We start from the raw sequence: 72089 nt of genomic DNA on the forward strand, positions 1-72089 counted from the left end.
TTTCCTCCAGAAACTTGTCCAATCCCCTTTTAAAGGCATCCGGGCCAGATGCCATCACCACATCCTGTGGCAAGGAGTTCCACAGACTAACCACATGCTGAGTAAAGAAATATTTTCTTTTGTCTGTTCTAACTCTCCCAACACTCAATTTTAGTTGATATCCCCTGGTTCTGGTGTTATGTGAGAGTGTAAAGAGCATCTCTCTATCCACTCTGTCCATCCCCTGCATAATTTTGTATGTCTCAATCATGTCCCCCCTCAGGCGTCTCTTTTCTAGGCTGAAGAGGCCCAAACTGTGTAGCCTTTCCTCATAAGGAAGGTGCCCCAGCCTAGTAATCATCTTAGTTGCCCTCTTTTGCACCTTTTCCATTTCCACTATGTCTTTTTTGAGATGCGGTGACCAGAACTGGACACAATACTCCAGATACACAAATACATTTGCGCACCAGCGATCTGTGGCGCCTGGCAGAGGCCGGAACACTAGAGAGGAGCAAGCAAATTGAATTGGGGCAGAAATAGCTCTGCCTGGGTCCGAGCCAACCTGACATCAGCCTCTCTAATCACCAGCACTGCGTCGAGTCCAACAAGGAGTTTTTTAAAGTCTGCAGCCTCCAAAACAGCTGACTGGGGCCAACCAACAACCATGGCTAAAGACCCCTGAAATAAGAAGCCTGAGTGGGGGGTCACTGCTTGGCCCCATGTGTCATGATGGATGTACTGGAAGAGAAGAGGCAACAACAGAGCTACTCCCTGGCTCAGAGAGGTCCTCCATCATCACTGTCAGGGCTAAGACCCTCAGCCATTGCACAAGGATGCCAAACCCTGACACCAGCCCAGCTCAGATGATAATGTGAACATGGCACCAGTGGGGTCACTAGGGTTGGTGTCAGCCAGTGCAGTAACTCATGGTGTCACCCCCATACAGGGTGACCAGACGTCATAACCACAAAAGAGGACAAGGCACCACAAAATGTAGGACAGCCAAGAAAAATGTAGGACACGACAAAATAAAAGCTAAAAACATTTATATATTGATTCCATGTGGTTAATTTAAACACTGTTATTATTAAAATTAAAACTATATTACATATAATTAATTACAGATACCATTAATTGCAAGAAGGCTAAGTGCTGCCTGCTTACATGGAAAAGGAGGACATTTAAGTTCTTTTCCAGGACATGGAGCTAAAAAAAGAGGACATGCCCTGGGAAAAGGGGGTGTCTGGTCACCTGGCCCCCATAGAGCTCCTCCTGTACCATCTGCAGCCAGAAAAGTCTCCAGAGCGCAGGTCTATTGGGCATCCTGAGACAGAGCCCAGGTCTACTCACCTGGTAACTCTGGCTTCCTGGAGACTCAGAGGCCAAGCCAACTGAGAGACCAGGTCTGATAGACCAGGACTCCACCTTGGGAAGCCTAACAGACCTGGGATCTCGAGATTTTTCCAGCAGCAGCCAGGTCTACCTGGGTTTGGGTAGACCTGGGCTCCAGAGCCAAGCTTTTGGCGTCACCCCCAATTTTGTCACCCGGTGCATTCTGCACCCCTCTCATGACGCCACTGCACGGCATTTGTGCTTGACCTCAGTGGGCATGGACAACAGAGAAAGAGCTGACATTCAAAGTGCATCAGGCTCAGTTCAGTTCACACCCTACAGGTCAATTCTACTCCAGTCTCAAATTCAAGTCACGTCACCGCCAACGTCAAATCAAGGGCAATCAGCTTCACGCAACTGAGAATCTAACAGCTGATGAATGAGATGCAAATGCCTTTTTACAGTGCGCAGGAACAGGCCAATTATTTCAGAGCACTTCCATTTTGTGTGTGTGTGTTTTTTAAAGCTGAATTGCTTCCCCCCCCCCCCCATTTTTTTTTAAGAGAAGATTCTGGGAGTTTCACAGGATAAAGAAGAAGAAAAAAGAAATCAAAGCACACGCCTGACAAGCAGCAGGCAAGTCACAAGACTATCCTCGGCAAAAGAAAGAGAAACCCTGAAAGAGGAATCCAGTTGGCTGCACACAAATATAGCAGGAGTCGTGACAAAATGTTGCAGTTGCCCCCATCAATTACCTGCACTAGGAGGCCTGCCCTATGCTGGAGCTGCTGGGGCTGTCATTATCTGCCACCGTGGCATTTGAAACCTCTGCATTCAGGCTAATTCATCACAAGTTTCTTCATAGGAACAGAGGCACGGCTCTGTGAAAACATCGATTCATCATGCGGCCCCCTTTTCTAGCTACGGGGCCTTGCGGTGCGGCACTAATCTGGCCTGCTCTTGCTCACAAATCCAGCGAGACCACATTTGTATTCCAAAGGCTGGACCGCATCGGCCTGCGTGGGAAAAACACCCCACGTCACCCCTTTATTTTTTATTATTCTTTTGGATTGTCGGTATGCAAAAAGATTCCAAAAAAGACCATCTCATAAAAACATAAGAACAGCCCCACTGGATCAGGCCATAGGCCCATCTAGTCCAGCTTCCTGTATCTCACAGCGGCCCACCAAATGCCCCAGGGAGCACACCTGATAACAAGAGACCTGCAAGGCTTCCTGGGAATTGTAGTTAAGAACATAAGAACAGCCCCACTGGATCAGCCCATAGGCCCATCTAGTCCTGCTTCCTGTATCTCACAGCGGCCCACCAAATGCCCCAGGGAGCACACCAGATAGCAAGAGACCTGCAAGGCTTTCTGGGAATTGTAGTTAAGAACATAAGAACAGCCCCACTGGATCAGCCCATAGGCCCATCTAGTCCAGCTTCCTGTATCTCACAGCGGCCCACCAAATGCCCCAGGGAGCACACCAGATAACAAGAGATCTCATCCTGGTGCCCTCCCTTGCATCTGGCATTCTAATCTCATAATAACGAGAACAAAATTGCACATGGCACTAATTGAGCTTAGGGCACTGATACGAACATACAAAGAGCCCTGCTGGATCAGGCCAAAGGCCCATCTAGTCCTGCTTCCTGTCTCCCTCAGCGGCCCACCAGATGCCCCAGGGAGCACACAAGAAAACAAGAGACCAGCATCCTGGTACTACTTTCTGGCATTCTGAGGTAGCCCACTTCTAAAACCAGAACGTTGCACATAACCATCACCTGTGATGGACCTTTCCTCCATGAATCTGTCCAGTCTTTTCAAGGCATCTAGGTCATGAAGCCATCACCATGTCCTGTGGCCAGGAGTTCCGCAGATTAATTGCACACTGGGCAAATCAATATTTTCTTCGGTCTGTCCTAAGTCTCCGCACCCTCTTTCCCAGTCATTCAAAGCGGCCGACGAGATCACGTCCTCACTTTCTCAATTCCTCTCTTCCTTTGTTGTAGACTTGTTTTGCCAAGGGAAATGGCAACCTTTGTCGGGGGGGGGGGGAATCCTTGCTTCGTAACCTATTTGTTTGAACTCTCGGTTTTAAATTCTATTCTATCGCCTCACAGAAAAGAGATAAAGGCTCCCCTCCCAGAGAGACAAAAGAGCAGCTCCTTAATTTAATGTAAATTATGTGAACATGTACAGCATGGGTTTTTAATAACCAATGAAAGGGAAACAACCGATAATTACTCTTTGATTGCAAAAGGTACTTTTGGAAACCGACGCGGAAAATCTATTTGGAATATTTTAAACACTTTGAAATGAATATGTATGGAGGCGCTACAGATGGAGGTTAAGGAGTGTCTCTTACTGCCTTCCAAAATGCCTCAGATCCTGGGTGTGTTGGCAACCTTCAGTCTCAAAAGACTCTGGTATCGAGCTCTGAATGGTGGTTCTGGAACAGCATCTAGTGTGGCTGAAAAGGCCTATTCGGGAATGACAATCCCTTCCACACCTGGAGCAAGTGCAGTCTGTCCCTGGTCTGTCTCCCTGGCTATGGAACTTCCTTCTCTGCCTCTTTGCCTCAGCCTGTTGGCCAAGTGTCTCTTCAAACTGGGAAAGGCCATGCTGCACAGCCTGCCTCCAAGCGGGCCGCTCAGAGGCCAGGGTTTCCCACCTGTTGAGGCCCACTCTTAAGGCCTTCAGATCCCTCTTGCAGATGTCCTTGTATCGCAGCTGTGGTCTACCTGTAGGGCGCTTTCCTTGCACGAGTTCTCCATAGAGGAGATCCTTTGGGATCTGGCCATCATCCATTCTCACGACATGACCGAGCCAATGCAGGTGTCTCTGTTTCAGCAGTGCCTACATGCTAGGGATTCCAGCACGTTCCAGGACTGTGTTGTTTGGAACTTTGTCCTGCCAGGTGATGCCGAGAGTGCGTCGGAGGCAGCGCATGTAGAAAGCGTTCAGTTTCTTCTCCTGTTGTGAGCAAAGAGTCCATGACTCGCTGCAGTACAGAAGTGTACTCAGGACGCAAGCTCTGTAGACCTGGATCTTGGTACGTTCCGTCAGCTTCTTGTTGGACCAGACTCTCTTTGTGAGTCTGGAAAACGTGGTAGCTGCTTTACCGATGCGCTTGTTTAGCTCGGTATCGAGAGAAAGAGTGTCGGAGATCGTTGAGCCAAGGTACACAAAGTCATGGACAACCTCCAGTTCATGCGCAGAGACTGTAATGCAGGGAGGTGAGTCCACATCCTGAACCATGACCTGTGTTTTCTTCAGGCTGATCGTCAGTCCAAAATCTTGGCAGGCCTTGCTAAAACGATCCATGAGCTGCTGGAGATCTTTGGCAGAGTGGGTAGTGACAGCTGCATCCTGGGTATACCTCTGAGAAGACTGATGGGGGACACGAACGATAACGCACTGTAAATACCTCAAGACCCAGCACAAAGACTTTTTTCTCAACTGTCCCAGCAGGCAGGACCACCTTGCTCTGGAACAGGTTCCTTGCTGAGGAACGGGTAGGCCACCTCAGCCCCAATGAGTTTCCTTGGACCTGCGTCACCTCAGGAGGTGGCACAAGTCCGAGGAGAATGGAGTAGCTTTGAGCTGCTCAGGGAACGGGGTTGGGATCCGGCATAACTGCTGGGTCCCAGCCCCGCCTCCCGCTCCCCGCCTGCCCACCCCCTGGAATGCCCACTGCCCGCCCTCCCCCCGCCCCGTAATGCCTCCTTCCCACCTCCCACACACCTCCTTCCCGCCCTCCCCAGACATTTGCATTGTCCGAGCTCGGCTGACACAACCTTCCCTTCCAGGTCGGCACGGAGGCTGGATGCGGCCTCTGTGGGCCAGCGCACGTCCCTGTGCCGGCCCAGCCGACTCCCGAGGAGATGCCCTCCTGGGATGGCGCAAGGGAGGGTTGGGTCAGGATTGCGTCCTTAATGGGCTTATGTTACAGGAAGGTAGATTTGGGTTGAGTACCAGCAGAAACTTCTGAATGGTAAGAACAGTTTGACAAGGGAGACAGTTCCCTGGGGGAAGGGGGAAATCTGGAGACTTCAAGCAGAAGCTGGATGGTCATATCTTAGAGATGGTCTAGCTTGGATTTCTGACTTCACATGGGGGGGGCAAGATGACTTACAAGTCCCCCTCCGGCTCTGTGATTCCATGACGTCTCGCCAGGTTCTCTCGCTTGGCCTTTAAGGGATGCAGCGAGATGCTTTACACGATCGTCTCGGAGTGTGATTTTGCACGGTGAGCTTCTACAAGCTGGCTGTTCCCACCTGGGGTCATGACTTGCCATTTATGCCTGAGCTCCTGTTTTCCAAATGCGAGGCGGCAGGAACTTGCAGCTCCAGCTTCGCTTGCAGCCCCAGCTTCGCTTGCAGCCCCAGCTTCGCTCTCTCAGAGGCTCCAGGAAAGGACACTAAAAATATCCAAGCATCAGAAACTGGGAGAAGTTCTTTGCAGAGTAGTCGCATGCTTAGAGACCATGTGGTCAATTAAGTGTATATTTTAACTGATTGATCGATGGTCCAATCCTACCTAACTGCCCATGTGGCAATGTTGCAGTAATGGGGCAGCCTCTGCCATCTCCCATGGGGGAGTTTTAGCTGCTGGGGATCTCCTCAGGGTTAAGGCACATTTGCACCCTCACCCCTGGGCAAACAGCAGCCGCGATGGGTAATCTTGGATCTGTGCCAGCCCTGATCCATGCAGGTAGAAACCAGCAAGAAACACGAAGTTGGCCAGAGCGGGTCAAAGATTGCCAAATCGAAGCAGTCCAGAGGTGGGCATTTCACATTTAAAGCAATGTGATGGCATCACTACATCACCCTTGAACTCCTGGAATGCTGGGCTTTGCCAGGTAAGCGCTGTACTGGGTTTCACTACCCAGAGACACCTCCGAACCCCCTCCCCCCAATTTCTTGCATCATGTGCAGTCATAGAGCGGACACTCAACTATGAAAGTGCTGTCTTTCATAGTTTGCACATTTCAAGTGGAACAGGATTGTGGTTGTTCCAAACAGAACCAGGGTGTCTTTTTAGAGGTGTGCGTTGCTTCAGGGACTCCAGTCGAAAAGCTGGAGGCGGATCTAATGAAGACATAAAATGGTCTGACAATGCGCTACCGCCCTTCAAAATATACCTCGGCGTTCAACGTGCGTGAAACGACAACATTGGGCACCACAGAGCACCCCAGCATTGAATATATAAGGACGGAGGTACACTGTTGACCTCTTCTGAAAACTATTTATTACTGACAACTTACTGGGAAAACCAACTATTTAAAAATCTTAAAAGGGTGCAGAAAAGACAAGCCTTGTTTGTTTGTTTGTTTGTTTGTTTGTTTGTTTGTTTGTTTGTTTGTTTGTTTGTTTGTTTGTTTGAAAAATTTATATCCCACCTTTCTCCCACATTCAAGGGCACTCAAGGCAGCCCACGGAATAAACACCACTGCTAATTAAATTAAATTAAATTAAAACAATACTAAAAATGGTAAACATAAAAATAATAAAAACAAAACACTATCACACCAAACTATTGCAATTACGTCTCATTAAAAATGCCAGCCCATAATGTCAGTCAAATGCCTTCCTAAATCAAAAGGTCTTGAGGCGTTGCAAAGGGAGCCATTCTTAACTCCAAGGGGAGGGAATTCCACAAATGAGGAGCCACCACCAAGAAGGCCCTATTTCTAGTCGTTACCACCTCTGCTGTTGGCGACACAGTCAGAAGTGCCCCCCTCTGATGACCTGAGAGGACAGGTAGGGTTATATGGAGGGAGGTTGGTCCTCAAATCTCTAATCTGTGGACTGTCTCTGGTTTCTAGTGCCGCTGGGTCTAGGTGGCCCCTGAGGAAATCCAACAGGCCCAATCACTCACATAGACTTCTCTGCAAATCTGAAACTGTTTCTCCAATTCTCACATGGCCTTTCTCATCCTGAGGCCGTCTGGGCTTACGTCTGAAACAGGCAGCACACAATACGTGAGTATGCATGTCCACTAAAGATTTAACATCAAGAGATTCTATGGGGATAGAACTGAACCCTGACCAAGCTCACAACTTAAACACCAGGAGCTTTGCCACTGCTCAGATGGATCGGGGGGGGGGGGGAGGCTGAATGGAAAATGGGAGAGAGGCAAACTCCAAATAGTACAAGTTGTGGAAAATTTATGGTAAAAGAAACATACGCATGCATGAGCTGAATGAATTTTGAGATAGAAACCCTTCTGAAGGGATACGGTACAATGTACGCAAATTAATTCAAAGGCCATGTGTTGCTTGTTCAATGATGGTGGGAAGCCTCACATGGTTAACATGTGAGGGCTACAACAGCCAGAGAAAGTGCATTTCTTTTTGTAGAAATGTAGAAAAGTATCCATTCCAAAATGTCCAAAAGGTGGAGAGCATCAAACCGTGCGCTTGGGGACATGGCGAGAGCTGCACAAGTTTGCTCGCTCAGTGAAAATGAGTCCCCAAAATGAGCTGCCTCTCTTCTTGCAACAAACACGGGTGTCACCACCGCCCACCAGCCCCCATGGCAGACCCAGGTCCTGGAAATAGAGATACTCGCTGTGATTAATGCGCCCATCAATATTAGCCACACACAGAATGTGCATAGGAAATAATTAGCCCTGCACACCTAGATCTTATTTGTACCTAATTGTCTCACAGCTCATTTCCCTGACAGCGACGGAACACTGAGTCAATAGCGGTGAATTATGGAGAAAATGGAAGCTTATTATCACCTCTCCGCCGGGCCTGTGCAGGAATGTCTATCTCCTCTGGTGCAAAACCACAAGGAGAGACGGAAGCTATTTTTGTCCCTGAATAAATCTACGGCAGAAAGATTGTGTTTATTACGATGTCTGGATGTGCCTTTTTAAGGGTGCAATCCTAACATGATGTGAGGCCAGCGCAACCTGCCCAGGAGTATTGTGAAAGTGCTGTAAAGCACTTTTGCACCACTCCGGAGACAGTTAGGCCGGTGCAAGTCCCTGGGAAAGGTGAGTTTGCACTGGCCAAGCTCGGCTGGCCAGGAGTCTGGGGTGAGTGGGGAGGAGGCAGGAGGGAGGCATTCTGGGTGAGGGGTGGGCAGCAGGAGTTCCCAGGCGTGGGACGGTGAGGAGCGGGAGGTGGGGCCAGGATCCAGCGGTTGTGCCGGATTCTAACCCCGTTCCCAGGCAGCTTGAGCCAACCCCAGGCTCTTGGATTTGTGCTACCTCTGGAGGTGTCGCAGATCCAAGTAGCCCCATTGGGGCTGCAGTGGCTCTCTCCAGGGTAAGAGGAAGCGACTCTTCTTGCCCCGGGCTGAGCCACTGACCTGCCTGTTCCAGTGCAAGTTAGGATTGCACTGTAAGGAGATTGGTTTCCTAAATAGGTGGTATGGATCTTCTCCTGTGTCATATCATCCAAACAGCTCACTTGGAGTTGGTTACACAAACGGACCATGGTTTTCCAAGGGGACTGAATGCCCCATGCTCCTTTATTTTCCCCCATTCGGTTCCAACAAATGCAGTCCCAGTGACAGAGCAACAAAGATGTCTCTCACACGCTTGTAATATGTAAAGAAAATATTTCTTTACTCAGCGTGTGATTAAACTGCGGAACTCCTTGCCACAGGATGTTGTCATGGCACATGGCCTTGATGCCTTTAAGAGGGGATAGGAGAGATTTCTGTAGGAAAAGTCCATCACAGGTTACAAGTCACGATGAGTATGCACCACCTCCTGGTTTTAGAATTAGGCTGCCTGGAAATGCCAGGTGCGAGAGGATTCAGGTCTCTTGTTGTCGTGTGTCATGTCCTCGAAGCACCTGGTGGACCACTTTGAGATACAGGAAGCGGCAATCTGATCGTGGAATAGCTTCAGGGCTTGAGGCAATTAGTTATCTGATCTTTCCATCACCCGTTTTCATCGGCGGCTCTGCGGGACCCACTAGTAATTGGGTCCCGACCCACAGTTTGAGAAACACTGCTACAGTTTGACCCTTTACAAAACAAAAGAGAAATGTCTGGGCGGAAATGGTCCTGTTGACAAGACCCAGAAATGAACATGAACATCTGTCCCATTTTTTGAACATTTTTTTGAACACCTGAACATTTTTTGACATGAACATCTGTCAGATATGTGGCTGTTCAATGAACACAATGATCATCGTTCTCAGTTCTTTTCCTCAGCAAAGTCAGGCTGCGAAGTTTCAAATACACCCACACTGCCTGCCATCCAAGTGGTGCAACACCACCCCCGTGTGCAGTAAACTTGTCTAGCAGGGACAGCAGAAACAAAAGGCCTTTTCCCTTCCACGGGCAGCTGCTGCTGAATTGGCTGTTCCAATATTCGGGGTAGCAGAACACAAGAATTCCCTGGATGAGTTAGACAAAGACCATGCCTATCACAGAGCTGGGGATGCCACTGTAATTTCATGGGCAGAGCATGTAGAGAGGGATGTAGGTTTGAGTTTAAGAGGTAGCAGCAAAACAACAAACAGTTTTGTAGGTCCTTGAAAACCTCCAGTTGGCTACCTTCAGTCTGGAAAGACTCTGGTATCGTGCTCTGAAAGGTGGTTCTGGAACAGCGTCTAGTGTGGCTGAAAAGGCCGATTCGGGAGTGACAATCCCTTCCACACTGGGAACAAGTGCAGTCTGTCCCTGGTCTGTCTCCCTGGCTGTGGGCCTTCCTTCTTTGCCTCTTTGCCTCAGCCTGTTGGCCAAGTGTCTCTTCAAACTGGGAAAGGCCATGCTGCACAGCCTGCCTCCAAGCGGGCCGCTCAGAGGCCAGGGTTTCCCACCTGTTGAGGTCCACTCCTAAGGCCTTCAGATCCCTCTTGCAGATGTCCTTGTATCGTAGCTGTGGTCTACCTGTAGGGCGCTTTCCTTGCACGAGTTCTCCATAGAGGAGATCCTTTGGGATCTGGCCATCATCCATTCTCACAACATGACCGAGCCAACATAGGCATCTGATTCAGCAGTGCATACATGCTAGGGATTCCAGCACATTCCAGGACTGTGTTGTTTGGAACTTTGTCCTGCCAGGTGATGCCAAGGATGCGTCGGAGGCAGCGCATGTGGAAAGCATTCAGTTTCCTCTCCTGTTGTGAACGAAGAGTCCATGACTCGCTGCAGTACAGAAGTGTACTCAGGACGCAAGCTCTGTAGACCTGGATCTTGGTATGTTCCGTCAGCTTCTTGTTGGACCAGACTCTCTTTGTGAGTCTGGAAAACGTGGTAGCTACCAAACCTGTTTATTCAATATAAGCTTTCATGCGCTAGATTCACTCCATTCGATGCATGGAGTGAGTAGGGCATTAGGGGCCTGGTGATTAGGGCTGGCATTTCATATTGCCCATGCCAGATCCTGTGGGTCCTCTCCTAAGTTTGGTAGTGGCCTAGCTAAGGGGGCAAGGGGGTACACTGGCCCGGGTACCACACCTTGAGGGAGTGGCAACCTGCACCACCCACAGTGGATCCCATGGCGGAGTTGGCCCTCATGCCATGTCTCCTTGCCCATAGCTCAGGGGCAGTGCAGTGGAGAAGGTACGGTGGCAGCAAGGACGCCTCTTTGCCACCGCAGTGCCTTCTCCTGCACCCCCTCCTTGTTGGCACTCAGAGTGATTGCAATCTGCTTTTTCCACGAAAATGACTTGCAACCATAACCCGTCAAAACCTGGAAATGATTAGCAGTGATATCAATTACTTCCAGGTCAAGCACTTCCGGGGGGGGAGTGATATGGAGAGTCATGGCCCCAGGTGGGTTAGCTATGCCACTAACTGGCATGGGCAATATCTGATGCCAGCCCTGATCACCAGGTGCCTACTGAAGATTTCACTCCATACCTCTGACAAATGCAAGGGTCCTTCTGGCCATGCTACCCCTGGATTCTCCATACAGGGAGCAGCAGTGGCGCCCAGCACACCACCAGGGGGCAGGAGGGGGGAACCAGAGAAGGCACTGCAGGAGCCAAGCCCAGTTTGATGAGCAAAATGAAAATGGCTTTCCCCTGTTGTCCACAGCATCTGCGGTGAGTCAAATCTGTGGATGCCAGACCTGGAGATACTGGGCATATACTGTACAGCTGAGTTACTTAGCCATAGAATGAAACCATTTCTGGAGGACAAGTCCATCACAGGTCACAAGCCATGATGGGTATGTGCAACCTCCTGGTAGGCTACGTCAGAATGCCAGATGCAAGGGAGGGCACCAGGATGCAGGTCTCTTGTTGTCTTGCGTACTCCCTGAGGCATCTGGTGGGCCACTGGGAGATGCAGGAAGCTGGACTAGATGCGCCTTTGGCCTGATCTAGCAGGGTTCTTCTTATGATTATGTTCAGACACCTTCATCTTTGTTTAGGCCCAGTGGAATCAAATTGAAGGCTGCAATCCTATCAACACTTACCTAGGAGTAAGCCCCATTGACTATAATGGGACTTCTAAGCAGACATGCATAGGATTGGGCTCTAATTTCCTGATCAATTCTATGAAAGCAGTGAGTCTCCCTTTGTCATTCTGTGGTTGTAAAATGGTGACTTCCAAAGCCTCCTGGGAAACAGAATTTTTGTTTTTCTGCTGCTTCCTGAATGTCACATTTTATGACATACTATGTCATGATAGGTGCAAAAGAGAGCGACTAAGATGATTACTGGGCTGGGGCACCTTCCTTATGAGGAAAGGCTACGGCGTTTGGGCCTCTTCAGCCTAGAAAAGAGACGCCTGAGGGGGGACATGATTGAGACATGCAAAATTATGCAGGGGATGGACAGAGTGGATAGAGAGATGCTCTTTATACTCTCACATAACACCAGAACCAGGGGACATCCACTCAAATTGAGTGTTGGGCGGGTTAGGACAGACAAAAGAAAATATTTCTTTACTCAGCATGTGGTCGGTCTGTGGAACTCCTTGCCGCAGGATGTGGTCCTGGCGTCTAGCCTGGACGCCTTTAAAAGGGGATTGGACAAGTTTCTGGGGGGAAAATCCATTACAGGGTACAAGCCATGATGTGTATGCGCAACCTCCTGATTTTAGAAATGGGCTATGTCAGAATGCCAGATGCAAGGGAGGGCACCAGCATGAGGTCTCTTGTTATCTGGTGTGCTCCCTGGGGCATTTGGTGGGCCGTGGTGAGATACTGGAAGCTGGACTAGATGGGCCTATGGCCTGATCCAGTGGGGCTGTTCTTATGTTCTTATGTTCTTATGATGACCGTCATGTTTCCCCAGCAGTGGGGACCAGAAAACAGGGACTGTTGGAGTGTCTGCTATCCTGGAATGTCAGAAGCCCACCAAAAATCTTCTCCTGCACCAAACTGCAGACAAGCACAAAAAAAAAAAATCAAAGCTCTGCCGTTTGCCAGGTTTCCGGCGCCATCTGCTCTCAGAACCTACCTTCCTTCTTGTTTACCACAGGCTGTCTATCTGTTTTAACAACCTCCAGAGGGATTTTGCACACCTCATTATGCAAAGTTCGCTATTTATGCATTCACTCCGGCGCTTGTCTAAGTAATCTGCACACACAACACCTTCCGCCGAAGATGCAACATCTCTCTTCAGAGGCTGCCGATCAAAAACAATCATCGGCTGTGTCATAGCAAGACAAAACACAGCCTCCTGTGTATTATTGATGTGATACAGGGCTGATCTGAGCCTCTGCTTAGAGCTCGCTTTCAAAAAAAGGAAAGAGAGATGCCTTGCCTCTCTCTGGCGCGCTCACAGATGGGCCACAGAATTATTTCTTCTTTTGCAGCAGGCCAGGGACCTCCCTCCAAACTCCAGAAACAAATTCTGCTGGTGTTTTAAGTAGAGTCCTGATGGTTCAGGCAAAAGGTCAGCTGCCCCAGTGGTTAAGGCTTCTGGCCCCTAGGGTCACAAAAATTTTAACACTCCCCGTACTCCACATCCCCCATAACACCCCCCCAAATAATACCACCAGACAACATCTTAGAGGCCTCCAAAAGGCACTTTCCCCATCATCCCCCCCCAAAATAACACCACCATGCATTTTAGAAACCTCCAAAAGGCACTTCCCCATCACCCCCCCAAAATAACACCACCATACAACGTCTTAGAGGCCTCCAAAAGGCACTTTCCCCATAACACCCCCCCAAAATAACGCCACCATACAACGTCTTAGAGACCTCCAAAAGGCAGTTTCCCCATAACACCACCCCAAAATAACGCCACCATACAACGTCTTAGAGGCCTCCAAAAGCCACTTTCCCCATAACACCCCCCCAAAATAACGCCACCATACAACGTCTTAGAGGCCTCCAAAAGCCACTTTCCCCATAACACCCCCCCCCCAAAATAACGCCACCATACAACGTCTTAGAGGCCTCCAAAAGCCACTTTCCCCATAACACCCCCCCAAAATAACGCCACCATACAACATCTTAGAGGCCTCCAAAAGCCACTTTCCCCATAACACCCCCCAAATAACGCCACCATACAACGTCTTAGAGGCCTCCAAAAGCCACTTTCCCCATAACACCCCCCCAAAATAACGCCACCATACAACATCTTAGAGACCTCCAGAAGGCACGTCCTTCCATAACACCCCCCTCCAAATAACACTGCCATACAATCAGAAGTGCCTTTCAAAGGCTAATAAGTCTCCCCTTCAAGGTGAGGTACCCAGAGCAATGTATCCCCATGCTCCCCTTAGCTACACCTCCCTTCCCAACACCCTGCCCACCGCCGACTCCCCAATCACCTCCCATACTACCCTTCTCTTTTTTTCCCTCTGTTTGCCCACTCCATAGCCACCTCCTCTGGCATCCCTGGCTGCAGAAACTCTTCCATCAAGAGATAAGGCGGAGAACTTCAAGGGGGTATAGACTGAGGGAGGGGATTTCCTCAGGACAAAGCCCTATTACACCTGAACAACCCATATACAGGGTACCTCACAAAACAGACTCAGTACCCCTTCTCTGGCTAGAAAACATGGCCTGCCCTAGTGCCATAGCAAGGGTAGGGCAGGGGTCGTACACCACAGTTGTCAAGTACATTGTGCCACTGAGCAGCTAGTAGACCTGTTCAAAGCAAAGGGTAGACCTGGCCTCCTAGCTGGAGATTCTCCGGAGGAGGCCAAGTCTCCCAGCCACTCAAAGCGAAGGATAGACCTGGCCTTCACTGGGAGATCTTGAGGTGGAGGCCAGGTCTGTCCTTTGCTTCTAGAGGCTGGTAGACATGCCTTCTCCCCTTCAAGCAGCTCCCCACCCCCGAGTGACCAATAACCTAGTTATGCCACTAATCTGCCCTTTCTTCCAATTCAAAGGGCTAATGGGGATCATGCAATGAAGTCCACCCTCTGCCCTCCAGAGCCAACTCCTGGAAAATTGCCTCATCTGTCTCAGCGACAGTCCATGAAAAGCCACTTTCTCCTCCCCACAAGTGGCCTCCACTTGAGAAGGAACTGAAGATGGAGCGTAGAGCGCGGCAGGGGAGTGGACCCAAGTGGCCCACCAGATGTCACCAGGAACATCAGAAACCAGAGGTGAAGGCTCACCCATCTCCTGCCCTTGCTCCTCTACAACTGGTATTCAAAATTAGACTGCCTCTGAATCTGGAGGTTCCACTTAGCGGTCACATCTAGCAGCCACTGATAAATGTGTACAAATCTGTCACATCTCCTTAAAAAGTCATCTAACTTGCAATCGGTAGTACTTGCCTTCTGGACTATTACGTCCTGGTCAAATGTGTCTTGGTCATTTGCGATCCTGGACAACATTCGTGTCTAGGTTTTGTGGGGGGGGGGGGGTTTGTCCTAGTTATTTGCATTCCACTATAACTGCCCTGTCCAACTGGTTCAGTAATGTCTAGCAACAGATTCTGGCACACAAGCCCTTGACCGAAAGGCCTAATTTCACACCAGCTTTCCCAAGGAGACAGCACTGTCACGCAAACTTGTTTTATGGGATTCATTGCTGGGATGGTCACTGACTTTAGTGGCTTTTAAAAGGAATTCAGCAAACTCAGAGTGGAGGAGTGAGGTCTATCATTAGCTGTTAACCATAAAGCCTAATGGATCCTGGGCATTCCCTGCTAAGTAGGCAAAGAGGCACCTTTTAAAGTGGCAATTCCCTTACATTTAGCTGTGGGATGGACAACTGCCCCTATTCATCCCAGCATAGGTTCCCCCCTTGGGGCTGTTTGGTGGCGCCTCTTTGTGGTTTTTTCTTGATTGTGTGCCCCCTTGGGACAGAGAAGCATCTCTCAGTGGCAGTGGTATCACTAGGACTATGGGGTGTGGGACACACTATGTGATGTGCACAGGGGTGTGAAACCACTACTAGCCAAAATTTTTAATATCTTGGTGTTTTTGAATAAGAACATAAGAACATAAGAAGCCCTGCTGGATCAGGCCAAAGGTCCATCTAGTCCAGCTTCCTGTATCTCACAGTGGCCCACCAAATGCTTCAGGGAACAAACTAGACAACAGACACAACCTGCGTCCCGGTGCCCTCCCCTGCATCTGGCAATCAGAGGCAGCCTGCCTCTAAAACCACATTGAAATATCTCCATTGTATCAAAAGTTATATCCAAAAAACCAGCAGTGGTGTGACCACTGCCCAGAGCGTTGCCCCACCCACTGGGTGGAGGTCTATCATTGGGTATGCACTGGCCTCCCGCACCAGGTGATGCAAACCCTAGTGACACCACTGCCCAATGGTACCTCCCAGTGGTCCTTCCTAATGGTTGGAAACAGCAGAAGTCAGTTTTATATAGAGCACTTGCTTTATGTGCAGAAATTCTCAGTTTCAATCCCTGGCAACACCTCCGGTAGGGATGGGAAAGACTCCATCTGAAGCCCTGCAGAGCTAAGAACATAAGAACGTGAGAAGAGCCCCACTGGATCAGGCAATAGGCCCATCTAGTCCAGCCTCCTGTATCTCACAGCGGCCCACCAAATGCCCCAGGGAGCACACCAGATAACAAGAGATCTCATCCTGGTGCCCTCCCTTGCATCTGACACATCTAATAGCTGTGGCCTATCAGAGTGGATCACCTAGATGGACCAAGTGTCTGTTACCCTGCACATTCCTGATCTTGTCTGATCTTGGAAGCTAAGCAGGGTCAGGCCTGGTTAGTACTTGGATGGGAGACCGCTTGGGAATACCGGGTGCTGTAGGCTTATACCATAGTCTTTCGAGACTGAAGGTTGCCAACCATCTGGCTCAAGGAAGGAAGCAGCTCCATCTATTTATATGGTCTGTCCCTGTCCAAGGGCAGCCGGGACCTCACCTTCTGCTGCAATGGACACTTCCAGGCTTCTTGGCACTTGGGGAAAACAGGCTGCTCACAGCCGGCACATGTAGATAAGATTATGAATGGAGAGCATGATTATAGCTTTCTCCTACCGGTTTGATATCTGAATGCAACCAGTAATTAACTGAGAGTAACCAAATAGCTGGTTTGGTTCCGGCGATCTGATTACCTTGTCCTCCAGCTGATAAACAAGCTATATTTTTAAAAATTAAGAAGCTATTAAGCGAGGGAGATAATCCATTCCCGACAACGATCCCTCGTCGAGTTATTTTGATTTGTTTTCAGCGAAACAGAGAACGAGTCAGCCACCTGGTATGAAGGGTAATAGAATCTGTCTGAAAATCCAGTAACAGGAGATGAGAGCCTCCTTCTTTTCCTTTTTAAGCATCACTCCTCCCCTTAGAGAACCCGACTGGAGTCGAAATCCACTTAGCTAATGAGCCTCCGATTGTGGCCATGACAAAAAAATAAAAGAAATGAAGGGCTTTGACGTTTCATTTGCTGTCCAATGGACTGCAGGGTTGATACATACAAGCATATATATGCAGTGGTGTAGCTAGAGGGGGTGCAAAGCACTAAGTTCTGCGGGGAGCCGCACCGTGGAGTGCAAGCAGCTGTGTAAATGCTATATGTATATACAGTAAATGCCACATAGATATTAAAGGCTCAGGCCTCAGTCCTATCCAACTTTCCAGTGCTGACGCAGCAGTGACAACAGGGCATGTGCAGCACCAGTGGGGGGGGGCAGTCACAGAAGCCTCCTCAAAGTAAGGGAATGTCTATTCCCAATGGGGCTGCATCGTGGCTACTTCAGCACTGGAAAGTTGAATAGGATCGGGCCCTCAGGCACTTATTTCAGCAGACTTTTTTGTAGACCAGATGCATCAAGTGAAATCCTCAATGAGCAAGAGTGTATAATATATACCAGGGGTGCCCAAATCGCGGCCCTGGGGCCACTTGTGGCCCTCTAGGCCTCTCAATGCGGCCCTCAGGGAGCCCCCAGTCTCCAATGAGCCTCTGGCCCTCTGGATATTTGTTGGAGCCCACACTGGCCCGATGCAACTGCTCTCAGCGTGAGTGTGACTGTTTGACCTCTCGCATGAGCTGTGGGATGAGGGCTCCCTCCACTGCTTGCTGTTTCATGTCTGTGATGCAGTAGCAGCAGCAAAGGAAAGGCCGGCCTTGCTTTGTGCCAGGCCTTTTATAGGCCTTGAGCTATTGCAAGACCTTCATTCATTCATATAAGTTCAATTTCCAATATATTCATTTACGTAAACGTATTCAAATTTTAAATGTAAATTAATTCTTTTTTCCCCCGGCCCCCAACTCAGTGTCAGAGAGATGATGTGGCCCTCCTGCCAAAAACTTTGGACACCCCTGATATATACTATCCAGCAGTGGTTCCGAAACTTATCGCGGTCACAGAGCCCTTCTTTCATGGTGCCCTGTCACGGCAACACCCCAGGAAGCTGAGGCAGCTGCCAGCACTCCACCCCCTCCCCCAAGATCTCACTAGATATCCTGAGAATAGTGAAATTTCGGTCCAGTCAAGAGGGTAGTGCCTGGGGAGAGCCAGGAGGAAGAGACTACTGGGAACTGTGAGTCTGCTGCAGCACCCTAGGGTGCCATGGCCCACAGCTTGGGAACCACTGGTATACAGAAAAGAAGAGTGGGGGGAAGCTCTGGGGGACCATTATCAGATCATCTGTAGTAACAATAACACTAGATGAAGCAGCTTCTCCTGCTACATTGAGTTAATTCTGACATACAGAGGCCAGAACTATGGTTTCCTATTAAACTACTCATGGGTAAGTCCAGACTGTCAAGGAAGGCACCAAATGGCTACATATTGCCAGTCTGCTACCCCTCCACTGAGATCCAGGTGCCAGGAGCTTCCTATATGCCACCCTACCCCCGGGGAGGCTTAGCACCTAATTGGGTGCCTGTGTCCGGTGGGGTAGCACTTGGCCAGCTGCACTGCCAGGAGCCTTGTCCCCAGCCTTCTGAGTCCCAGAGAGCTCCTGACCCCATCCCATACATGCCTACACCCATGAGATAAGCTTGTTTGCACAGCGCATTCAGGTGCCTGCAAAACTTAGTACTTTGCACCCCCTCTACCTATGCCACTGGTCTCAGGTGGTGTGGGGGGGGGAGTTAATGAGGCAAATGAGGTCTGATTCAGCATAAGGTAACTTCATATAATACAATTCTGCTTTCTTGTGCTTTTTCTCCCCCATTACGTCTCTGAAGCGCATCAGGGTCTTGTGCTACTTTAGCCCTCCATTCTTGTGTACTTTCGAAAATTCGGCTTTGCTATTGGCAGGGGACTTGCCACCTCTGATCCCACAGTGTTCTTCCTCATTCATTAAAGGAGGCCAGGTGTGACCTCTTCAGCCTAGAAAAGAGGCGCCTGAGGGGGGACATGATTGAGACATACAAAATTATGCAGGGGATGGACAGAGTGGATAGAGAGATGCTCTTTACACTCTCACATAACACCAGAACTAGGGGACATCCACTAAAGTTGAGTGTTGGGAGGGTTAGGACAGACAAAAGAAAATATTTCTTTACTCAGCATGTGGTTGGTCTGTGGAACTCCTTGCCACAGGATGTGGTGATGGCGTCTGGCCTGGATGCCTTTAAAAGGGGATTGGACAAGTTTCTGGAGGAAAAATCCATTATGGGTTACAAGCCATGATGTGTATGTGCAGCCTCCTGATTTTAGAAATGGGCTATGCCAGATGCAAGGGAAGGCACCAGGATGCAGGTCTCTTGTTATCTGGTGTGCTCCCTGGGGCATTTGGTGGGCCGCTGTGAGATACAGGAAGCTGGACTAGATGGGCTTATGGCCTGATCCAGTGGGGCTCTTTTTATGTTCTTATGTTCTTATGACCTGAGACCTCCAAATTAGGTTCTTTTCCATTCTCTGGCTTGGCCTATGTAGTAATCCTAGGTGAACAACCCCAATACCTTCGTCCAGAGAGCACTTGCATCGCTCCCGGCATCCAAGTGGCTTCGTCTTGCCAGGGAGGAATGTGTGTAATCTCTCTATTATGTCTGGCACAGCTCAGCAGGCATATGGATATTCCTGGCTGGGTTTTGCGACAATGAAGTCGATAATTGGATCCAAGCGCGCCACACAATCAGTGTTTTGTCTTTCCTGCCATCGTTTCCGTCAGCAGGAAGACATAAATGATGTTCTTAACTTGTTCTTGGCTCAAGTTGTCAACGCAGCGTTGATGGACAGGCTTAATGAGATCAAAGGCAGAGCTCATCAGACATCATTTGCTCCAGTGGCAGGGAGACAATGGCGAGGACTGATCCATTTCCTGCTTCTTGTACCTTTTCAGGATTCTGCTTTATTACCTGCAATTTTCCTTGTGACATCCCGACTGTGGGGGAGGGTCTGCATGAAATGCAAATGCAAATCGGCGCTCATTTCCCCTTTAAAGCGTACAGCCTCTCTCCCCCACCCCTGGGTGGGTTCTCTCTCAAAAAAAAAAAAAAAAAAAATATTCAACTTGCTGTAATTTGATTTTGCTGAATTTTCCACCGTAATTGGAAGAGCGACGCCAGAACAAAGCAAATATTTGCGCTGTGCAAATATGCCACTTGATGCGATTAGTTAAGAGAGTTCTGTTTAAATTTTAATGTGGGCATTAAATGGCCGTGTGGCACATACATGCACGCGCACACACACACACGCACATATATATATATATATATTTTCCATGGGTCCACCGAAAGAATATTGAATGTTGATTAGAAGAGATGCCTCCCAAGTCGTGCTTATGAAGCTCTTGGCTTCATCAATCACTGTTTGGGGGGGAGTGCTTTTAAGCATGATGCTTTCTCCCAGCAGTTGGTTGGCCCTTTGCAGGAAATAACAGTCCTGTTACACTCTTGTTTTCCTCTCATATACCAAACATCTTTGGCGGAGTCAAGACCTTGGGTTGCACTCGCCTGGCTGGCATCCTGGTTCATCAACAAAAGCGGTCCACACATTTCACCTGGCTTCCATCACTTGAGACAGGTTGTGCACCGCTGCCAGGACTGAAGAGGTTGGCATCACTGGGCAGTTGCTGAGGACTCCGGGTCCTCAGAAGGTCTACAGAAGGCCTCAGAAGGCCTTGCAGCCAGCCCCATGGTGTCTAGCCCAGCAATTTTCAACATTTTTCTTCTCACACTGACCTCTACGGTCTTCTCGACGGTCTTCGCCTCCACTGATGTCACCTCCAGCTTCCGGGAGACTCTTCCAGGTTCTGTGGCTCTGTTTCTAGGGAAACTGCCTGTAGCAATGAAGATGCAAATGAATGGGAAGAACCGAAAGATGTGACGTGCTCCAATTTTGGGAAAAATTTGGAAATTCTCGTTAAAGTGGAATTCCTCAGGAGTAGTGGAAATTAGGGCCATATGAACCCACAAAATTACCAAGGAATGAAAGGGGAGTTCCATTCTTTCCTAATTCACAAACAAAAATTATTCTGATCCCATCTTCTTCCAGCCTGAAGACTACAAACACACACATGCATGATCTCTCTCTCTCTCTCCACATGACGTCCTTCCTGGGAGGGCATTGTCCATAGTGACACCCAGCCACCCTGCTGGAGCACACTGGTGGAGTAGCCTTCCTCCATTGCTCAGAGGTTTCCTATTTCCCCAGACTTTTGGCCTGGTGTAGCTGTATCCGGCTCACATCTGCTCTGCTGTTTTTCTGCTTTCAGGACTGATCTTCCGGGTTTGCGATCATAATTTTTAACTTTCTGCCATGTTTCTTGGTAGTTGCGAGCTGCCTTGACTCCCTCCTGGTGGATGAGAATGGCAGCATCTCAACATGTCTATAAATAAATAGAAATCGAATGGAATGAATTAAACTGAAACAGTACAATTAAAGGAAAACTGGGGTTCGCGCCCCCCCCAACGCTTTCTCCTATAGGCAGTGTGGTTTCCCTGGCTTTGACTCTCAGCTCAGAGCTGCCTGCCCTGTTCCATCTCAATTAGCAAGCGGGAAATTTATTTAGAAAACTGACAGTGATATTTGGGGAATTAATGATCACTGATTTATGAATATTGAGTAGCATTGCAGCGACCCAAGCCGGCCAGTCATTCATCAGCGGATCTTGCTCCCCCTCCCATGATCCTCTCTAGCAGTCACTCAAAGGCAGTTAAATGATTTTGATTTATGACCTTAACCTACAGAGCCTTGGTACATTTGCTTGATCAGTGTGTAAATTCCTCCAGTGCAATTCCCTGCCCCTCCAAAGAGCCAATTTAAAGCCCACATTATGCATGAGCTGAGCGGCCTGGAACACTCAGATCTCTTACTTGGTTCCTCATTAAATGTGCACCAAACAATCTTGCAATTAAAATTTTATATGGATTTTTTTCCAACTGATGATTGGCATTTGGCCTTGGCAAGGCCTGCTTAAAATGTTGTTTCCTCGCAAGATTGCAAAGCACAGGGATTGATCTGGTACATGACTTTGCTAGAGGACGGTGATGGGTCACTAATGTTCCAATTACCAATGTGCGGGGAGGGGGGCAGGTCAGATACTGCTGGAAGCACATCAGAACCCTCAATAAATGACCAACATTCATTTCAGAACTCAAAAAGTAGATTTTTTTCACTGCCTTTTCTGCAGGGAAACCAAACCACAAGGAGACTGATAGTGCTACCAGGTGCATGTTTACTCAGAAATCACTTCCACTGAGTTTAATGGGGATTACTCTTACAGAAGTGTGTATAGCAGTGGTTCCCAAACGGTGGGTTGGGACTGCTTGGGGTCGCAACCTGATTTTGGGTGGGTCGCCAAAGGGTGATGGAAAGATCAGCTAATTGCCGCAAGCCCTGGACTATTTACTGTACTATTTACCCTGCAAAGAGCTCAGCTCCTGAAGTTTGCAAACATGCATAAATATAGGGAGAGAAATGTTTGAGGGTCTTTTTCTGGTCATTATTACTTTTAAATAAATAAGCAAATAAGTAAACAAATAAATACAATATTATTTCTTGTCTTGCCACAGCTTCTCCCCACTGGGCCTTGTGCCCGCTTCTTGCTAAACTCACAAGTGCAGCAAGCAAAAGTCAGAGTCAGGTCCCAGTCCAATAAATGCAGACTGCCAACTCACAGTCCAAAGTCAATATGCCGGGTCACAGTCCAAGTCCAAAGTCCAGGTAAGCCAGGTCAGGTCTCCTCTGGGTCAGGGTATCCAAATCAAAGTCCAAAGCCAAAGTCCAGTCACAAGCCACAGTCTGATTCCCAATTCAATAAGCCAAGTTAGTCTCCTCTCCAACCTACACTCCTTCTATCACCCACCAAACCCTTTCTGCCTCAGGTGCTCCCTATATACCTGAGGGATCTCCTTATTCTCTAGTGGCTGCAGCTGTGCAGCACACCTCCCGCTACCACCTGGGCTTTAATCCTGCATTTACTCAGAGCAAGGGGCACTATGGACACCACACCCTATCTCCTTTGGTAATATCTTCCACAATTCCAATACATTTCTTTCTATATCTCCTTTTTTAAAAGTCTGGTAAACCTAGATGGGTCCCAATAGAGTGTCTTTTTAAAAAGTGGGTCCCAATGTTAAAAAGTTTGGGAACCACTGGTCTATAGGATTGCAGCCGAGGTCTCTTTCCAACTAGAGTCTGCCCCAGACTCTGCCTTTATCAGTGATGCCCCATCTGACATCACGGACACCCATAAATAAAATCATATGGGACAGCAAAGCCAACAGGATGAAACTCCAGTATGGACAAAAGAAACACAATTTTAATAACTGTTCCTAATACTATGAAATACAGTTAGGCTGCAATCCTAACCACACTTTCCTGAGAGTAAGCCCCATTGAACAAAATAGCGCTTACTTTCAAGTAGACCTGGTTAGGCTTGTGCCTTTATTTATTTATATTTAGTTAAAACATGTATACCCCGCCTTTCCTAAAGTTCAAGGCAGCTTACAAAACTGAATACGTAAAACACAGCATAAAATTGTAACATAAGCAGTTAAAATCTAGACCATTGAAAAACAGCACAGCAGTTCCATTTTTTTATTTTCACCTTTACAACTGTACAACTTACAGCTTAACTCTGTACAGTTGTAAGGTTGGTTGGCAACCTTCAGTCTCGAAAGACTATGGTATAAGCCTACAGCACCCGGTAATCCCATGCAGTCTCCCATCAAAGTACTAACCAGACCTGACTTTGCTTAGCTTCTGAGATCAGACAAGATTGGGCATGTGCAGGGTAATAGTTGCTAAGATGTACAACTTAACTCTGAAGTTTTTTGAAAACCGGTGGGGTTTAAGTTGTTAAGTGTTTAAGGTAACTCCTGCAGTGCACCTGCTGACCTTTCACTGCGCACCAATGTGTCACAGCACCCCAGTTGAAAATCACCCCGGTTGTGCACCTGCTTCTGGCTGATGGACCTCAAGATTCTAGAAAGAAAACAGATCCCACAAGCCTGAAATCTGTCCCAATCCCTGTCTTGTGTGACAGGAAAAGCACGCAAGCACACCACCCTCATGCGTGCAAACATATACATACATTCCCCCCAAATACCAGTGCGTCTACAGCAGCCATTTTCAACCACTGTGCCGTGGCACACTGGTGTGCCGCAAGTGGTCCACAGGTGTGCCACAGGAATTTGGGGGAAGGTCATCTATTAATAGGGCCAATGGGTGATGTGAGCCCCCACCGGCAGCATGGTGTGCCTTGTCAATTGTCAAAAACCTGGTTGTGTGCCTTGACCATTTTAGTGCCCTGTCAGTGTGCCGTGAGATGTAAAAGGTTGAAAATCACTGGTCTACAGCTTGCTTGGTGAAAAGCAACTGTTTCTAACACACAAACCAATTTGCAATTAAAACCAAAAGGTTCCCAGACTGTAAAACTGGTTGCCAAATTAAAACACGTTGCCACTTTTCTTGCTTGCCCTGGGGGATCTTTGAAGAGCAAAAAAAGATTCTCTGGAAAATGCGTTTGGCAGCCTTCCTCCTTCGCTGCGGAAAGATCAGAGCAGACGTTGTTAACATTGATTTGAGCAAATCCTTATTGGACTCTGCTTTCTGCCCCTGTTGTGCAGTACCAGTGGATTGAAAGAGAGACGTTACAACAAAGGAAGGATGTCAGTCAGTACCGGCAACTTTATACCCACAAAATTACACTGAATTGGAGCATGTTTCTCAACTAAGAGGAGAAATTGCACAATTTCCTTGTCCTTATCTTCAAAGCCCTCCATGGCCTTCTCTTTCCCCGTGTCTCTGCCCTCATCTACTTACTCGTGACCTCCACTCCTCCAGCTTCAGCATCCTCATCCATCCTGAGGTCTCTTGATTCCTCAAACAACTCTGCCCTTTCTCCCTTGTGGCCCATCTTGCCTGGGACCAGCTCCCAGAACATCTGTGCGATGCATCCTCTCCTACCCCCTCCCTCTCCTACCTCTCCTACCCACCGGGTAGATGGGACTCGTCAGCCTGGGAAGGCAGCTCATCTGAGAGAAGGAAAACTCTGATCCCAAACCTCCACTGCCTTGTGGCTACATCCAGTTATGGAAAAGGCTTCAGGAGTCAACCTCAAGGCAAAATCCGGAGCCGGAGTCCCTGAGGCAGTTCATGGCTAAACACAGTCACGTTCTGGCAACTCCTGCGACGCCGCTGGAACCAACCGTATTGGCCTCTGCCTTTCCATTGGACCATTTCAGCGACGTGGAGAGGGGGGATTTGCTGCATGGGGAACAGCCTATCCTCCATACCTACTTTACCCAGGCTTCGCGCACTGGAGAGGACACTCTGTTCCAGAACCACCATTCAGAGCGTGACACCATAGTCTTCCGAGACTGAAGGATGCCCACAACAATCCTCTCCTATGCATATCTACTCAGAAGTAAGTCTCATTGTAGTCTCTGGAGAGACTTCAGCGCACAGGCGTTACTGACCATTTTGGTCTGATCATGGACGTCAATCCAAGACAGGGGAAGACAAATTGAGATGGAGAAATGAACGGAGAGGACTCCTTGTCGTGAATATGTACATGTTAGGCCTTGGTTAGCTTGTGGAGCCTGAACCAAACTAAGTCAGTAACGGAGAAGTTGCTAGCAGTTCCCAGCTGCAAGAATGTGAGCAAACAAACACAAAGATTGTTGTCTTCCCTCTGCTGGCCAGAAAGGACAGACACCAAGAATTACAACCCATTGGAATGTAGCACCTTTGCAGACAGAATGGCGCCTTATCAGGCTGATGAAATGCAGCTGTGGATCTCTAGTTGGGAGGGGTAAGAACTAAGAGGGCTGGCAACCAGGCCCACTTTGAGAAGGTTCTGTCCTCAAAAGTTTCTGATTGGGCAGTCTACTTAAAGTATTAAAATCTTCATACTATTTAAAGTATGAAGTCAGTACTATTAGCATAAGAAGTATAATAAGGCCCGAAGGGTGGGTCCTTTCTTGGACAGAGGTTTTGGGTGCAACATTCCACACGCAGTGAGCTCCATAGTCCAACATGGGCACCTGGCCTCACAGGTAGCCTAGAGCTAAAAGATCTACAAGAAAAGCTGACCCAGGTGAGAGTTGGGTATTAATAGAGATAGCCAGCTAGCTTTATTATTTTATTGCTGATATGTTTCCTAGAGGTTTATGCCTCTAGCATTTGCTGCCTTATGTAACCTTATGTAATACTTATAAACAAAAATATCTTTTACTAAGTTGTTTCATTGTCTGTTGGGGACAAAGATTCAGAATCCTGCCTAGCCGTTCAGCAAGCTACCAAGTGCTCATTGAGGTCTAGTAACTTGAGCACTGAAGCTTTAATTGGAGAAAGCCCTCAGTGCCTGCAAGGGATAGAGTTAAGCCTAATGGGTCTCAGTGTCCCTGGACTGAGGCATTGGTACGTACAGGGTGGTGGCAATACTACTGAAAAGGGGGCCTTGAGGGCTTTAGGGTTCGAGAACCAAGAACTCTGAGCACCCCAAACCCTGCTAAGTTTGCGACACTCCTGGAGAACCATTGTGAGGTCAACCATTACAGGGAATTGCCATGTTTAAGTACATGTGCCACAGAATGATTAATACCAGTTTTTTTTAATGAGTTTCTGCTAAGACTTGTCACTTTGAATTCTAAAAATCCTTAGATTTATGGGGAAATGTAGGTTTAGTTACAGTATAATAATCTGGGGGATGAATCCATCCCCATGCCAGTCAGGTAGAATCATTTTTAAAGGATGCATTGAAATGGAAGACACACAAAAACTGGAGAGGCAATTCCAGATATTGAACCCAAAAAAATAACCATGCACAAAGCTACTAAGGTACTACTGAGTCAGATAACTAGTCCATCCAGCCCATAGTTATCTTCAATCACTCTCAGAGGCTTCCCAGGGTTTCAGGTGGGTTTTTCTTCTCAGCCCTACTTGAAGATACCTGGAATTGGAGTCCAAACAGATGCTCTGTTACTGAGGTATAGCCTGATCAAATGTGCATCTTTCACATGGGCTCCTAGAGCTTTTTACTTTCTGGTCTTCCATTGTCTCAACTAGATGCCCTTCACCTCCATCCAGAACCTCCCACCAAAAACATTCACCTCTCATTTCACTTGGACCACATGACACAGTGGTGTAGCTAAGGCATCTGTTATCCAGGGGCTCAAAAATTTTAACATCCCCCCATACTCCTATAACACCCCCCACCATTTTTAACATCCCCCCCCCATATGACACAGGTTTTCACCAATAACTGGTAGTGCCTTTTGGAGGCACCTCCTCAAGGCATGTTACCCAGGGCAATGTACCCCCTGCCCCCTTAGCTATGCCACTGTGATGCATCCACACTGGCTTCCAGTCCACTCAAGCTGCTTATATTTGTTTTGTTTCTGACTGCCAAATCCAACTCCTTTGAGCCTCAGCTTAGGAGTCAGAAACTGCTGGGCTGAGACTCAGAAGGACATTATCCAATACAGTGAATTGTGCTAATTCCCAATTAATGGCTGAGTCACACAAGCACATTGTCATTTAGTGGCTTCCTTCCAGGAAGTACTGATTCCATCAGAGTAACAATTTTCAACATTTTTCTTCTCATGGCACCCAGACCTCTATGGTTTTCGCCTCTTGTGATGTCACTTCCAGCTTCCAGGAGACTCTTCCAGGTTCAGTGGCTCTGTTTGGGGGGCAACTGTCTGTGGTCATGAATCGTCTGTCTCTCTTCCTCTGCCAGCAGAGCACCCACAGACCGTCACACAACTTTCATACACACAAATTTCAAGTGCCGTGACAACTCAGCTTGAAAATTGCTGTATCAGAGCATGGAAGTTCAGTCAGTGGTGTCCGATTACACCCATGATGTTGCAGTCACATGAGAAACACGGGCAAACTCACCTTGAAAGTAGCCTTCCTCCTTCCAGGAGCCAACAGAGTCAGCAGTGCACTTGATTTCACACATTCCATCACCGAGGGACATCAAACCTCAGAGCCAAGCTACACATGGGATCAAAATTATGATTGGTCCTGATGGGCTGGCATAAGAAGATAAGAACCAGCCTGCTGGATCAGACCAAAGGCCTGCCACAAACACATGGTCATGTGGTTGACCAGCTGACTCCACAAGCAGAGTAGGAAGGAAATTTCTTCTCCTCTAACTTGCATGGTCTTCCAACTAGTGCAGAGGCTGAAGGTCGTATGTAGCCATCACAACTTGCAGCCAGTGATATTGTCTTCCATGAATCTGTCCAATCCCCTTTGAAAGACCTCCAAGTGGCAGCACGTTCCACAGGCTAAGGAAGCCCTATATGGAAAAAAAAAGTCCTCTTTTTGCCAATTCTCAATCCTCCACCGTCAATGTCCTTGAAGGCCCTGTGAGAAAGGAAGAAAAACAACTCTCTCTGCCTTTGGTCAAGAGTAACTAGATCAAGGGTCTGTGGATCGAGATCATGATGGGAGACAAGGGGCTTTAATTCAAATTCCTGATTAATTGGGGGGGAGGGGTTTGATCCAGCTGCTGTTTACCCCAGGAAAAAAGTTGCCTCCATAGCAAAGTGGAGATTCCTTTCTTCATGTCACTGAATGGCTTGTGAAGTCTGTTCCTCGTGACTGCCTCTTACTAGGTTAGCTATTCCTGGACCTAAACGTGCAAGTTACAAAAGGAGCTCCATGTTTCTAATCAGATAATTGGAATGAGGGAGAGGCAATACTGAAATATCCCAACTCTTTTCTGCTTCTTGATTTGCATAATTGCTACTTTAAAAAAAAAAAAAAGAATTGGGGGAGGGGAAGGAATCCAATGCAGGGGGCGGCCCAGCTGAAGATATGAAATAGAATTCATTAAATTTAATAGAGGGGGGAACCCGCCAAGCCTGTGAAGGGCCGAGGCAGCCTGCTTTTCAAAATGTAATATTGTAAGAGGGAATAATTAATTTAAGAGCCCTTGATCTCCGAGTGCTTTTCTCGCTTCGTACTCTTATTAATAGATGTTTATTCGTGCACCCGGCTTCCCTCGGAGGAGTTTTAAATGCTTCGTTGCCTGCATAGACCCTGCCACAACTTCTTTAAAGCGATCTGGATCCTACAGGTGTGCCTACGGAGGTGAGGCAAAGAGCTACACATATTAGATATAAGATTGTACTTTGAGGATACATTTTAGCACGCAAGACCCATTCACAGCTTTCGTCTCATCCCTTCTCAATCATCAATGACAGAATGCAACTTCAGGCCATTTCGCTCTGCTGACAAGGAAGCAGCGGTGAAGCCATGGGTCCTGGAAGATGGAGAACGTAGCTTCTGAGAAAGGGCACTCTAGCCAATTCCTCTTCTGCCCTGGAGGAGCATTCATAGTGAACATTCTATTCCAGAGCTATTAGAGGGGCAAGTCATAGCTCAGTGGTAAAACCCAGAGTTGACATGCAAAAGGTCCCCAGTTAAGAGAGCAAGGATGGTGTACTGCAGCAGTTCAAATACTCTCTGTGATCACCCTCTGCCAGGGGTTAAAGAGACATTTTTGTTGGTCCTACCTGCACCTGTGCTGGCCTCCTAGGGGGTCTGGGGAGCCTGCAGACCCCTCTGCAGGGCCCCCCCCCACACACCTCCAAACTTATGAAAATAATAAAAAGGGCACTTTCTTTTTTTTATTGCGATCACAGTGATCACGTTGCTGCCTTTGCCCTCCCCTGCCCCTTAAGGGGGCAGAGACTAGGGCTTCCCTGGCATGACACCCCTGGTTGGGAACCTCTGATGTAGTGGTTAAGGAGTTGGACTTACACTTTTCTTAGGTGTTTCTGGAGAGGGAAGAGAGGAATGGGATCAGGCCCAGGAGTTGGCAGGATCGGTTGAAGCCTCCACCATATCCTAATCCCCATCCTGGGACTTTCCCCATTACATGGGACCGCTTGGACTTCCAACAGCTACCGGGAGGCCCTGCCTCACCTTCCTTCCCACCCACTGCACTTCCCTACTGTGCAAGCAGTAGGTGGAATTTCCCCTTACCCAAGCGAAGGTTAGGATTGGGCTCTGATCAGCTTCCGGCTCATTCCAGCAACAAGGAGATCATATCGTGCTGCTCACATGCTACCGTGAAAGCTGGACTTCTGGGTTCATTTTCAGGGAAAGTGCATTTGCTCTCTGCCTTCCAAACTGCCGTCTCTAAGAACATAAGAACAGCCCCACTGGATCAGGCCATAGGACCATCTAGTCCAGCTTCCTGTATCTCACAGAGGCCCACCAAATGCCCCAGGGAGCACACCAGATAACAAGAGACCTCATGCTGGTGCCCTCCCTTGCATCTGGCCTTCTGACATAGCCCATTTCTAAAATCAGGAGGTTGCGCATACACATCATGGCTTGTACCCCGTAATGGATTTTTCCTCCAGAAACTTGTCCAATCCCTTTTTAAAGGCGTCCAGGCCAGATGCTGTCACCACATCCTGCAGCAAGGAGTTCCACAGACCAAGCACACACTGAGTAAAGAAATATTTTCTTTTGTCTGTTCTAACTCTCCCAACACTCAATTTGAGTGGATGTCCCCTGGTTCTGGTGTTATGTGAGAGTCTCTGTTGTTTGCAGGGCGCACATTCGGCCTGCCTGGATTCCTGTTCCAAACAAAGCTTGGATGATGCTCAGATCCATCATGCTCAGGCCTCGTTTCCCAAATCTTCCCCCGGTTTGCATCTCTGAACACCAGGGACATGCGATGAGTAGGGAGGCAGGTGAGACAGGGCCTCCCCACTGGAGTCCTCCGAAAAAATGCCACCACTGTGTGAGGTGTGCAAGTACTCAAACTCATGTTCAGAGCGCATGGGCTGTGACTGCTTGCACACCTCACATGGTAGTGGTGCTTTTTGAAGGACTCTGGTGGGGAGGCCCTGCCTCACCTGCCACCCCACCCACCATACATCCCTACTGTTATCTGCACATCCCTTTGTTAGCTGGTGTGCTCCCTGGGGCATTTGGTGGGCCGCTGTGAGATCCAGGAAGCTGGACTAGATGGGCCTATGGCCTGATCCAGTGGGGCTGTTCTTATGTTCTTAACTACAATTCCCAGGAAGCCTGGCAGGTCTCTTGTTATCTGGTGTGCTCCCTGGGGCATTTGGTGGGCCGCTGTGAGATACAGGAAGCTGGACTAGATGGGCCTGTGGCCTGATCCAGTGGGGCTGCTCTTATGTTCTTAAACTACAATTCCCAGGAGGCCTTGCAGGTCTTCTTGTTGTCTAGTGTGCTCCCTGGGGCATTTGGTGGGCCACTGTGAGATACAGGAAGCTGGACTAGATGGGCCTGTGGCCTGATCCAGTGGGGCTGTTCTTATGTTCTTATGTACTGCACATGCAATATTCCTTTCCAGAATAATGCTAATTTGGGCAATCTGTTCTTTTTTTCCCCAGCTAGCCTGGAGAGCGAGATCCACTACCAGCGTTCTCCCTGGAATTGATGAGCCATCAGGCCAACTCCTATTCTTCCAATTTCAAAAGCAATTTGTCCCCAGCCTGAAATTTAAACAATAGAGATCCATTTAAAGCTAAATAATATACCACCTCTCTTGCCGGTTTAACACGCTCTTTCGGCAGACAAAGATGGAAATCGAGAATGACACGCCGTGAATAAACTATCCCCAAACGTCCCGTTGGCAGCTCTAATTTTATCAAAAGGTTTTGCAGTGAATATAAACAGCGTTTCTCGAAAATAACCATTCTGCCTTGTGCCGAAAGTTGGCTGAGTTTTACTAGTAGCTGCAATACCTGCTCCTATAATACTGCTGTCTACTGAATCTGGGCCTCAATCCATCTGGCTCAAGATTGCCTGCTCGGACTGGCAGCAACCCATGGCATGGGTCTTTCCCAGCCCTATTTGAAGATGCCAGAGGATTGAAGCAGGGCTCTTTGCAGGCCAGGCATCACTATGACCCCGGAGCTATGGTTGGTTGGCTGGCAACCTTCAGTCTCGAAAGACTATGGTAGAAGCCTACAGCACCTGGTATTCCCAAGCGGTCTCCCATCCAAGTACTAACCAGGCCTGACCCTGCTTAGCTTCCGAGATCAGACAAGATCAGGAGATAGTGTTCAGTATAGGGAGATGGTTGGCAACCTTCAGTCTCGAAAGACTATGGTAGAAGCCTTCAGCACCCGGTATTCCCAGGCGGTCTCCCATCCAAGTACTAACCAGGCCTGACCCTGCTTAGCTTCCGAGATCAGACGGGATCAGGCATGTGCAGGGTAACAGTTGCCCAGAGCTATAGTTGAGAGAAAATGGTTTTATTTTTCAAAGATTGCACTGCTGTCCAAAGTTAGAAGTGCAGAAAGCAGTGTTATGTGTTTTGATTCAAAATTTATATTATAATTATAGATTATAATCACTTAAAAATTGTACTAGGTAGGTGATAGAGGTAGTATAGTCTCAGCAGATGCAGCCATAAGCATTACCAATACATTCCCCTGTTAAAGAATAAATACTAAATAAATAAAACAGGGGTTTTTTGCTTTTTTTTTTTTTTACAAAAATGAGGTGCAGAAAGCACTTGTTATTTTTGAATAGTGCTATATATCAATCAATGCATAATTTCCTGCAGAATGCAATGAAACAAACCACACTGAAATACCACGATTCTATCAAAAGTTATAGCCAAAAAACCAGAGGGGCGGGGCCATGATACATCACCACACCCACCACCCGGGGCATTGCCCCGCCCACTCCATGAGAGGAGGTCCATCATAGGGGTGACATGCTGGCCTCCCACACAGGGTGGTGCAAACCCTAGTGACGCCACTGTGCCTCTCTGATCCAAATCTCCTTCCCTCCCTCATGCAGCTGCAGCTATAAGCAGGGAATTCCATCAGGACCTGCAGTCTCAGAGCTTCGACATTGCTTGGCCGGTGGCGTAGCTGGAGGGGGACAGAGCACCCAGTCTGGTGGGGAGGTTCAACGGGGTGGGCAAACGGCCCCTCCCTTCAGAGCCATTCCTGGCAGGCTCCATTTTGCCCCCCTGCCAGGAATGGCTCCGAAGGGAGGGGCCGTTTGCCCACCCTGCTGAGTCTCCCTGCCGTGGGCGCTCCGCCCCCCTCCAGCTATGCCACCAAGCTTGGCCTTCACACATTCACAAGGTCATCAACATCACACGGCTTGCCACTAAGTGCGCACTCAACAGAGGTGCACAGCCTACTCCACTCACCCCTTCCCTCCCAAATTCCTGCTGGCTGAACCTGCAGAATGATCTGAATTTTCCCAAGGTCCCGTTTGTTCCATTCACATGTTATATTTCTTCAAGGGCACCCTTAAATCTTCAGGAAGGGCATGAAAAAATGTAACGTGTGAAGACCCCCCAAGAAAAGAGGGACATCCAAAGTAGTTTCACATGTGGTTGCTTTGCAAGCAAGGGGGGCGGTGAGGAAGATAATTGCGGCATACTGGTTTTGCCGGTATGAATATGCAGTGAACATGCTACGTGAACGCATGAAGTCTTCAGCAATTAAATCCGGCCCACGGGTTACGTCTCTTCCGATAGCTTTGATCACAAACAGATGAGGAGAGAAACCTCCAAAGCAGCGTTTAATACCATTTGTACCTGACAGGGATGGGGTGAGCCATTACGGCTGTCACATCCAATCCTCCCAGCCATGGATGTCACGGAGTGAGACTCAACGTGCTGGGGGAGGTAGGGCAGTGGGGACACAGTTGGCGGGGCCAGATAAAGACAAGGTGGAGGCCTGGTTCCAACAAAGACTGCTGGTGGAATGCTGTTAGAGAAGTCATTGCGCCTCCTTTTTTTAATCCCCGCACATTGAAAGCTAGCATATCAAGACTAGGCCCTTTGTAGCAGGGCGGGAGAGCTGCTGGGCCGCTTCCAAGTATTGCCTCTTGCAAGACGCCTTCACCTAAAACAGCATTTCCCAAACTATCGGTTGGGACCCACTTGGTGGGTCGTGACCTGATTCCTGGTGGGTCGCCAATGAAAACTTGGGTGATGGAAAGTTCAGATCACAAATTGCCTCAAGCTCTGAGGCAATTCAAAAATCAGTTGCTAGCTGCCCTGCAAACAGCTGAGGTCATGCAGTTTGCAAGCTTATGGAAATACAGTAGAAGGAGGTCCAAACGTTTGGGAACTATAGCCCTAAAAGCTTGGGTGACAGTGACCCAGCCCTTTAATTCCCAAGCCCTCTTCCTTTAATTCCCTGAAGTCCTTTAATGCCTTCCTCTGTTCTTCCTCCAATCTCCCTCCCATGAGAGCTTCTGGGCTTCATTCACGGAGTAACCTGACAGCTCTGGTCCATCAGCTCTGCTTTCTCACTCCTCATATCCGCACTCCCAGCCGGTAGCGTAGCTAGAGGGGGTGCAAAGCGCTAAATTTTGCAGGGAGCCTCGCCACTCCCTGCAAAATCAGCCCCTCCCCTTTGCACCAGGCGTTCACCTCTGTTTTGCTCTCGCTGCCTGGAACGGCTCCGAAGGGGAAGGGGTGGGGCTGCTTGCACGCAGCGATGACACTTCCTGCAAAACTTAGTGCTTTGCACCCCCTCTCGCTACGCTATGCTCCCAGCCGCTTGGCCTCACTTCTGGCACCGGCCCAGCCCCCCCATTGCCTGTTACCTCCTGATGATGTGATTCCCCAGGCTTGCCGCTGCCAACAGCACTTGTTGCTTGATGTGGAGAGTCAAGGGGGGGTGTGATGCAGCAGGAGCTTGTTGCGCAGTGAGGGGTGATGCCATTGGTGCTGCATGCAGCATAGCGACTAAGCTAGCAAAGAGTGTGAGCTGCAGAGCAGAACTTTCCTGGTCTGACTCTCACGTCACGGCATGAACTCACTAGGTGATCTTGTGCAAGCCACTCTCTCGCGGCCTCAGTCTTCCCCATCTGTAGTATGGGGATAATCATTCTTACTCACCATACAGGTTTGTTGTAAGGACAGCATATGAAACTGTTCCATATGAAATTTAAAAGCTCCAGACAAAGCCTGACTATTATTACCGCATCCATTCTTGTAACCACCATTTTTAACATAATTTTTCTTCAGCCCTCTCATGTACTTATAGTGTACCCCTGTAACCCCTTTCATCATCTTTTGTCTTTAAATGTCCTTCTGACTAATTTAATTCCGTTCACAAGCCGCCCTGTGTGTGTTTAAAAAAAAACACACACAGACACAGCCACTGTCATTTGCGTACATTTCAAAATCCAATTAAAAACTCTGCACAGAGCGCACGGTTTCATTAGTTTTGCCCTCTGTGACAACTGGAGGAAAACGAGACCCTAAACTGTCATTTAGAAAGGGAGGGAAGGGGGTGGGGAAGGATGTTTTAATTTAATCCTGTTCCTACGGGAGGAAGGCAAGCCATTTGCGACATATGCGGGCAGACATCTCCAACAGGAGCTGGCGTGCCCTATTTTTTGGTCAAAACCAAATGGATTCTTCAATCAAATTAACTTGGAATTAGATTATATCACAGTGTGACACACAGGCTTCTGCGCAATGCTTTCAAAGTCTGTTCATGCTCAGGTCGGGCGCACAACTTTGCCCACCTCTTCGATTAGCAACTAATTATTAACCACCCCAAGGAAAGCGAGGCCTGGATTAGGACCCCCCCCCCCCCAAAAAAGGAACAACTTATCAAACATGGGTAGCCCGCTTGTGCTGGCATAGCACGGCCACATGGCCTTCGCTGTATCCAGGGTTGATTAGGAGTAGGCTGGAGGTTTACTTGGATAAGGGGTTTCTTTTTTCGCCAAGCCCCAGATAAAACCCCAGCCTGCCCAATGGCATATTCATAAGAACATATGACCATAAGAACAACCCCACTGGATCAGGCCATAGGCCCATCTAGTCCAGCTTCCTGGATCTCACAGCAGCCCACCAAATGCCCCAGGGAGCACACCAGATAACAAGAGACCTGCAAGGCTTCCTGGGAATTGTAGTTAAGAACATAAGAACAGCCCGACTGGATCAGGCCATAGGCCCATCTAGTCCAGCTTCCTGTATCTCACAGAGGCCCACCAAATGCCCCAGGGAGCACACCAGATAATAAGAGACCTGCAAGGCTTCCTGGGAATTGTAGTTAAGAACATAAGAACAGCCCCACTGGATCAGGCCACAGGCTCATCTAGTCCAGCTTCCTGTATCTCACAGCGGCCCACCAAATGCCCCAGGGAGCACACCAGATAACAAGAGACCTGCAAGGCTTCCTGGGAATTGTAGTTTAAGAACATAAGAACAACCCCACTGGATCAGGCCATAGGCCCATCTAGTCCAGCTTCCTGTATCTCACAGCGGCCCACCAAATGCCCCAGGGAGCACACCAGCCAACAAGAGACCTCATCCTGGTGCCCTCCCTTGCATCTGGCATTCTGACATAGCCCATTTCTAAAATCAGGAGGATGCACGTACACATCGTGGCTTGTAACCCAGAATGGATTTTTCCTCCAGAAACTTGTCCAATCCCCTTTTAAAGGCGTCTCTAATTCAGATTGCGCCAACCAGCTAAATCTCTGGCACAAATCCGGACAGCTCCATGCAAGGCTGCCAGGTCCAGGAAGGGGGTTAGGATACAACAGACACCTCCTCCCTCAATCCTGCCCCCTCCCGGGCCTGTTCTCCCCTGTTCCACTCTCCCTCAGCCCATTACATCTCCTCCCTCCCACAGATACACCAACGTGAAATGATTTCGTAAAAATATTACGTTTGTGTCCCTTGCAAAGTGTTGTGTGTATTTGACAAGATGAAAGTAGATTATGCTAGCATGGGGGGGGCCCCTAGGCGTGGGGGCCAATTGGTCCGACTGGCTTCAAGCCAGCCCTGTTCCCATGTTCTGGTTTCGGGGAACAGGGGACTTCATTGACCATAGTCTGAACGTTCAAGGACTGGGTTAAACTTGCTCCCCTTGAGGATCAGGTAACAGCTCTTCCTCCAAACATTCCTCCCATTATCATCCAAATGGTGGCACCATCTCAGAAGAGGCATGTCAGAGAGAAAGGGGGAATGCCTCTTCTAAGATTGGCACCAGTCACTCCTGGATTGGATAGACGGGGGTTCTTTTCCTTCTCGCACAACACCAGAACTCAGGGCCATCCACTAAAACTGAGCGTTGACAGAGTTAGAACAAGCAAAGGAAAATATTCATTACAGGTAATTAAACTGTGGAGCTCCTTGCTACGGGATGTGGTGATGACATCTGGCCTGGTTGGTTGGCAACCTCTCGAATGACTATGGTATAAGCCTACAGCAGCCAGTATTCCCAGGCGGTCTCCCATCCAAGTACTAACCAGGCCTGACCATGCTTAGCTTCCGAGATCATCGGGCATCTGCAGGGTAACAGATGTCTTTAAAAGGGTACTGGACAGATTTATAGAAGAAAAGTCCATCACTGGTTACAAACCATGGCGGTATGTGCGACCTCCTGGTTTTAGAAGTCGGCTACCTCAGAATGCCAGGTGTAAGGGAGTCGCAACAGAGTGCAAGCTTCCTGTTATCTCATGTGCTCCCCAAGGGCCACTGTGAGATACAGGAAGCTGATCTAGATGAGCCTTTGGTCTGATGCAACGGGGCTTTTCTTACGTTCTTATGTCATGTAAACACATTCAAAATTAGCGAACAACGCTCTTTTTAAAAATCTGCTCGATTAATTGGGGACAATGATGACCCCGCTTTGATCAAAATATTTTTATTTGATTGATGGGCTACTTGTGCCACCCCTCGTTTTGATCCGAGCAGGAGGGTGTACCTCACGAGTTCCTGAACATGGCACATGTAAGCATCGCTGGTGTCACTGATTAGTTTCTTTTGGTCATGGTTGGCAACCTTCACTCTAGAAAGACTATGGCAGAAGCCTACAGCACCCAGTATTCCCAGGCGGTCTCCCATCCAAGTACTAACCAGGCCTGACCCTGCTTAGCTTCCAAGATCAGATGAGATCGGGAGAAAGTGTTCAGTATAGGGAGATGGTTGGCAACCTTCAGTCTCGAAAGACTATGGTATAAGCCTACAGCACCCGGTATTCCCAGGCGGTCTCCCATCCAAGTACTAAACAGGCCTGACCCTGCTTAGCTTCCAAGATCAGATGAGATCGGGAGATAGTGTTCAGTATAGGGAGATGGTTGGCAACCTTCAGTCTCGAAAGACTATGGTAGAAGCCTACAGCACCCAGTATTCCCAGGTGGTCTCCCATCCAAGTACTAACCAGGCCTGACCCTGCTTAGCTTCCAAGATCAGATGAAATTGGGCATATGCAGGGTAACAGTTGCCTACTGATTTCTCAGCTCATGGGCCCTGATAAATGGGACTCCCTCCTTCTCCTTCCATCCCCCCCTTCTTATTGTTACGTTTCATGCCAGGGCTTTCTGTGGCAGGAGCAACCCATGACAAAACGCATCAGCAAGAAAGGAGAAAAATTGATGGACATGGAGAACTAGTTCTATGATACGAGATCTCACTCCCTATAATCCCCACAGACAAATACTTCACACTGAGCGGCTTCGGAGGAGGGAATCGAGAGCAAGGAGAGGGAGGGGAAAAAATGGGACACTTTTATAAAAATCTCCTTCAATATCTTGTCAAAAATCGGCATGCCGGGGAAAGCTAGCCCTGTCACAGTGATCTATAGCCCTCCGCCAGCACTGCAATATAAGTTAAATTGCTTGAGTCAGAAGCCGCCATACAGTCATTCCGCAGGAAATTGGAAATCAATTCTTGTCATCAGTGTACATTAACTTCTTTATCAGTTCCAGGACACCCGTGTATCACAGAGGAAGGAGCTGTACACTGGCAATTGTGACAAGTTCAACTGACAAGCCGGGGCCATGGGCTGGTTAGGGTGTGGGAAGAAGACCTGGGTTCAAATCCTCCTGCAGTCAGGAAGTTCACTGAGTGAATCTGAGTCCTTCAATGGGTTATTACGAGGATAAAATGGGGTAGAGGATCTTCAGAGCTCCATGAAGGGAAGGTGAGGTACGAGCAGGAAAGCAAGTAAGGGCCCAATCCTATCCAACTTTCCAGTGCTGATGCAGCCTCAAAGAAAGGGAACAAACATCCCCTTACCTGGAGGAGCCCTCCCCACAGTGTATGCGCCATTGGTATGGCTGCACAGGTGCGGGAAAGTTGGATAGGATTGGGCCCTGTATCTGTAGGTACTTAAAGCACACTGGAGGGGGGCTGCTTTGTTTTTTGATACATTAATCAGTGTTGTAGCCAAGATTGACTTGACACACACACAAAATTATGCAGGGGGTGGATAAAGGGTTGTTCTTTTCCCTCTTGCACAACACCAGAAATCCGATAAAATTGAGTTTGGGGAGATTTAGGACATTCAAAAAAAAAAAATATTTCTTTACCAGGCATGTTTTAGTCTATGGAACTCCTCGCCACAGGATGTGATTATGGCATCTGGCCTAGATGCCTTTAAAAGGGGATCGGATTGATTTCTGGAGGAAAAGTCCATTGCAGGTTACAAGCCATTATGGGGTACGTGAAACCTCCTGGTTTTAGAAGCAAGTTCCCTGAGAATACCAGATGCAAGGGAGTGTCAACCGGATGCAGGTATGTTGTTGTCTTGTGCGCTCTCTCTGGTGGGCCACTGTGAGACACAGGAAGTTGGAGTAGATGGGCCCTGAACCTGATCCAGCAGGGCTCTTCTTATGTTCTTAATGGTGCAACTGGGCATACTGGTTTAAGTAAAAAAAGAGGGGAGGGGCCACTTGTATGCTGAGGTGAGGTTCCCTGCAAAACTTAATGCTTTGCATCCCCCTCTAGCTATGCCACTGCATCCCCATAACACCCTCCCAAAATTTTTAACACTCTTCTACAACATCTTAGAGGACTCTGAAAGGTGCTTCCAGTTTTCGGCAGCTCCTCAAGGCGTGGTGCCCGGGGCAATGTACCCCCCTGCCCCCCTTAGCTATGTCACTTCATCAGAAGCATTCCAGGTTGCGCCACTTCTGGCAACAACCCCCTGCCTTGAGATGCTCATTTCCTAGATGGAGAGAACCTTTTGCGAGAGAAAGCCGCTGCAACATGTGAGCTTCCCCCCTGTCCACCCACCACACATTCAGAAGTGGTCTAGCCCAGAAATAGCTTCACCACCCGAGTGAGAAGTAGGCCTGAGAGATCTTTGGAAAGGTTGCTTCAAAAATGATGATGCCGCCCAAAAGGCCACACCAGACGCCCATCTTCACCAGAAGCTCTCGCTTCTGCGAAGCGAGAAGCTTCGCACATCACTGCAAGTGGCGGTGGGGAGCCCGGAGCGAAAGAAGCACCGCTGGGGTAGCATTTGCGGGTGACGTTGTTGAGAATGAAAGCGCAGGACCAGCTGGAGGGGGCAGGCAGGCCAGTGGCACTCAGAAACCGGCAGGAAGGACTTGCACGAAGCGACAGCACCACCAGCTGGCAGAAAACCAGCAGCAACTGTGGAATTTTTCAACAATGAAGAATGCATTTCATGCAGGGGAGGGCGAAGCTGCATTTGAGTGCTGGTGGAAAGTCACTTTCACGTGGCTGTCATTTATTATAATATTTATTTCGCATCTTAATAGTTTGATTTTAATCGCATTTTAATAGAGCACAATTTAATTGTGATAAAAAAGGATAAAAATTGAACAGATAGATAGATAGATAGATAGATAGATAGATAGATAGATAGATAGATAGATAGATAGATAGATAGATAGATATGCAATTAATTTAACGTTAACATTTTATGGTTTTAATGGTTTGTCATTTATCAAGCTCCTAAAATGTTCTTAAAGGGTCCTAAAATCACGTTTCTCTAGATTTAAACATGCTTTGCCTCCAGATTCCACCTGTCCGGCCTGCCCAAGTTCTCAGCTTGTTTGCAAGCAATCCTTTCCACAGCCCTGCAAGGTGGGTCAGTATCAGGAGCTCCTACATTCAGAAGGAGCAAAAGGGATTCCTTTTCAGAGCTGGGTTCATCTGTTGTTGCTTCAAAAGAGCTTAGCCTTCATCTCATGACCCCCGCCGTTCACACACACCAGCAACGTGTACCATGAATTTGCAAGGGACTCCTGGGAACCTGCCTACTAATCATGGCCAGAACACACCCCTGGCTACCCAGGGGTCTACTTCCAAGGACTACACATGGACACCAGGGCGTTTGTCAGTGGTCACAGTTCTCCCCATTCCGGTGCACTTACTGCACACTCAAGGATGGAACATAAACATGCAACTTTGGTCTTTGTAGCTCCAAAGATAGCACAAATGCACTCCTGTGTCCACTGACTTAGACATAAGTGTTCCATTGAGCAGATCAGGATTTGCTTTTGATTAAAGATGTGGAAGGCGAGGCTGCATCTCCAAGGTGTCACTCCACTGGGCATTCTTTGCATGATCCCCGTAAAGCAAGCCAGAAGTCCTACCATGTTTGGAGAAACAGAGCCTGGGGCAAGGCAAAGGGTCAGGTGATCCACTTCCTGCTTGCTTTTAGCAGGTGGAACGCAGATCACTGTGGATCGTGTCCACACAACAGGATGGAGAGAGGCAGGGCTGGTGACAGAGTGAAGGGAACCTTAGATCCACCACCCTCTTACCCTCTGCTTTACAATCTGTTGCTCATCACCTCAGCTAATGAATGGGCCACCTCTGCCTGCCATACCTGGAGATACTGGCCAGGGATTGAACCTGGAACCTTCTGAATACAAGGCAGGTGACTCTATCACTGAGCAATAGTCCTGTTGTTGGCAACCTTCAGTCTCGAAAGACTATGATAGATAGATAGATAGATAGATAGATAGATAGATAGATAGATAGATAGATAGATAGATAGATAGATAGATAGATAGATAGATTGTTGCGAGCTGCGTTGTGCTCAGGCTGCTCCGGGACGGCTCCGCTCTGCTGCTGGAGTTCCGCCAACAGCTTGGCACACAGAAAGCTGCACCGCTGTTGTCGTTCCTGTGCCTCAAGGTCGGACTGCCCTCATCCCCATCCTCATCCTAATAAAGATAGATACTTTATTAACGGTCATCCGACCAGCTAATCGAAAGACTATGGTATTGCGCTCTGAAAGGTGGTTCTGGAACAGCGTCTAGTGTGGCTGAAAAGGCCAGTTCGGGAGTGACAATCCCTTCCACACTGGGAGCAAGTGCAAACTGTCCCTGGTCTGTCTCCCTGGCTATGGGCCTTCCTTCTTTGCCTCTTTGCCTCAGACTGTACGCCGAGTGTCTCTTCAAACTGGGAAAGGCCATGCTGCACAGCCTGCCTCCAAGCGGGCTGCTCAGAGGCCAGGGTTTCCCACCTGTTGAGGTCCACTCCTAAGGCCTTCAGATCCCTCTTGCAGATGTCCTTGTATCGCAGCTGTGGTCTACCTGTAGGGCGCTTTCCTTGCATGAGTTCTCCATAGAAGAGATCCTTTGGGATCCGGCCATCATCCATTCTCACGACATGACCGAGCCAATGCAGGCGCCTCTGTTTCAGCAGTGCATACATGCTAGGGATTCCAGCTCTGGGCTGATTAGACTACTTGCAATCCTGTGCAAACCAGGCCTGGATCTCCGAGGCTGTACCTTTCGAGGCCTTAATGCAAATCCAACTACGGGCTTTGAAAGGCTCTTGTTGATGTTCCCCAAACTGGGCTGCTTTACTGTTGCCATTCCCTTCCATGCAGGCTGATAAGACATATTTAAGCAGGTAGTTCCGTTTGGAGATCAATATTGCCTGACAGTTCGGGGGATTGAATGCAGCCATAGATCACGCTGCAGGTAAGCCTGGCCCACTGGGTGAAAGAACTATGCTTCCCACCGAACCATGGATTTATACACAGCAACCTCTCCGTGTGTAATTTACAGGCGTGTTTGTGGTTTCTCTGACAGCCCAGGGCCGTGCACAAGGAAAAAAAGCACACTGTGACGAAAAGGCATAACAGCAGCGGGCCAATAAGTCATGATGAGGAACGGCTTCTACTTGCTACTCGGCACCGAGGTGCAAACTGGAGTCAGATGGGAGTCTCAGGTGACAAATGTGAGCCCAGGATGAATATGACATGTCCTGGTAGGCTGTCAAAAGAGTTATGCCAGCAAATCATTCTCTCTTCTATACAGTACACAAAAGGGCAGGAAGGAATCCAAGTCCGCCGTCAAGACCTTGTGTGGTTCTCCGTTGTGTGCTGTCTCTTTAAAGGCAAGCCTCAGGGTGCAACCGTGTAATGGAAGATCAGAAGATCATCAGGTGGATGATGTGGTGTTGACAGCAATTCCGTTTTGACAGCTGTTTGACAGCTCTGGGAAGGACAGGGCTGGCACCACAGCTGTAATCAATCAAGGCCAATGGCGACCTGGATGGACACCTGAGCTTCATTTGACCTTGATGGGACTTTGAATGGACATGGACTGAAGGGATTGCTCACCTGAGCCTAATTTGGAGCTAATGAGGTAGCTCACAGCTGAACTGCATTTGGATCATGAGACATCCAAGGATAAAAGGCAGCTTTGGAAGGTACCCTGACCCAGGACCAAGAGCGGGACGCTGACCCAGCCAGAAGCTGGACCCTGACCCAGAGCGAGGAGCAGGACGCTGACCAGAGGGAGGACCCTGACCCAGGACCAAGAGCGGGACGCTGACCCAGCCAGAAGCTGGACTCTGACCCAGAGCGAGGAGCAGGACGCTGACCAGAGGGAAACCCGGATGGACCCACACTGGGAGAAGGGGACTGCCAGAACTCTGCTGGAGGACACAGAAGAGAGGACTGCCAGGACCCTGCTGGAGGAAACACTCTGCTGGAGAGAACACTGCTGGAGAGGATGAACTCTACTGCAGAAGATTGGACTGGGAATACTGGACTGGCAAGACTGGACTGTGCTTTGGAGACTGGATTGGACTTTGACTGAAGGCTTCAGACCTCTACCCACTAAGTTAAGTGGAGTTTTGGGGAGAGAAAGCCTCTGGACAAGAGGACTTGCAGGGAGTGTATGTGTTTGTAGCAATAAATTCTTGTTAATTGCTATAGATAAGAAGTTCTGTGTTTATTCCTTTGCACACCACAGCTGTGCTTCTTGGAAAAGGGGGGTGTTAATTAGCCAAAAAGTGGGCATTAGAAGGGAGTTGAGATATTTGGCAGAACAAACCGGCTGCGGGAGAGAGCAGGAGGAAACTGTTTCCACTTTGCTGCCAAAGCCTGTGTGAGAGTGGCTGGGTTTGCATGGTCTCCTGAGGGGCTTGAATAGTCAAGCCCAATGTATCTCAAACTGTGGGTCAGGACCCACTAGGTGGGTCGTGAGCCAATTTCAGGTGGGTCCCCATTCATTTCAATATTTTATTTTTCATATATTAGACTTGACGCTACCTTGGTATGTGACTGCATTTGGAGAAATGTTACATACCTGTACTTTTAACAGGCTGCTATGTATTCTTCTAACAATGACAGTCAATGAGACTTACTGCCAGTTAAGTGTGGGTAGGATTGCAGCCTAGGATTGTTAAAAATTTTCCTGCACAATGATGTCATTTCTGGTAATGACATCACTTCCAGTGGGTCCTGACAGATTCTCATTCTAAAAAGTGAGTCCTGGTGCTAAATGCATGAGAACCACTGGTCTAGCCCCTTATGGACTAAAATGGGTATCAAACGGGCCATTATAGTGGGCCGAATAGCATTCATGGTTCCCGCTGAGGGCCAGAAGTGACATCATTAAGCAGAAAGTGACATCATTAGGTAGATAGTGGCCAGAAAAAAGCACTTGGTTCGCACGTAGAAACTCGTTAGCTGCAAATAACAGAAGAAAAAAATGTGCAAATCTTGTTCAGAATTTCAAAATATGAAAGAGCCCCATTGTAATGGGAGTCAGAGAAATCGTTTCCAGGGGCCTCCTCCGGCCCATGGGGCTTAAGTTTGACACCCGTGGACTAGAAAGTGACAGGAGCATTGCGTCCTGGGCAACTGCGTCCCAGTCAAATGCGATACTGGACATTTGCATCAGTTCTTTTTGCTTCCCAGACATTTGTGTCCCAATATCTGTATACAATGGGCTCTACTTATTGTATTTATATTTCATTTATTTATAATATAAGAAAAAGGAAAAGAAAAAAAACACACAATAAAAGAAAAAAAAGAAAAAACAGACAAAAGCATTAAAGATCCAATGGGCCCTACTTATCCATGGGCGTGGCATCCACATATTTCAGTATCCATGGGCCACAGGGGACCTCCTCTGAGGGCCTCAGAGGCACTTCCAGTTCACACCATCATTGGCATCCTTCAGTCTCAGAAGACTATGGTATCGCGCTTGAATGGTGGCTCTGGAGCACAATGTCCTCTCCAGTGCGCGAAGCCTGGGTAAGGTAGATATGGAGGATAGCCATGAACTGCCTCAGGGACTCCGGCTCCAGATTTTGCCTCGAGGATGACTCCTGAAGCCTTTTCCAGAACTGGATGTAGCCACAAGGCAGTGGAGGTTTGGGATCAGAGTTTTCCTTCTCTCAGATGAGCTGCCTTCCCAGGTTGACGAGCCCCATCTACCCGGTGGCTGTTTAGTCGCCTCTTACGACAAGTACAGCCAAACCGAGGGCCTATTCTTATCCCCCAGCCCCCAGTTCACACCAGAGAATTCTGATTTAGAAGGACAATCTCAGCATAGATAACATGGCATTGGCTTGCTGCCCAGTTTGTTTTGTTGTCCGGTTATAGTGGGACACAATCAAAAACCAGATGCAAATGTCCAGGGATGCCAATGACCAGGACACGTTTGACCAGGACTCAATTGTCCAGGATGCAAATACCCTAGTACTAGACAAGAAACCAGACATACTCCCCGCTGCGTGCAAGCGGCCCCTCCCCTTTGGAGCCATTCCAGGGGCGTGCCTTCATTTTGCTCCCACCTCTGGAATGGCTCCAAAGGGGAGAGGGAGGGGCCACTTCCACACCACAGGGAGGCTTCCTGCAAAACTTAGTGCCTTGCCCCCCCTCTAGCTATGCCACTGGGGCAGGCAAGGGTGTCTGATTTTCAATTATTCCTTGGCTGCAGTTTGCTCCGCTCCTGATTAACAACTAATTCTGTCCCCACTAAGAAGTTATTTCTAACAATCCCTCCATGCCTTAAGCAACGTTTCATTATAATTTCCTTCCCTTTGTTCAAAGGAAACAGTCAGGCTGTTCTAATTTGAGGCTTTTTAAAAAAAAGACTGTGTGGTTTTTAAGTCAGCAAAATGGATCAATTTTACACTGCAAAATGACCCTGGGCAGGGCAAATGCGTGTGTGATTATCTTGATTTTTAAGTGAAACTTGATTTTTAAGTGAAACTTATTTGAAGCTTTTCCACCTAAACCTTTTTTCAGTCAGTTTGTCAGTCAAATGTCATTCGTTCAGTCAAAAGTCAGTTTGGTGATGCAGGCACATGACTGTGAAAACAGTGACTGCCAAAACCCGCATATAAGCACACAGAGGACATTCACACAGGAGAAGGTATCTCCATCCTGAACAATTCTCCAGTATTCTATTTTGAGGACAATGTTTAACACCTCACTTTGAAACGCCTGCCCCTCGCTCATTTTCCAAAATCCTCAGTTTTTACCTCCTCAGCATAGCTACACAATGAATTTAAACCAATGTTTTCCAAACTGTGGGTTGGGACCCAGCAGTGGGTCATGAGCTGATTTTTGGTGGGTCATGAAAAGTTTTCGAAACATTTAAAAATAAAACTTTTGCCAGCACCCTTGCCCGGTTTGTAGAAGAAAACTGTGACCTGGTGTGGGGTAAATCTTCATACCACCCCAATTAAAAAGTCACATTTTCCCATTTTCTCTAGTAATTGGCATGCTGTAGATCACATGTGAATCCAGTTTCAGCCTTCTGTCAGGCCTGGAAGTCCCCAACTGCACATCTTGCTCTCCAGTTCAGCCTTCTGGGTACCCTGGAATGACCGTAAAGTTTGGGGGAGCAGTTTTTGAACTCCATTTCTAGGGAGAGTCTCTAGTGCATGTTGACACACACAAACCATATGTAAAGTCTCTTGCAGCCTTGGGAACACAGGACCCAGTTATGATTAATTTGATTATTTTTAATGAATAAAATATTATTTCTTTCTAAATTTATTTTTTGTCTGGTGGATCACGGCAAATTGTTGTTGTTAAAAGTGGGTCCCGGTGCGAAAAAGTGTGGGAACCACTGATTTAAACTAAGGCTGATCTGAAAGGTCTCAAGTATTTCAAACCTTCAGGTGCAGAGAACAAAAAACAGTGGCATGGTTCCAGGGAGGATTCTGGGGTAGAACAGTGAACCCTATTCATGGCTGCCCTTTTTCCCACAGGACCTATCTCAGCATGTCATCACAATATGGCATAGCTCCATTCCAAGGACTGTGGGTAAAAAATAGCTTCCACCACCAAGCGGCCATCCAAAAGAGGATAGTGGCTAGCATCCATGATAAATTTCATCTCCCCCCCCCCCATTTTTATACTCTACTTTCACCAAGAGAATCTCAACATATCTCCTATTTTTACTGCATGTGAATGGAGGGCAATTTCAGTCCAGCCTGAAATTCATTTTCAGAGCTTTAAATGCAAACACGGAAATCTCCCCCTCTGCACAGCGTCTAGTCAACCCTGCAGTTGCTGCAGACAAGCCTTTGTGACTTGTTCAGCCATTCCAGTGGCCTGGCTTGGCAATTATCACCATTTCAGATTGCTGGCATTTTTGAGTCGCGCTGAAACTGACACCAACACCGGTTCCCGCAATGTCATAGCGTAGGAATAAATGCTAGATGGGGAAAAAACACCAAGTAAGGTGAATGTCAGTTTTTCCTCTGGGAAGCTACATTGACCTTGTCAGCTAGTACCTTTTCAGCCCAGTCCTAACTACATCCCATGCGGCAATGCAGCATCACCAGCACGGCTTCAGTTGTATCCTGCGGGGGGGTTTTGGCTGGTGGGGGTTTCCTCCTCTCTTTGTTCTGGGGTAAATCCCAGCAGTTGCAATGGGTCAACTCTGACCTGCACCAGCAATATTGCTGGCGCAAGTCCAAGTCGATCCATGCAAGTAAATCAGGTCCAGGGAGGGGGTTGGATACAATACATGCCCCCTTCTGGGCCTGATCCACCCATCCCCACCACGTTCTGCCCTCCACCTGTCCCATTCAACTCCCTCTACGCCCTCCCCCCACCCTCTACCCGCCCCTGCACTGGACTTACCTGCTCAGATGGACCTCTGTCACTTTGCTGGCCCCAGCAGGAAAGCTCTGCCATTCTTGCTGGTGGGCCTGGCCCTTGAGTACTTTATGATGGAACACAGGTTCCTCTGGTGCAGGTCCTCAATAGGACTGGGCCATTTATGTATGTATTTTTTTTTAAACACATGTACAAAACAAAGAAAACACCCATGCTGTTAACATCTTATTTATAAGCAGAGCTACATTCCTTGGCTCTCAAGGCAGAATCAGTCAGGCCAGCCGGAGGCAAGACAAAGCCGGAGGATTTAAAAGAATCTCTCTCCTTTGCCTTGTATTCTTTGCCTTGCATGAAGATTCATCTATCTATGGAATGCCTGAGGCTGCCTTCTACTCAGAGCTGGTCCATCCCTGAGGCCAACTAAGGTGGTTGCCTGAGGTGGCAAATTTGGGGGAGGGGGTGCACCCATCTCTGCCTAATTACCTCTACTGCTCCTCCTTCAACTCCCTGGATTGGTAAAGGAAGACAGAGATAGAGAGGAAGGGGAAACATGGGGAGGGGTGGAGAGGGGAGCGTCAGGTGGTCTTGGACCAGCCAGACTTCTCCTGACACTTGGTCCATCTAGCTTCTTACTGTCTGCACTGATTGACAACAGCTCTCCAGGGTTGACCGGCCCTACCTAGAGACACCAGGATTGAACCAGGGCCTTCCTACGTGCAAAGATGCTACGCCACTGAGCCATGAACACACCCGAGGAGCAGGTGTAGCTGGCCTTCTCTGAAGACCAACAACTGATCCATCTAGCCAGTGTTGTTGATAATGACTTGCAGAGATGGGGAATGAAGCTGGAAACCTACCCAGAAGACAGAGGGAGGGAGAAAGGCAAACGCACACACTTATCACGGTTTTAAGACAAAGGCCCATCTTGTCCAACTTCCTGTATCCCACAGTGGCCCACCAGATGTCTCAGGAAGTACACAAGACAAGATACCTGCATCCTGTTACCACTCCCTTGTACCTGGCATTCTGAGACAGCCTACTTCTAAACCCAGCAAGCTGCCTGTCCCCATCATGGCTTGTAACCTGTGATGAACTTATCCTCCATCAATCTGTCCAACCCCCCTTTTAGACACATTTAGGCTAGAGACCATCACCACATCCTGCAGCAAGCAGTTCCACAGAGTAATTACACACTGGGTGATTGTGGCTGTTCTTAAAGCAGCAGAGGGTGCATGGGACAGATCCTTATCCTTCTCAAACTTCATCCCTGCAACAGACCAATCTGGATTTGTAATCCTTCCAGAACGTTGTGGCCTGTGACCAGTGATAATGTCCACAGTCCACTCAATTTTAAATGCTGGAGCTACCAGTCTCAGTCTCTCTCACACACACACACAGTGGCGCAGCCCTGGCAAAGTTTTCTGCCCTCAACAAATGTGTTTGATGCCCGTACACGGCCGCCAGGCTTCTCACTTCCATCGCCAGCTGTTGAGATGGCGCCACGCCAGCCCTGTGAAGTGCCAGGCCAGCGATGCGAGGGTAGCAATGCCAAGGGTAGGTATTGTCTCGTGTCACTCATTCACGGCCCCACACTTTGGAGGAAAAATAAAGCCCCAAAACAAATGCCTGGAACGCAACAGCCTGGCCTATCCCTCTCACCAGCCCGAGAAGAAGGGAACTAGATGAGACCCCTTTGAAGGAATGTGCGTTATCAATAGCAGTCCAGATCATGGCTTAGGAACCACAATTGCAGGCCATGTGCTGTATGGTGTTTCAGCATTCATGCATCCCACAGACACACATGTGGGAGATGGGTTCTCCCCCCAGCACTGAGGTTTCACTGGGAAGGAATAGGAATGAGCCCCGTCTCTGCAAAAGGCTCCAATTTTACAGGGATTCCAAAAGGGCTTCACCTTCAGGCAGTACCAGATTTAGACTTGGTGAGACCCAACACTATACATTGGGTGTCAAACGTTTTAGCACTGGTACCCACTTTTTAGAACCACAGTCTGTTGGGACTCCCCAGAAGTTATGTCATGGCCAGAAGTGACATCATCAAGCAGGTTAATTTTTAACACAGCCATACAACAACATCAAATTAAATCAGTAAGGGCCCAATTCTATCCAACTTTTTCAGTGCTGTTGCAACTGCACTGCAGCCCTGAGGCTAGAGAACAAATGTTCCCTTACCTTGTGGAGGTCTCCATAAGTACCTTCCCGCCACAGGATGTAGTACACACCCCGTTGGCATGGCTGCACCAGGGCTGGAAAGTTGGATAGGATTTAGCCCTAAATAAAGTACACAATAAGTTTTAAAAAATATTTAAAATAAAGAACCACCCTCCTAACCCTCGGTGATGTCTGCAGCGACACGGCTGCAGCGGCTCCTGCCCCTGGGGGGATGCCCATCGGGGGTTGCTTACCCTGGTGTCAGACAGTCGGCGTCTCTGGAGGTACAGAAGAAACTGAGGATGGACAGCTTTGCCAGATCGGTTCCCTCGCGTAAAAGCCTTTACACTCATGGGGCCCTGGTACGTCACAGGGTGCCCCTAATATGAGTACCAACAGCTCACAGGAGGACCAGTTGCTCGCACCCACTGCCAAGAGTCTGGTACATTGAGGCCTGGGCCCGGGCCAGTCAGTACAAATGGGGTCTGCGGCCACATGGGTCATGTGTGCCAGCAACGTGCCTGTCATGAATATGCACAGTTTGGGCCAGGGGTGCTCAATAGGTGGATCGCGATCTACCAGTATATCGCGAGACAAAATGAGTAGATCGCGGAGCCCTGTCTCTCCAAACTGTTAATATGTCAGTTTCGTCTAGTGACTAGACGAAACTGACATATTTAGCTGACACTAAACTGACACTGAAACTGACACTTTAGCTGCTCTTCAGGCATGCAGCAACAAAACTGACGAAACTGACTAGACTCCAGCAGGGGCTCCATACATTAAAGGGGGTGTCTGTCAGACGCTTCCTTCCCCCCTGGTAGATCTCCGGGCCTTGCTGGGTTTCAAAGTAGCTCTCGAGCCAAAAAAGTGTGAGCACCCCTGGTTTAGGCCTAGGGTAGCATGTGAAGCCTGAACCAAACTAAGTCAGTAACGGAGAAGTGGCTAGCAGTTCCTAGCTGCAAGAATGTGAGTAAACAAACACAAAGATTGTTGTCTCTCCTTTGCTGGCCAGAAAGGACAGACAGCAAGAATTACAACCCATTGGAACGTTTAACACCTCAGTAGACTGAGGGGCGCCTTGTCAAGCGGATGGAGTGCAGCTGTGGATCTCCAGTTGGGAGGGGTAAGAACTAGGAGGGCTGGCAACCAGACCCACTCTGAAATGGTTCTGTCCTCAAAAGTTTCTGATTGGACAGTTTAAAGCTAGCTTTATTATTTTATTGCTGATAAGTTTCCTAGATGTTTATGCCTCTAGCATTTACTGCCTTAGTGTAACCTTATGTAACCTTATGTACTTAATAAACTAAAATCTCTTTTACCAAGTTGTTTCATTGTCTGTTGGGGACAACGGTTCAGAATCCTGCCTAGCCGTTCAGCAAGCTACCAAGTGCTCACTGAGGTCTAGTAACTTGAGGACTGAAGCTTTAATTGGAGAAAGAGCTCAGTGCCTGCAAGGGATAGAGTTAAGCCTAGAGGGTCTCAGTGTCCCTGGACTGAGGCACTGGCACATACAGGGTGGTGGTGGTACTACTGGATGGGGGGGGCATGAGGGCTTTAGGGTTCGAGAACCAAGAACTCTGAGCACTCCAAACCCCCCTAAGTTTGCTATTAATCCCTAACACTCACCTGGGTCAGCTTCTCTTGTAGATCTTTTAGCTCTAGGCTACCTGTGAGGCCAGGTGCCCATGGTGGTCAATTGGAGCTCACAAGCATGCAGGATGTTGCACCCAAAAACGCTGTCCAAGAAGGAACCGGACACACCCTTTGGGGCACTCATTATTATACTTCTTATGCTAATAGTACCGAGTGGCTTCATACTTATTTAGACTGTCCAATCAGAAACTTTTGAGGAACAGAACCTTCTCTAAGTTGGCCTGGTTGCTAGCCCTCTTAGTTCTTACCCCTCCCAACTGGAGATCCACAGCTGCACTCCATCCGCCTGACAAGGCACCTCTCTGTCTGCAAAGGTGCTAAACATTCCAATGGGTTGTAATTCTTGTTGTCTGTCCTTTCTGGCCAGCAAAGGAGAGACAACAATCTTTGTGTCTGTTTACTCACATTCTTGCAGCTAGGAACTGCGAGCCACTTCTCCGTTACTGACTTAGTTTGGTTCAGGCTTCACATGCTAAGCTAGGCCTAAACTGTACATATTCATGACACTGCCCCAAGGCACCCTCCTGGACATTCCGGCCGCCAGGGCGCTAGCACTCAGCTCCCATGGGGCGTTCAGGCAGGTGAGGCTTCTTCCTCTGTTGGGCTGGTTCTTGCCCATTATGAATCCTGGAGGGTTGCATCCCTGGGAGCTCCGAGGTGCAGTTCCCAATACCCAGGGCCGGGGCTTCGAGGACCCCTTTCCTGGGTACAGGCAAGGTAGCCACCTCATGTGGGCCCCCCCCCATGCTGCAAACACAAGGAGAGGAGCAACCTCTCCTTCTCCCTGCTGGGTTCCTTATGAGTCCAGCAGCCAGCCGGCCAGCCCCACCCCTTCCGGCCATGTGACTGTCTTGACCATCTACTCCCAAGGAGGCCGTCAGCATAGGGGCCTGGTCCAGGCGGGACTTACTTCTTGCTCCTGAGGAGGTCCCTACTCCCAAGAGGGCACTTACTCTCAAGGAGGCCCCTGCTGTGGGGGGCACAAGTGACACCCTCCCAAACAGTTGCTGATCTGTTAAAAAACAAAATTCCCTAAACAACCCAAAGGCTGCAATCCAATCCCCACTTACCTATGAGTAAGCCCCATCGACTATCATTGTTAAAAGCATATACATAGTAGCCTGTTAAAAGTACAGACCTGTAACATTTCCCCAAAGGAAGTCATATACCATGGTAGCAACAAGTCGAATATATTAAAAAATAATCTATGCCTAATAAAGGTTTGTTGAGTTGAGTTGTTGTTATTAAAAAATAAAATACACATTGAAATGAATGGGAACCCACCTGAAATTGGCTTGTAACCCACCTAGTGGGTCCCGACCCACAGTTTGAGAAACACTGCTTGTAGAAAACTTGGAGGCCCCTGGTTAAATAAAATACACATTGCCCTGCATTTTAAAAAAAATAAAAATTGCACCAACATTTTTGGAAAAAAAAAAATTTGTAGGACCCCAAGAGTCCTCAGATTCACAGCCCAAGACTGTAGAATCTTAGAGATATCCATAAAATTTATTAAAGCCTTTATATCTCTACCGTAGAATGGAAAGCAATCAAAATGTGCACTTAAAAAGTACGGGTGAGTTCATGGACTGAATGGATCTAAGCACATTTGAATCAAACATTGCCTGCACGTAAGCCGGCAAGTAAACAATGTGCAGCAATGTGTAGATTCTCTTTGAAAAGTAAATTGCTACAACACCACTTTTTTTTAAGAATTCAGAAGAAAATCATCGCTGTTTTCTCTAGAAAACCTGCAAAGTGGTGCTCGGTGTCTGTTGCAAATTGTACCTGACAAGACGAGAGTCCATTGCTCCAGCGCAAGGGGCCCTTAGGCGCAGGGCCCAGTTGGGACCAATTGTTCCAATTGACTGAAATTCAACCCTGGTGAGTGAGGCCCAAAGCTGCAGCTTGGTTGGCTTATGTATAAATCCAGCGCTGCCTGCAGGCCAGCTCTCCTGAGCATCCCCTTGGGGAGGGGGAGCTGCACTGGGTGGCAAATTGAGGCACATCTGTCACTCGAGGGGCAACAGACAGCCCAATCCTATCCACGCTTTCCAGGGAGTAAGCCCCATTGACTCTAATGGGTCTTACTTCCGAGTAGACATGCATAGGATTGGGCTCAGAGAGGAGACATTCCAGTCCAGCTCTCTGCTTCCCCATCACCTCCTGCCACTTCTGAAGCCAGCCCTGCAACCAGGCAGCGATCGAGCCCCCAGGGAAGCGGTCAAGCCAGCTGATGGGGACATTGGGGAGGAGAGAGGGAGAGGGCAGCGTTTGGGGCCTTCTCCCTTCCCCACTTCCAGTTCCTTCTCTGCTCTTCCCTGCCTTCCATTTCAAAGTGAAGGAGAAAAGGCTTTGGGAGCCTCAGTGACCCCATTTGCTGCTTTGAATTGGCAAGAGCCCTGCGCCCCCCACCCCACCCCCCACCCCCACGCCTGCCCACCCTGCTGAAAGCATCGGAGCAACTCCTTGAAAGCCCTTTTTACAGCTTCTCCCCTCTCAAAGTCAAGTTCTGGCCAGATCAATGGACACAAACCGAGATCATTATGTGTGACTCGCCTGCCCGCTTTCTGCCTCGGAGGCTCTTCCGAATGCGCTCTTTGCCTTCCTGGGGGACTTTCATTTCATATCTTGGCAGCGCACTCAATTCTTCCTGTCAGATCCTTGAGGCGGCCCTATAAATAAAGGCCAGCAAAGTCTCATTACTGGAGTCAGCTAAAGAGCTGGACTCACCACTGGCCGGACTCCGAGGACTCCTTCTCATGGGGGAACTGAGCCCACAGGCCTTGGCCGTGATGCCGCAGGTATTGTTGGACTGCAGGTGGAGGCTGGGACAATGGAATACTACTCCCCCGCCCGGAAAGATTCCCTGCAGGGAGAAAGAGAGGGTCTCATGTCAGAGGCTCTCTCCCACTGCAGAAGTGGGATCAATCTCAATCTGGTCTCGGCCACTTGGTTTTGTTTTAAGGCATTTTTGTCCTGCCTCTCTTGCCTCAGTGCTTTTCAGCGAGGGGCATGAGTGCCACCATGACAGGTGGCTCTTGGCCTTGCAGATGAGTCTACCTGTGTGTGAAGCTGTTGCTGCTGTGGAGCCCACGGGGAACTGCTCTGCCCAGTCTGTCTCACCAGAAGTGGGCTGGCAGTAAGGGGTCAGTGTCACCGTGCAGTGCACAGTGAGAAGAAAGACCAGAGCTGAGGAGAGTCCAGGAGGCAACAGGAGCAGAAGCTGGAGCTATCTCTCCCTTTTTTAAAGCTGTGGAACTCCTTGCCACAGGATGTGATGATGGCACCTGGCCTAGATGCCTTGAAAAGGGGATTGGACCGATTGATGAAGGGAAATTCCATCACAGGTTACAAGCCATGATGGGTATGTGCAACCTTCTCTCTTTAAGAACATAAGAACATAAGAAGAGCCCCACTGGATCAGGCCATAGGCCCATCTAGTCCAGCTTCCTGGATCTCACAGCAGCCCACCAAATGCCCCAGGGAGCACACCTGATAACAAGAGACCTGCAAGGCTTCCTGGGAATTGTAGTTAAGAACATAAGAACAGCCCCACTGGATCAGGCCATAGGCCCATCTAGTCCAGCTTCCTGTATCTCACAGCGGCCCACCAAATGCGCCAGGGAGCACACCAGATAACAAGAGACCTGCAAGGCTTCCTGGGAATTGTAGTTAAGAACATAAGAACAGCCCCACTGGATCGGGCCATAGGCCCACCTAGTCCAGCTTCCTGTATCTCACAGCGGCCCACCAAATGCGCCAGGGAGCACACCAGATAACAAGAGACCTCATCCTGGTGCCCTCCCTTGCTTCTGGATACTTTAGGATACCTCAGAATGCCAGAAGCAAGGGAGGGCACCGGGATGCAGGTATCTTATGGTCTTATAAAGTCTTGTAAAGTCTTATGTCCCCAGTCCCACAGTCAGCAGCCATTCCTGGAGGAAAAAATGGGACGCCCCAAAAGAAAAGTGGAAATGCCCAGCTCTAAGGCAACCCCGTGGGAACTCCAGGATAAAGAGAAACAAGGGAAAAAAACACAAGCAAAAGGCAAATGAATAAAAGCTCATTGAAAGCTTAAAAGTCAATGAAACCCAAACCCACAGTTGAAAATCCCACATGTCACCCTGTCCATAAGCCACTTGAAAAAGTCACATTCTTATACATCTCCTGGAAGGGGTTTAAGGTAGGAGTCCGTCAGGTCTCTGTAAGGAAAGTGGTCCAGAAAGTCAGTGCCACCACTGAGAAGGCCTTCCTCCTGATGGGTGCCCGCCGTGACTCTGGAGGCAAAGGAGCAGAGAGCAAGGCCTGAGATTATGCCTGTGTCGTACACTTGGGTCTCACTCCCAGGATTTTGGGTGCTCAGAGTTGTTGGTTCTGAACCCTAGAGCCCTCAAAGATCCCTGTTCGGTAGTACTGCCACCACCCTGTAAGAGCCAGTGTCTCAGCCCAGGGAAACGGAGACCCTCTAGGCTTAACTATATCCCTTGTTGGCACTGAGCACTTCCTTTACTTAAAGTCTCAGTCCTCAAGTTACTAGTCCACAATGAGGATTTTTGGTAGCTTGCTGAACGGCTAGGCAGGATTCTGAACCTTTGTCCCCAACAGACAATGAACAACATGATAAAAAGATTTTCTACTTTATTAAATACATAGGGTTACAAAAGGTTACAAAAGGCAGCAAATGCTAGAGGCATAAAAACTTCTAGGAAACATAACAGCATAAAACAACAAGGCTAACTTGCTAACTCTATTATTCTCTAACCCTCACCTGGGTCAGCTTCTTTTGTAGATCCTCAGGCCAGTTACCTATGGCCACATGGTCCTGGCGGGGCAGGATGTGCACCCACCACCTCTCTCACAAAGAGACAAGGAACAAAGACCCGGTCCTCTAGAAGTGGGGCTGGAAGCTCGCCCTCTCAGCTCTTCCCTCCCCCCTGGAGATCTGCAGCTGCATTCCATCCTTAATGGGCATCTTTCTGGCTGCCTAGGTGCTACATAATCACCTTCCATTGAATTGTAAATTCCTAGCAGCTAGGAAATGCAAGCCACTTCTGTGTTACTGTTTTAGCTTGGTTCAGGCCTTGCAATGCTACTAGGCCTGAACTGTACATATCCATAACAGCCTGGAACATTTGGGAAGGCACTTATGGGAAGAGGAGAGTCTTTCCGAGGCATCCAGAAGGCCCTTTGAGGTCTGTTGGGGGCACGACGACTTTTTAAGGTACCCTCCTGCCTGGGACTGCCTCTCATTCCCCTTCTTTCACCGTTCACAAGAGGCTTTGCTGAAGGTGGATGAAATCAAGGAGAAAATTCGTTCATTTTAAAGAGGTGCCGGGTTATTAAGAAAACCCCTTGTAATCTTGCGAGGGGTGTTACATTCCTGGTTTCCTCCAGTGCTCCTTTAATGAATTTGGCAAGATAATTCCACACCCTCCATGCACCATGATGGCCTAAACACACTTTCTGTGTTTCCTCGGTGGAACCAGCCAGTTTGGAGAATGCCAGTTTGGAGAATGTGTGAGCTCCACAGAGTGATGGGTGGAGATGAGGCAGCCGAAGATCTCAGAGGAGAGGAACGCTGTAGGTAAGAGATGACCAAGGCAGTGACCAAAATGTTTTGCCTAGGGAGTGGCACGCTGACCTCTATGGTCTTCCATCTTTTGTTATGTCACTTCTGGGAGACTCATCCGGATTCTGTGGCTCGGTTTCTAGAGCAACTGTCCATAGTAACAAATCCTCTGCAATACTGCCAGTGGAGATCATTTGTAACTACAGGCAGTTGAAAGAGAGCTGCTATCTACCAATCTGTTGCCTGATGCGACTGTTTCAGTTGGCCTTATAGATGGGCTGACCCTGCCTCCAGGTACAAGAGGGAAAGAACTGCTGGAGATCTGTGCATTGTATGCACAATCCTCAGCTCGATAGGACAAGGGGTCTGACTCAGTCAGAGGTAGCTTTCTAGGTTCGTGAATGAGAAAAGATGCAAGAATTACAGGGAACCTTTAGCCTCGAAAAAGTTCTCCAATTGTCATAGCCATTTCCCCAAACCAAGATAGTTAACACCAGAATAAAAGGCTGTCCTCTTTTACTCAGCACTTTGGATGGAATGCGTCAGAAAGGTCAACACAACCAGGCAAAATTTCAGGCTGAGACTGAATTTCAAGTGGACTATTAGCAATTTAGATACATTTCAGGTAAGTCACCTATTTATCAGGCTGAAGCTTCAGACATTTGCTAATTTACTCTTGCCTCTCTTTCTCTTGGAACAGGTGCTTTGAGAATAATTCACGTCATTTTTTATACTGTCACAACATGCTGTCCTTAATTCACCATGTTCTCCATGTTTTCGACACAAGGCCCATGATGTATGGCTCGTGCAAACCGCTGTCAGGTTTCTCATAGTCCTTGGACTATGAAACTCCAGTTTACATTCAGGAACCTCTGAGAGCCGTTGCCCTTGTCCATTCAACTGTCGGTACTGGGCATCCTGGATGATTGGGTGGACTTTTAACTGGGCAACAAGCAAACGATAACTGGGTAACAAATCCCATGTTATATATGCTATCATGTTGGCAACCTTCAGTCTCGAAAGACTATGGTATCGCGCTCTAAAAGGTGGTTCTGGAACAGCGTCTAGTGTGGCTGAAAAGGCCAATTCGGGAGTGACAATCCCTTCCACACTGGGAGCAAGTGCAGTCTGTCCCTGGTCTTTCTCCCTGGCTATGGGCCTTCCTTCTTTGCCTCTTAGCCTCAGACTGTTGGCCAAGTGTCTCTTCAAACTGGGAAAGGCCATGCTGCACAGCCTGCCTCCAAGCGGGCCGCTCAAGAGTCCAGGGTTTCCCACCTGTTGAGGTCCACTCCTAAGGCCTTCAGATCCCTCTTGCAGATGTCCTTGTATCGCAGCTGTGGTCTACCTGTAGGGCGCTTTCCTTGCACGAGTTCTCCATAGAGGAGCCCTAACCCTATCTTTGCGCTTTAAAAATAAAAAAAGTACACCTAATATAAAAAAATATATATATATTGGTACACATATGTTCAGGACACAAAAAGAATGGACACAAATGTCCAATATTGGGACGCATTTGACCAGGACATTTGTCCAAGATGCAGTGGTCCTGTCACTATGAATGTCCCCAAAACGTGCTTTAGGGTGTAGGTGACAGAGCTGGGCCAAAAGTTCTTGACTTTCTTCTCCAAATTTGGGAGGCAAAGGGGGCACTAAAACCCTCTCACCTAATTTACCTGTTGGCCAGCAGTAGCCAGCAAACACCTCCATTAGAGGAATGGAGCACCAGTGACATCACATCACATTCTCAACTGCTTCTGATGTCATTTCTCTCTATGCGCATGTTATTCACGTCAGCCAGACTGAGCCAGCCCATTCATGAAGCAGACTCAGGCAGCAGCTGTAGGGAAGGCACTACCATTACTACCACCAGCCCACAGTTGCTTCCATCTTCACTGCCTGAATTTTAAAAGAAAGAGGAAATGCTAAGGAGAAGAAAGTTGCAGCCTAGACTTCACCTTTGCACTCTTCCTTTGGAAGGAGAGTGTGAGTGGCAGTGAAGGATGGGGAGGAATAGGCCAGTGCCAATGCCACCGCCACCTAATGGGGAAAGAAGGCAGCCTTGATCATGCTGCTTCAGGCACTGGAAGATGTGGGACCGTCCTGCCCATAGAATGACAGTGCTTGGCTTCATGTGCTGATGGACTAAACAAGACAAGCAGGCCAGAAAAAGAAGAAAACCTTGAAAGAACAGTGAGTTGTAACATCACACAGAGAGAGAAAGAGAGAGAAAGTTGGAGTGGGGGAGGGTGGGCGGACAGGCCCGTGGGTGGGCAGTGAGTGAGTGGGTGGGCGTGGCCAGGATCTGGCACTTGTGCCGTATCCTAACAGCAGTCCCGGGCAGACTGGGGCAGCAGCTCCAGGCTGCTCTGATCTGTGCCAACTCTTGAGGTGGTACAGATCCAAGTAGCCCCATTGGAGATGCTGTGGCTTTACCTGGGGTAAGGGGAAGCTGTTTTCCTTGCCCCGGGCTGAGCCACTTTCAGCCCCAATCCCACGTTGGATATGGGAGAGGCCGGCCAGCCTCCCTGTGCCAGCTTGGATTAAGACTGGACTGTTAAACACACTTATTTCCTGGCCCCTGTGACTTGGTAGCCAGAGGAGGAACCATGCAGGCAGCCCAACATATGGCCCTGAATCCTCTTGGTCCTGGGTATCAGGTGAGTTTGGACAGCCAATCCCAAACCACAGCCCCATATAAAGCTCTGAGATGTGCTGTTCTTTACTCATTCCATCTGGGATGGTTTGTCCTGAAGGAGGTCCCCAAGCTACCCTCCTCTATTTACCCACATGCTGGCACCTATCTCTGATGCTCGCCCCCTCTCCAACCAGTGAAATCTAGCCATTGCCAGAGCCCAGACCAGAGCTTCTTCGGCACCCTTCAAATTAGCAATGCATTCAGGGAGCATGTGGTTCTGATGCCCCGTAATCCCACAGCAAATGGTTGCAAGTTCATTAGATGCATTAAAGATTTATTGGGTGTAGCTCCATCTCGGTTTATGGCACACCAGGGACTGGGAAGTCCATTCAGTCTAGAGGAACAGAATGAAATGCTATCACCATAATGAACCTCCTCCCTTGGCATGATAACGAGCCCCATTTGGACGTGGAGTCTTGTTCAGTTCAGTAATGTGTCCCGCATAGATATGAGTATACTCACCCCCTTTGCTGCCAATCACAATGACAAGTGTAATAGCCATGCAGCTCGTGCTAATGGAAGGGCCAGGATAGTAAGCCATTGAGGAAGGCATCTCAGGAATTGGCCAAAGTCCTCCCAAATAATTGAAGAGTTCCAAAGGGGCCAAGCCCATTCCTCAGCAAGGTCTGACGGGGGCAGAAAGTTGCCTTCTAAGAGTCAGAACATTGGTTCAGCTCGGTATTCTGAAATCCCCCATTTCAGACAGAGCATTCTTTTCCCAGCCCTCCCTGGAGGTGCCAGGAATCGCTCCTGGGGCCTTCTCCATGTGAGAGATATGCTTTGCAGACACTCCAAATGAATATACGACTGTCGCAAACTTAGGGGGGTTTGGGGTGCTCAGAGTTCTTGGTTCTCGAACCCTAAAGCCCTCATGCCCCCCCCCCGTCCAGTAGTACCACCACCACCACCCTGTATGTGCCAGTGCCTCAGTCCAGGGACACTGAGACCCTCTAGGCTTAATTCTAGCCCTTGCAGGCACTGAGCTCTTTCTCCAATTAGAGCTTCAGTCCTCAAGTTACTAGACCTCAGTGAGCACTTGGTAGCTCGCTGAATGGCTAGGCAGGATTCTGAACCCTTGTCCCCAACAGACAATGAAACAGCTTAGTAAAAGGTATTTTAGTTTATTAAGTATATAAGGTTACAGTAAGGCAGCAAATGCTAGAGGCATAAACATCTAGGAAACATATCAGCAATAAAATATTAAAGCTAGTTGGCTATCTCCCAACTCTCACCTGGGTCAGCTTCTCTTGTAGATCTTTTAGCTCTAGGCTACCTGTGAGGCCAGGTGCCCATGGTGGACAATGGAGCTCACAGCATGCAGGATGTTGCCCCCAAACTCTGTCCAAGAAGGAACCCACACACCCCTTGGGGCACTCATTAGTATACCTCTTATGCTAATAGTTCTGAGGTGACTTCATACTTATTAAGACTGTGCAATCAGAAGCTTTTGAGGACAGAACCTTCTTAAAGTTGGCCTGGTTGCTAGCTCTCCTAGTTCCTACCCCTCCCAACTGGAGATCCACAGCTGCACTTCATCAGCTTGATAAGGCGCCGTTCTGTCTGCAAAGGTGCTACATTCCAATGGGTTGTAATTCTTGTTATCTTTCCTTTCTGGCCAGCAAAGGAGAGACAACAATCTTTTTGTTTATTTACTCACATTCTTGCAGCTAGGAACTGCTGGCAACTTCTCAGTTACACTGTCTTGGTGTGGTTCAGGCTTCTACTGCCGACCTAGGCCTAACTTGTACATATTCATGACAATGACACTGAAGCTTCATAACACCCCTTGGTCCACCTCGCAGTCTACACCAGTTGTTCCCAAACCTTTTAGCACCAGGACCCACCAGGTGGGTCTGTCAGGACCCACCTAGCTTTATCAGACTTTTTAAAAAGGAGAGCTAGAAAGAAATATTTTATTTATACTAACCAGAAAAAAGACCCTCAAACATTTATCTCCCTATATTTATACCTGTTGGCTTGCAAACTGCAGAAGCTCAGCAATCTTGCAAACTGCAGGAGCTGAATTCTTTGCAAGGTAATTAGCAGCTACCGTATCTGGTTTTTTGGATAACCTTAGGGCTTGAGGCAATCAGTTCTCTGATCTTTCCATCACCCTTTGGCGACCCACCAAAAATCAGGGTGCGACCCATCAATTTGGGAACCACTGGTCTATAGCAGTGGTTCCCAACCTGGGGGTCACAACCCCCAAGGGCAGCAGAAACCACCATTTTCCCCTTAAGGGGAGTGGCAAGTCAGCGATTACAGCAACGGTGGCAGTTCCAGATTCTTGCCACCACCACACTAAGGAAAAATGGGGTGTTCATTTCTGTCTGTGGCAGCAGCTGGAGACACCACAAAACCCAGGTTCTCCTCCCATCGCCGCTGCCAACAGGTAAGTCCCAAACCTCTTTTTTTCTTAGCACAGCGCTGTGAACCCAGAAGTACCATTGCTGCTGACTCACCACCCCCCTTACAAGCCCCATCACACATTCAGTGGTTCCCTTACCTTGGTGTAAAGGTTGGGAATCACTGGTCTGCACTAACTGCTGTACAGAGCTCTCTCTCTCTCTCTCTCTCTTTTGCTTCCAAAGTCACCTGTTCCTTCCTCGAGGATGGCTGGAGATTTCCAGCACAGGAAGCAATTACGAGGCCAGGAATCGGTGTGTCACTCTCCTCCAGTCAAACGCGGCACTCCATGTCACAGCCCTTGACAGGCGAGCTCAGACTTGGACTGACCCAGAGAGTCAGTTTTGCAGGAAGGGGATTTGAAGTGTCTTCACCTGCTGCTCTGCAGGCAAAGTTTTGACAAGCTTGACAGGTGTCATCCACCTGGAGAACAGCGAATCCTACTCTTACATGCTGCTGTTAGTGCCACATGTGATCCTGCGGCCTTCGGGCTCTGCATCTGACAACCACATTTGCTGGGCTGGAACCTGGTTGCTGGAAATATACCTCCTAAGAACATAAGAACAGCCCCACTGGATCAGGCCATAGGCCCATCTAGTCCAGCTTCCTGTATCTCACAGTGGCCCACCAAATGCCCCAGGGAGCACACCAGATAACAAGAGACCTGAATCCTGGTGCCCTCCTTTGCATCTGGCATAGCATTTCTAAAATCAGAAGTTGCACAAACACATCATGGCTTGTAACCTGGAATGGATTTTTCCTCCAGAAACTTGTCCAAACCCCTTTTAAAGGCGTCCAGGTCAGATGCCATCACCACATCCTGTGGCAAGGAGTTCCACAGACCAACCACACGCTGAGTAAAGAAATAAATATAATATAAATATAACCTCTTATAACGCTGCTTCATATAACACTGTTTCATTGGGATGTCCTGGGTGTAATTTTTATAGTAAAGCATCTCCTCCCCCGTATCCATGAGGGTTCCATTCTACCCCCCACCCCAGATATGGAAACTGCAGAAAAAAGGGAATCCTATATCAATGCAGTCCCCTGAACCTATTACCTTTGTTTTTACATAGTAGTGATTGTAATAGGAAGTTTCTTGTTAACATGTAATAGGATGTTTCTTGCTAGCAAAGGAACATTCTTGCTTCACTGAAGAATGTGACGTGCAGGCCTTCATGCTACAGGGAGGAGACTAACAGAACATTAACCCATTGTTGCCCAGCCTGCAGGTGTACACATTTGATCCACGTTGCGTATATGCAACGTTGGGCAAAAATGGTTTAACAGGGAGCATGAAGTTTCGTGCTTCCTGTTAACACTCAGTTAGTCTCCCTCTAGTATACAGGCTGTCTGCCTGCAGGTTACTCTTCCATTAAACAAGAATGTTCCTCTTGTAAAAAGTAAGAAACAGCCATGCTTCACCCACAGGTAATGGGACTAATTTCAGGGGGAAAAAAGGCTGGCATGGAAACAACCTCAGGACTGGTAAGTTAATTTACTGAGGGCTAAAAACACTTATAAACATATTGGCTTGGCTGTCACAGTGGGACAGGTTAACAAGTATCTACAGGCCAATTGGAAGCCTCTTCCCGTAGCCTCAGGGACAACATTTTGAGAACTGCTGCATTAAATAAAATTAAAGCCATGAATTTAATTAGAAGTCTGGACAATAATCTGAGTTGTTTTAAAACCAAATAAAATCTATCTGCATTCAAATTGATTTAAATAACCGCAATCCAGGCTCTGAAGCAGTCCGTCGGCATTAATTCCAAAATCTTGCTTATCCACAGGAACATTTGAATTTAATGGCTAACCATTAAGAGCCCTGATTATTTCTAGACCTGCATCAAATTGGAGCACCCAAATGTGACAAGGGATGGTCATCCTCGGTCATCAGAAGTGTGCCATCTAACTTCTGTGGTGAAGCTACAGCGACATCTGGTGGCCAAATGAGATCAAAGCATGTGGCAGTACAGATCAGCTAAAAAGCCAGGTTCTTACAGCCTGATCCTATTCGCGCTCAGAGCCACCAGAATGAGCATCCTGGTGGCACTAGGCACTTTCCAACTGTTGCAAACAGCAACATGGCAGAGTGCGCGGGCTGACCACTGCCACAAGTGGCCAGCGGCAGCTGCTTCCAGGCACCCGACTGCCCTGGTAAGTATACATAGCTGGGTGGAAGGGAGGTAAGGGATGGATGATGGGGCAGGAAAAAGGGTGGAAGGGGACCAGGAAGGGGGCAAGTTTGGCCCATTCCACCGAATCCAAACCCTCTTCCCAGACACGATCCATCTTCACAGATCCATGCCATGGCTTCACTAGGGTTTGGTGCAGGAGGCCAGCACATCAACAACCGTGGCCCCACCCCATTGGTTTTTTGGCCGTAACTTTTGATAGAACAGAGATATCAAATGTGGCTTGTTTCATTGCATTCTGCACGAAATTACACACTGAATGATATACAATATTATTTGAAAGTACCAAGATTCTAAAAATTTTGGCCAGTAGTGGTATCATACCCCCCCCCCGTGCATGTCACCCAGTGCAAACTGCACCCCCCACACCTCCCTATCGACACCATTGGATCCATGCAGACTTGTGCCAGCAATACATACCAGGCCAGCAGGGGTTTACTCCAGGCCCCCAGAAGCCAAAACTTCCCCATAGGATGCATTGGGCACCAGTTTAACACTGTATCGCCGTGCAGGGAATTATGGTGGATGGGGCTACTCGCTATAGGTAGGTCATTTATTCTGCCCATCCTTTTGGCTTTGGCTGAGCAGCTGTGATGGCACAGAACATGCACAAACATTCAAACAGCGGAGGGGGAAACATCCCGCAATGAAATGTTTCTGCCACTGTTTCAGTAGGGATTCAGGTTGATTGCACAAGAAAATCCTCACATGGGATTTATCAATGAACAGTGGCATAGCTGGAGGGGGGACGGAACACTCAGGCTGGCAGCGAGGCAGGCAAGCGGCCCCTCCCTTTGGAGCCATTCCCAGTGGCTCCGTTTTGCTCCCCCCACTGGGAATGGCTCCAAAGGGAGGGGCCACTTGCCCGCCTCGCTGCCAGCCTGAGTGTTCCACCCCCCTCCAGCTATGCCACCATCAACGGATTGTGTGTGGAAGGGAAGCCCAGAATGTGGGGGAGCTAAAGATGCAGAGAAGTGACTGAAAGCCCCATGGAGTTCCTTGAAACAAGAGGAGCCTTGTGTCGTGGGTGGCTAAAATGTATATATTATAAACAACGTTAAAAGCATTTGTGAAAAAGGAAGCCACAGCCATAACAGCCAGCAGTATTGCAAACAGCAGACAAAAACAAGGACACCAGCAATAAAATCTATGCCAAGTAGCTGGTGGAAGTAAGAAGGTTTTCGAAACCTAAACACTGGAGGGGAAGAAGGCTGTCAGATCAGCCCAGATCTAACTCAGGTACCCATTACTTGTTGCTCCCGTTGGTTTGGATTTATTGGAACAGAGTGACAGCAGGACCCAGGGGATACTAGCAGGAGGTTGGCTGAAACTGCTGATTCACCCGTCAGCGATGCCCAGGCTGAGCGAAGGGGGGCATTGGGGTATTTGGAAGTCTTGGGATTCAGCCAAGGTATTCAGAAGTCTAAAAACAGCTGTGCAGAAAGCACGGCAGGGTTGAATCTGAGAAGGAAGGCCAAGGAGGAAACAATGACAGGGCAGGCCATTGGCCAAGAGAGGCTAGCGGTGGATGGAAGACCCCATCCCTCATTTCGGCAGCCAACTTCTCAGCTCCATGCAAGGATCTAGAGCAGGGGTGTCCAAGCTTTTTGGCAGGAGGGCCACATCATCTCTCTGACACTGTGTTGAGGGCCGGGGGGGAAAAAAAAAAGAGAATTAAATTACGTTTCAAATTTGAATAATTTACAAAAACGAATATATTAGAGATGGAACTTATATGAATGAATGAAGGTCTTGCGATAGCTCAAGGCCTATAAAAGGCCTTGTACGAAGCAAGGCCAGCCTTTCCTTCGCTGCCGCTGCTGCATCTCAGTTGTGAAACAGCAAGCAGTGGAGGAAGCCCTCTTCCCACAGCTCACGCGAGAGGTCAAACAGTTGGCTGTCACTCTGAGAGCAGCTGCATCAGGCCAGCGTGGGCTCCAGCAAGTCTTCAGAGGGCCAGAGGCTCCTTGCACCCTGGGGGCTCCCTGAGGGCCGGATTGGGAGTCTTTGAGGGCCACAAGTGGCCCCAGGGCCGGGGTTTGGGCACCCCTGATCTAGAGCCAAAGGACGGGTTGTGGCTCAGTGCCTGCCTGCATTTGCCACGCTCGGCCTGGAGGAGGCGCTGGAGAGGCAGACTAGGAGCCCAGCAGTGCCCCCAGTTCTTGTGCCTGCCTGGAGACTGGGGGGAACCCTATTGGCCTCCTGCCTGCCTTCCAGCCTGCGCTGAAGGAGAGAAAAAGTGTTGGGGTCTCTGCCCCGAGGGTGCTGCTGTGCAAGGCGCGAAGAGGGCGGCTGCTCTCCTGCTCGGCGTCAGAGGAGCAGCACTTGAGTCCCACTCGGCAGCGCGCCAGCCAGGCAGAGAGCCGGAGACCCCTCCTGCCCTGCTGGTCATCCGGCAGGCAGCCTTTTCGCAGCGCCGCTGCGCAGCTCCCCCGGTGGCGCCGCGGGGAAAGCGCTGCGCTGCGCTGCGGATCCCGAAGTCGCCGGTTCGAGTCCCGCTCGCGGCAGCCTCCTTTTCCTTTTCTGGACTGGCCAGCCCCCGCAGCGCGGCCCCCCTCAAGCCTGCTCGGCGCCCCGTCCGTCTGGCGCACGGGCAGCGCCTCCTGCTGCCCCGGCCGTGCCAACACAGCCTTTCCTGCCAGCCTGGAAGCCTTCCTGCCCGCAGGCTGGGTGGGGGGCGCGCAGGGGCTGGCTGGGGGGCAAGGAGGGCCGGGAGGCTCCTGGCTCTGCCTTTCCGCCTCCCCTCTTGCTGGCTGCCCATGTGCGCTGCTGGGGAGGTGCCACGCATGCCGCTCCTGGACGCTCTCTGCGCCGGTGGCAGCCTTTCCTGCCCTTGCAAGGGTCCTGGAGAGGCCAAGCAGGGGCTCTGCTGCCCAGGCCCACTGGGTGGGGGGCCCTGCCCTGTGCAGACTTCTCCAGGGGTCTCCACCTTCCCCCCACCCTGCCCCAGAGGAGCCTCGCTTGACCCACTGCTCCTGCCCACTTGGCAGTGGCTCTGCTGCCCAGGCCCCCCTGAGTGGGAGACCCTGCCTGGCGAAGATTTTTCCAGGGCCCTCCACCTCCCCCCACCCTGCCCCAGAGGAGCCTCGCTTGACCCACTGCTCCGGCCCACTTGGCAGTGGCTCTGCTGCCCAGGCCCCCTGGGTAGGACGCAGACTTCTCCAGGGGTCTCCACCTTCCCCCCACCCTGCCCCAGAGGAGCCGCGCTTGACCCACTGCCTCCTGCCCCCTTGGGTCCCCATTCATTTCCACGTGTGCCATGCTACCATGCCGATGTTCCCATGGTATGTGGCTGTATTTGAGGAAATGTTAACTGATCTGTCCTTTTTCTAGGCTGCTTGGTGCAGTATAAGCCTTGAACAGTGATGGTCAGTGGGGCCTGCTCCTGGGGAAGTGTGGTTCTGATCGCAGCCTTTGGGAAGTTTGGGGGATTTTTTTTTTAACATATCAGCAACTGCTTGGTGGGAGGGTTTTCCTTTAAATGAATTCTTTAAATTTAAACTCATTGTACACTTTTAATTTACTTAGGCTGCAATCCTAACCACACTCTCCTGGGAGTAAGCCCTGTTGAACAAAATAGGACTTGCTTCTGAGTAGACCTGGTTAGTATTGTGCCCCTACAGCCCAATGCTAACCTGCCCAGGAGCAGGCAGGCTGACGGGCCTGCACTGCGTCCAAGGCAGGATTGAGGCTGAAAGAGGCTCAGCCCAGAGCAAGGGGAATTGCTTCCCCTTCCCCCAATGGGGCTGTTCAGATCTGCGCCACCTCAAGAGGTAGCAAAAATCGGAGCAGCCAGGGATCTGGCATAACTGATGGATCCTGGCCCCGCCTTCCGTTCCGCACCCGCCTGCATGCAGGAACGCCTGCCGCCAGTTGTTCCCAGCCGTAAGGTTCTGTTTTGCTCCCCCCACCAGGAACGGCTCCAAAGGGAGGGGCCACTTGCCCTCCGCACGCAGCCTCCCTGCCCCACTCGCCGATCCGCCCCCTCCAGCTACACCACCACCTGACACCCGCCCACTCCCTTCCCCAGAACACCTCCTGTCTCCTCCCTGCCCTCCCCAGGCCCCACCCCACCCCTGCACCAGCAAGCTCTGTCAGTACATTCTTTCAAGTCGGCACAGAGAGGCCACCGCATGGCCTATCTCCCCCTTGAGCGACCCTCCTGGGCTGGCGCAAGGGACTTCCATCAGCTCAAGGATGCATTAGGATTGCGCCCTTACTTACTTCATTTGATTTGATTTTTGTCATATGGGGGGTGTTTAAAAAAAGGTTCCTGCTTGATGATGTCACTCCCGGCCATGACATCACTTCCAGGTTAATGACATCACTTCCGGTGGGTGATTGTCATTCTAAAAAGTGCATCCTGGTGCTAAAAGCTTTGAGGAGCACTGCCATGTAGAGTTTGAAAAGTCTCCTATGAAGCAGTGGCTGCCAGTCAATGCTGCCAACACTAGGCTAGGTGGACAGAGTCTGACTCCGCAATCAGCAGCTTCATAGATGTTTTTTATTTTTAAAGGTCTGCTGTACACTCTCCTCAAACACAAACAGCAGATTAAACCTGGAGTCCCAGACTGCCTAGCGGCCCCTTCTGCAAACACTCCATCAGGAACATGCTCACATTATTAGCAATAACCTCTGAGCAGGTGGGGCGACTGGCTGAGCTTTCCAAAGCCCCTTCGGTATCTGCAGACGACCGACGTAGCAACAGACACCATCCACCTGAAGCTGTCTTGACCCCAGCAGGTGGTGGCGCAAGTGTGATGTTTCCATGCTGCATTTGTTCTGCTTCCCAGCAGTGCTTTTGGAAACTGGGCATCTATGGGCAGCCCACCTGGGTGTGTCAGTCAGGAGCTGCCTCGATGGAGAATCATCGCAGGAATAAAGGGCCCTCAGGCGCTAGACTGACCCTGTCACCCAGGTCCGGCCCTTGGATTCCGAATCCTGAGGCTTGAATCGTAGCCTGAATGATGGGCAGCCCAAACCTAACTCGCGCTGGAGCAGGCAGGCCAACATTTCAGGCAGTCAGAGGCTCAGGCAAGGGGAAATGTTGTCCCTTACCCCGGGGGGGGAGCCACTGCAGTCCCAATGGGGCTACTCGAATCCGTGCTACCTCAGGAGGTGGTGCAAATTTGAGCAGCCCTGGACTGCCCTGGGCCACCCGAGAATGGGGTCAAGATCTGGGCATAACTGCCAGGCCCTGGCCCTACCTTCTGCTCCCCACCCACCCGCACCCAGGAACACCCGGCGCCTACCCTCCTCCCACCCCAAAACACCTCCCTCCTGCCTCCATGTGTGTGTGTGTAGAGCGGAAAAAGCAAATGCTATAAATAGATCTGTGACGCTGCCAAGAAAGAAAAAGGAAGAGATAGTGATGGAATCCAATGGGATTATCAACATCCCAGAACCCCCGTCCCTTTACTGATGAGAAGACCGAGCTGGAGCTTTACAGAGAGCTCCAGTGTATTTAGATTTAATCTGCAGACTAATGCGAAATTAAATTGGCACTGAAGGCTTACCACTGATGCTAGCAAAAAGTGGGGGGGGGGGGAAAGATTGGTTTAACAACAAAAGCACACAGCATCTGTGTTTTCGGGAGCAATGCAATGCCTTCTGGACCAGGTGGAGCCTGCAGGAAGAGGCCTGCGCAAACAGTTCCCTGTCCTGGCTAGGCTAAAGCCAGATTCTGGATAGCAGGTCGAGGTTTGGTTGATCGGCACCTAGAAGAGCTCCAATGGGAAGCCCAGCCCAGTCTTACACCGCTCCCCAAGTGGCCATGCTGCTGCATCCCAAAGGGACATGCGCTATATCCTGTGGGGTCGTTTCGGGCCTGTTAGCCTTCCTCAGGGTAAAGCAGTATTTTTTCCCTTGCCCCAAGGTAAGCCCCTGCTGGCCTGCTGGGTCTACTCGGACATGCACCAGCAATTTCACCGGCAAAAGTCTATGTGGTTGGTTGGCAACCTTCAGTCTCGAAAGACTATGGTATAAGCCTACAGCACCCAGTATTCCCAGGCAGTCTCCCATCCAAGTACTAACCAGGCCTGACCCTGCTTAGCTTCCAAGATCAGACAAGATTGGGCATGTGCAGGGTAACAGTTGCTGCATGGACTTAAGGGATTGGGGCCAAGAAAGGGAATAGGATATCAGTGGCACCACTGCCATCAATATCGCCTCCTTCCTGGCCTAAATCCACCCTCCTCCCTGCCCCATCTCTGCCCTAGTCCTCCCCCTCTCCACTCTGTTCCACATCTCCCCTCTTCCCTCCCATCTCCTGCACTGACTTACACATGGACCTGGCCATTCAGCACTTGCGGCAGTGGCCAGGCCACACTGAATGACATGTTGCATTTTGCAAAAGGGCATTAAGCTGCCAGAATGCTCAAGGTCTGAACTGAACAGTACATTCTGGCATTATTGAATGGGGTGTACTTAACCACTGAACTAGAAGCACATTGGGAGGGTGTGCGTACAGAAAAATATGGGCTTCCCAGAGGCATCCAGTTGGCCAATGTGGGAAGCAGGATGCTGGCCTGGCTAGACATTTGGTCTAATCAGATAGGGCTCTTCTTATGTTCTTAGTTCCCTCTTAACCAGTGGTTGCCAAAGTGTGTGTCATGATGCCTTAGGATGTTGCAGCACACTCACACGGGAGCCACAAGTTGTCCCTTGTGGTCTCTCCTACCTGTTCGCCTGGGCGCCACCATCTTGGATCTCACAAAATCTTGCAAGGTCTAAGAGGGCAGCGCCCAACTCTCTCAAGACTTGGGTGCTGCCATCTTGGCTCTCACAAAATATCGTGAGATTAGGCACTGCCATTTTCGCTCTAGCAAAATTTTGCGAGTCCAAAGATGGCGGCACTCGGCTAAGCCAGGAAGAAGAGGCTGTGGGGGCGCTGTGACCCAGGGAAGTTTGGAAACCACTGCTCTTAACCATGGCCCCAGTAAACTTGAGCCAGAGTCCTATTCTGTTACACCTGAGCAAATTATTCTGACAACCAGCCTACTTGAACACATTCTCTCAGTAGTAGGAACGTTTGTTTTAGTAGTAGGAATGTTTGGCAGAAGACCTCTCCTTTCTAAATACTGTATTTATGTCTGGATAATTTTAAGAAACAAAATACTAAACCACCTCTCCCCCCTCCCTTTCAACTTCCTAGACGTGATTACATGTTATTTGGCCTTTCTCCATTTCAAGCTATTTGGAGGTAATTCCTCCGAACTGTGCAGGGCATCAGAATTGTAAAGCCTCCGAAGATTGCATAGCATGCCTTA

At 49.1% G+C, this 72089-nt stretch overlaps 5 pseudogenes; all 5 read right to left on the reverse strand.

The window, feature by feature from the left end:
• Positions 1 to 31998: 31998 nt before the first annotated feature.
• On the reverse strand, positions 31999 to 32121 carry LOC136659843 (5S ribosomal RNA; annotated as a pseudogene).
• A 29-nt stretch (positions 32122 to 32150) lies between these two features.
• LOC136659717 (5S ribosomal RNA) lies at positions 32151 to 32270 on the reverse strand (annotated as a pseudogene).
• A 5575-nt stretch (positions 32271 to 37845) lies between these two features.
• On the reverse strand, positions 37846 to 37968 carry LOC136659796 (5S ribosomal RNA; annotated as a pseudogene).
• Positions 37969 to 37997: 29 nt separating this feature from the next.
• On the reverse strand, positions 37998 to 38120 carry LOC136659741 (5S ribosomal RNA; annotated as a pseudogene).
• Positions 38121 to 38149: 29 nt separating this feature from the next.
• On the reverse strand, positions 38150 to 38266 carry LOC136659703 (5S ribosomal RNA; annotated as a pseudogene).
• Positions 38267 to 72089: the final 33823 nt, after the last annotated feature.

The sequence above is a fragment of the Tiliqua scincoides genome, chromosome 8 (assembly GCF_035046505.1).
Source record: "Tiliqua scincoides isolate rTilSci1 chromosome 8, rTilSci1.hap2, whole genome shotgun sequence".
NCBI classification, from domain to species: domain Eukaryota; kingdom Metazoa; phylum Chordata; class Lepidosauria; order Squamata; family Scincidae; genus Tiliqua; species Tiliqua scincoides.